The sequence below is a fragment of the Crocuta crocuta genome, unplaced genomic scaffold (genome assembly GCF_008692635.1).
Source record: "Crocuta crocuta isolate KB4526 unplaced genomic scaffold, BGI_CrCroc_1.0 scaffold219, whole genome shotgun sequence".
Lineage (NCBI taxonomy): Eukaryota > Metazoa > Chordata > Mammalia > Carnivora > Hyaenidae > Crocuta > Crocuta crocuta.
In genome coordinates this window covers 3492883-3559363 of record NW_027551572.1, presented here as the reverse complement: position 1 = coordinate 3559363, position 66481 = coordinate 3492883, and the positions used below count along the sequence as shown (strand labels likewise).

Sequence of the window (66481 nt, the reverse complement as noted above, 5' to 3'; positions counted from 1 at the left end):
GGAGGTCAAAGGCTAGAATGGGAAATACACAGGGAAATCCATTCAATTAGGAGATAACCATGGCCCACATACTCCAGTGTTGCTCTGATACTGCATGCCCTGGGGAGGGCATTGACGGTTCCAGCACCTCATTTCCCCGTCCTAAAAAGTGTGATTCTTTTTCTTTCTTTTCTGATTTTTTAAATGTTCATTTATTTTTGAGAGAGAGACAGAGCATTGGTAGGGGAAGGGCAGAGAGAAAGGGAGACACAGACCTGAAGCAGGCTCCAGGCTCTGAGCTGTCAGCACAGAGCCAGATTCAGGGCCTGAACTCATGAACAATGGGACATTAACCTGAGCCTAAGTCAGATACTTAACCAACTGAGCCACTCAGGAGCCCCTAAAGTTTGCGATTCCTAATACCTGTTTCCATCTCAATAAGGAGATAAAATCCAAGAAGCATTAAAATGTGTTGACACCTCAGAGATTTCGACAGAAGGAGCAGGTGCATAAGGGTTTGTGTTTCATGCTGAAGGCAAGGAAGTTTATCAAAAATTGGAGGGAAGTCAGGAGCTAGGGGGAGAGTGTTGTTGGGTGTGGACGTGTGGGTGTGGCGATCATCTACCAGCCTGCAGAGGTGGGACTGGGAGGGTTGTTTTTTAAATCCCTGTTAGTATATAGTAGTCACATTCCCTGAGACAGTAAGCCCCTAGGCCACCTCTTCCTGGTTCTGCGTGAGCAGATAAAACATAGTCTGTCCTGTCTCCTGTGCTACAGCTCCTGACTCTGTCCTTGAGGCAGAAGCCTGAAGTCCCCTTCTCACCAATGATACCAAGGCAAAGAAATGTCCACAAACGGATTCCTCTCAAAGGGTGCCAGGAATTTTGAACATGGGTGTAATTCATCTTCCAAAGACTGAATACTTTTTTTGTTTCTTTACCATTCAACTGTTTGTATTAAGTTTGGTTTGACAGTTGTGTGAGGCGTTATTTAAATTTGTCCCTTCCGGTCGGTCAACACCCACTGTGGGGTTGCCACAGTCTTCAGAGTGGGAGGGGCCAGAGTGGGAGGGGCCACTCATGGTCCTGTCTCAGAAAAGCAATGGATAATGATGCAAAATTCTTTTTTATAATTATGTTTAGCCAGCTTGAATTCCCCAAACTCGTTGTCACTTCTAGTTATAAAGACATGCCTGCCGCTGAGGTGCCTCCCCCCAGGCCCACCTCCAGGGAGCAGGCAAACAAAGAAAGAAGTATGGAAGCCAAAGTGATTATTGGGACCAGAGTGACAGGATGGAGAGACTGTAAGGAAGTGATACGCACAATTAGCGGCCTGGCAAGTTTACAGACATTACTCAGTGAGCCCCCACCATGATTTCCCTGAATACATTGATGGGGGCTTTGTAGCAAACGTTGGCTTTTTATACATCTTAGTAGCAATGAAAATAGAGCAACTGCAGTTGATTGACGGAGCTGAGTATAGCCTATTTATCCATTCCTGAGCTTTTGTTATAGAGGGGAGGTGAAAATGTCTTTAGCACTCCGTGGTCCCTGCTCCTCGTTGAGACCCCAGCCATCTTTTTCTCTCGTCTGAAAAGTGCTTTGGCTTCAGCACAGGGAGGTCAGTGGGAGAAACCATGTGAAGGTCAAACTTTTTCTTTCTCCTTTATTTTTGTTAGTCATGGTTAGTGGCTGAATTTTTAAAAAGATCCAAAAGCAGGAAGTAGGCAACTTGAATATTCTAATTTGCATATTCATGTCAAACCTGTGTTGCTAGGACTCGGTTATTTCAGAGGCTGTTGCCAAGGGCCCAGCTTGGAAGGGCCTCCGCATGGAGGGGGCACCTGGGCCTTTGCAGAGGGCTTCACAAACTGAGAACACCGCGCAGTTCCCCTTCTTTCCGCTGCTCTCTGGGCTTCCCCAGGTGGAATGAAGGATAGCTTCTCCAAGTGGCTGACTTCACCCATCATGGTCCTTTCTCCTATGTGAGCTGCGGGCATAGGATTTGGAGATGGGAGTTATTTTCTTCTGTGTCTGTGGTTTTGATCACCTTCTTGGTTTTTTTGTTTGTTTGCTTTGAGAGAGAGAGCACGAGAGAGCAAGCAGGGGAGGGTCAGAGAGAGACAGAGAGAGAGAATCCCAAGCAGGCTCCTCACTGTCAGTGCAAAGCCTGTTGTGGGGCTCCATCTCACAAACTGTGAGATCATGACCTGAGCCAAAATTGGGAGTTGGATGCTTAACCGACTGAGCCACCCAGGTGCTCCTCACCTGCTTTTTAAAAAAATTTTTTTAATTACATTTATCATTGATTGTTTGTGTTCTGTGTTATCCTGGGTTATCCCAGGGGCTAGTAATAGAGGGGCAGGGAGCATGATGGTTTTCCATCAGACACAGGAGACTTGTACTTTTACTATATTCTCATAGCAGTGAACTAGAGAAATGTTGGATTTAGGTCCTCTAAAAGGAAAAATTCTTCAGTAAGATAAGCTATTAAACAAAGAAGTGAGTTTGTTTCAGAACATGATAGATTTCTATCCATTGGAAGTGATACTTCCTAGGGGTAAAGGGACAGATTACGTTCCTTTCCAGAAAAAGCAAACAGGAGCTGCAGGACCGGTCCTGGAATCCCAGGGTTTTATGAGCATCAGGTGCCCCCTAGTGTCCAAATGGCATCACTGGGTTTGCATACTTTTTATTTTTTTATTTTTTACAAATAGTTTATTGTCAAATTAGTTTCCACATAACACTCAGTGCTCATCCCCACAAGTGTCCTCCTCCATGCCCATCCCCCCCTCCCCCCACATCCATCACTCCTCAGTTTTTGTCAGCATTCAAGAGTCTCTCATGGTTTGCCTCTCTCCCTTTCCCCCACCATTTCCCCCCTTCTTCTCCCCCTTGTTCCTCCGTCAAGTTCCTCCTAATCCTCCTATACGTGCAAACATATGGTATTTGTCCTTCTCTGCCTGACTTATTTCGCTCAGCATAACACCCTCAAGGTCCATCCATGTTGCTACACGTGGCCAGATTTCATTGTTTCTCATTGCCATGTAGTATTCCATGGTATAGATAAACCACATCTTCTTGATCCATTCATCTGTTGACGGACACTTAGGCTCTTTCCATGTTTTAGCTATTGTGGAGAGTGCTGCTATGAGCATTGGGGTACATGTGCTCCTATGCCTCAGCATTTCTGTATCCCTTGGGTAAATTCCTAGCAGTGCTATTGCTGGGTCCTAGGGGAGTTCTATTGTTAGTTTCCTGAGGAACCTCCACACTGTTTTCCAGAGGGGTTTGCATACTTTAATTCTGACAAAAACAGCACAGGTGAGGGAGTGAGGAAGGGGAATCTCAATTTCTATTTGTTCCCTGAGGCCTGCTGTGTTGCAGGGGAGGAACAGAGGAAGGAAGGGGACTGGCTTCAGGAAGCTGTAGTATCTTGCCCTCAGACCACTTGGTGAAAAGGCCGACCGTGTCTAGGGCTTCCTCACCAAGTATCACCATTAAGAATAGGTACATGCAGGGGCACCTGGGTGGCTCAGTCGGTTAAGAGTCCAACTTAGGCTCAGGTCATGATCTTGCGGTTCGTGGGTTCGAGCCCCACGTCAGGCTCTGTGCTGACAGCTAGCTCAGAGCCTGGAGCCTGCTTCAGATTCTGTGTCTCCCTCTCTCTCTGGCCCTCCCCTGCTCACACTGTCTCTCTCTCTCTCAGAAATGAATAAAAAAACATTTAAAAAAATAAGTCCATGCAGTGGAAAGAGCTTGGATTTGGGAATTGAAGACACGGGAGCTCAACTCCTAACTTAACCTTTAATTAACAGTGTGATATTGGACTTAGTGCTTACCCTTTTTAATGATGGCACCTTCTAGGTGGTGGCAGGAGTAAGTGTATTTCAGAGTTAAGATGAGAATGAGACAAGTATGTGAGTCACCTGCTACCTGATCCCCTTTGCCTCTTGCCTGTTCCTCCTTCCCAATTTGAAACCACTTCCCAGGCCCAATTCACTTGACATACAGCTACATTGGCTAGCTTCATGAATATGCTATTTCCGTTTATAAAAATATTATAGGGGTGTGTGTGTGTGTTTTATATTCTAAATGATAATTTTAAAAAGTAAATCTCCCTTAAACTTGGCCCCAAAAATAGCTCATGCAATCATTTCCACACGAGATGTGGCCATTTGGCTTTTTGGCAATTATAAGAAAATGCTGAGCATTCAAACCTGCGCCACCTGCCGGCTGAATGAGGCGATCCTCCTAATGGGCTCCTGTGCAGTGGCTGGGAACAACTCTTCCTGAAATAAAGCTTCTGGCTTCATTCAAAGTCATGAATACATTTTCCTAGCGATCCACTCCAATGTGATATAAACATATTTTCCTGGAAAATCTCAAATCTTCTAACTTTCTCTTTATTTGGGGACTTTTTTTTTTTTTTTAAATCTGGAGAGTTTGGATTAATTAGAAAAGATTCTCCTCCTTTCCATTTTTACAATGGAGGAAGAAAATAGGGATTATGGGTAGCCTAGGTAGCATGGGTAAATGTGAAAATATTTTACAGACTAACTGCTCTTACTTCCTCAGGGAAGTCTTATTTCCCTAGAACAAAGGGGAATAAATTAGAACACATGAATAAGTCATTTTGAAGCCTGGGCTTGTGTGTGAGGGGCAGGGGCAGGAGGAATGGAGACATCTGTAAGTGTCTAATGAACCGGGACTGAGTTCCACCTCAGTTAGGTCAGGTGTGTGTGTGTGTGCATGTGTGAGTGTGTGTTTAGGGATGACAATCAATCTCAAATCTCTGGTTTTCTCAGCTGTAAAAAGATTCATTATAATAGCACCTACTATAAGGCTGTTGAGAAGATTATATCAGATAATGCATACATTCACATAAAAGTGTTCAATACAGGGTATGTCTTTCTACCGTTATCCATTCACTTTCTCTTCGTGCTAACTTATTTTGGGTTCATAATGTATCTTTTGCAAGCTTCCTTGGCAATTGACAGAAGGAACAGGTGGTCTTACTTCACTTCCTGCTGAAATGGAAGAGAGTTGTCACTTTAACCATCTAGGGATAAGATGTAGAGGGAGATCTTATGCAATCCTGCAACAGAACATTTTGCCAGCCCTTGACTTGGCTCTGAAAACAAAAGACATGCAGGAAACGCTCATCACCTAACTTAGAGCCAAATACAATGCTAACTACTAGGAACTATGCCAGTGCTTATACTTGTAGGCATTGTCAGATGTAGTCTCTTGTCAGCACGCTGCTTCTGGGAGCTGAGGGGGCATCCCAAGTAGAGTTTTGATTTTAAATGGGAACATTTGTAACAAAGAGCCATAAGTCAGGTCCCTCAGTGACGTTTCTGTTGTCATCCCCAGGCTGCTTTGTGACCGAAAGAAGGACCTGGACCTCCCAATTATGAAACCACCATTTTTTTAGTCCACAGTACCCTTGTTGTACTGTTGGGGTTGAGTGTGATGGCTCACATTCAAAACCCACCCACAGTATTTCCTGTGGTTTCCACTGCATTTCATCACACAGTGCTAAGAAAGTATAGGGGGAAAGTGTTGCAGTGTCATGACCTAGGAGAAAGGCACTCATTTTAGTGAATTTATGGTAGCACAAATGATATCAGACCTAAATTCACCAAAGATTTTGTATAAGAACCTGTTCTGTCATCAAAATGATCACGGTGGTTATTTGATGATAATTTTCATAGTTCAAAACTCCATATGGAAGATCAAGTGAGTCTACTTCACTCATAAAAGATAAAACTTCTCATTACTGTGGCTTAGATACTCTAAAAATATACACTCATAGAGCAAGATGGACCCTTAGCAGCATCTGTTCCTTGTGGCTGCCTCTAGGAGGCTGTCCAAAGTAGAAGCTGATTGTCCTGACTGATACCTCCCAGCTCTAGATGCTGCTCTGCTCTTCTTTATAACTACCTTGCAAGGTTGTTGTGTGAAGATTAAATGAGGTATTCATGCATGCAAAATAATTAACATAGTGCCATGCATGCATAGTAGTTGCTCAGTATTTGGTAATACTGTTTTCATCAACCCATTTCTACAGCTCTTCAGGAATGATGGTGGTGGGGGTCTTAGATGTATATAGGTTACTCTCTGGGGTCAGTCTTCCTTCTGTGTCATAGAAATCTCTTATCTTTCTCACAGGTGAAGTAACCCAGGTCTTATCTGAGTCTTGCTCTACTGTGAAAATGACAGATAATCTTGTTGCAGTCTTCTTATCTTTCAGGACTCCTGTTTCTTTTTTTTTTTTTTTTTTTTGAAATTATAAGATGAGTCAGAGATCTGAAGGGCCTTACCACTCTGATGCTCTAATTCTAACACATGTCTGCTAACTGGAGGCCTTGTCAGGCCAGTCCTCTGTTTTTGTCATAGTACCTTAGGTAGGACGCAGTGGGTGTTAAGAAAATGGTGACCAGCAGATGTTTTGTGTGGCTATTTTCTCCCCCACAGGTCTTGGCTCTTCTCCCTTTCATCATTCTGAGTGCTCCACTCTGAATCTAATCCCTTCTTACCACATTTAACATAGAACAAAAATCAGAATATTGCTCTTGTCCTTGTCTCTGGCCAATCTGTTCAAATAACGGGCCAAGATGGGGCTGACCTACAACTAAGTTCTACCATGAACCTCAGCTAATTTGAAAAGATGCCAGCAAAATAAACAATAACACTAGCTAACATTTATTGAGCTAAGCTTTGACATCCTTTCACTAATTTAATTCTTGTAACTGGCTTAGGTAGCTACTCTTGTTATCATCAGATGATGATACTAGGGTTTAGAGAGATTAAGTACTCACCAATGGTAAAGTCAATGCTAAAGGCAGAACTGGGTTCTTGACCTGGCAGCTCAATCTAAGGGTCTTTTCTTTGTTTCTTTGTTTTGTTTCTCCCTTCCTTCCTCCCTCCCTCCTTCCCCCTCTCTCTCTTTCTTTCTTTCTTTCTAGAGAGTTCACATGAGCNCCGGGGGGGGGGGGGGGGGGGCAGAAGGAGAGGGAGAGAAAGTAAGCAGGCTCTACATCCAGTGCAAAGCCTGCTCCATCTCATGACCATGAGATCATGACTTGAGCTGAAAACAAGAGTCAGACACTCAACCAACTGAACCACCCAGGCCTCCCAAGAGTCTTTGTTTGTAATTACTTGTGAAGCACTTCTAAAAAGATTTATCACAGTTTTTGGAAGCTATTCATCTGGGAAAGATGCTTGGAAGCAAGAAAGCAAACTAGGTGAGCTGACAAGGATTGCTTTACTCCGTGATTTTGCCCAAACAATGCCATGTTAATACCATTATATGACTTTCTAACAAAGTAGCGCAAACTTTGGCTTAAACAACAGAAGTTTGTTGTCTCCTTGTTCTGGAGGTTAGAATTCTGAAATCAAGATGNTCTGTGAGGTTCTAGGCTTCTCTCCTTGGCTTGTAGATGGCTGTCTTCTCCCTTTGTCTCTTCATATTGCCTTCCCTCTAAGTGTGCTTGTCTCTGTGTCCAATTTCCCTTTTTAGAAGGACACCTGTCATAATGGATTAGGGCCTAACCTAATGACCTCACTTTAACTTGATCACCTCTGTAAAGACCTTATCTCCAGATAAAGTCACATTCTGAGATACTGCAGCTCTAACCTATCTATTTACGTGGGGGGACACAATTCAGTCCATAACAGCTCCCCTCTGTCATTTCAAAGTAGTGATCCACATCATGACTCCATCTCCCTATAGCAGGGAAGCGGTTTACTTGACAGGGAACTGTTCAAGAGAGTTAGCTTTTGGAATCAAATAGGGCAACTTTGTTAATGCCTCCTTTGCTGCTTTTAGCCTATACCCCTGGGTACTCATCTACAAAAATAGAAAGGACAGGTTTAAGAAATAAGGAAGGAGAAGGAAAGTTTCAGTCAGTGGCTAATGTTTAGAAACTCTTGACTGTTGATGACATGCAACAGACTCTCAGTGAATCAAACACCATTCAGGAATCAGATATCCCCGAGAGAGGGTTCAATGTTTCCTAATTGGTCTCCTAAAACAGTTAATTAACCTCTCATGGAGGAGGATCTTACCTTCAGAATCACTTATTAATGAATTGGAGATCCTGCTAATAACCAGTAGTGTTGATCAATAGTGTGATATTCTTAAAAACTGCTTATAATCAACAGTTATCTCTTTTCTTATTTCATTCAGGGTAAGGATTGTTGCACTAAATTAGAGAGGAAATAAGGTTGTAAGAAATACAGATTTTAAGATCTACTGAATGAAAGAATAATGGCACCATGATTTAATGACTTATACATTGGTTAAGTCAGGGGCTGAAGAAGTAAAATGATGGACTCACAGCTGTCTATTGCCTCAGGCTGGGCCAGATTTAAAAAGGAAACTGTGATCATTTGTTTTAAATATTTCTATTCTTTTGTTCACTGAAATTTGACAATATTGTTGAAAAAAGTAGAAAAAGTGTGTAGAGTCTAATATTGCTATCATTTGTGTTAGAATGAGCACAAGGCAGGTATCTATATATTGGTATTTATCTACATGTCCCAGAGGGACAAGAACTCCTAGCTAGGATCTAGAGGTCTGGTGAGAAGAAAACTAGGTTCTCACTGTCTATTATTTGCAGAGTTTTATTTATTTAAACCATATCCATTTTTAAAATTCAGTCCATGTTTTGGATAACTGCATGCACACAACTAAACTAGTCAGGGACACACAAGTTCCAAGCTCCTTCTAGCCTCCCCTTTTCTGAGGTAGCCCTGGGACTGCCTCTGGGCAATGTCTCACATACACTTTAAATGGATCCACAAGTCTATAAATGTGGTTTTGAGCCCCTGTCAGGCTAAGGTAAGCTTTCCAGGATTGAAGAAATGAAGTTTCAGAACTTATGAGAAGTGGGGTAAGAGGTATTTGGCTTGTTGCTCTGTCAAACTTTGGGTACTGAAAGTTCCTAGCTATCTGTGCACTGAAATGTGCCATATCTGAGGAAATCGTAGGAGTCTTAGGTCTGTGAGAGTCTTGACATGTCAACCAACTTAGCCACCCTGGCCCACTCGAATCCTTCTCAGCATATTCACCCCAATGGCTCTCCTTCCTGTGACTGCCTATCAGCCATGCTTGCTCTTCATTCAGGCTCTTCCTGGCAAAAACAAAACAAAACAAAACAAACAAAATAACCAAAAGCAACAAACAAACAAAAAAACCCATTTCCTCTTTTATATGGGGCTGAACTCAAACTCTAACTAACTTGTACTCCTGACCCTGGTCCTACTGTTTATAGCCTCCTGGGATGAGTTTAATATCTGCTTTTACAGGGAGGACTCTTCAAGTGACTGCCTTGCCTCCTGTTTCACAGGCTCTTCTTTCAACTACTTCCAGAGTCTTCAACTCTGCTTCCACTAAGCTGGTCTTCAGATAACCTTGATCTCCTGGATACCCTCTTTGGAATGTCTATAAGAGACTGGGGTTTCCAACAGTGAAGTCAACCAGAGAGATCATAACCTGAACTGAAATCAACAGTCGGATGCTCAACTGCCTGAGCCACCCAGACACCCCTAAATTTTAAATGTATAATATATAGTTAAGGTTGGTGATGTCTATCTGTATTCTCAGCTGCTCAGAGAACTGGTAAAAGGTTGACTTCACTGTCTTCATCTAAATCAGTGATAAAAAGGGCTCCTCTTGGGACAGAACTCAGATCAGATTCAATTCTACTTTGGAAGTAGAGTGGCCAGTGTGGGGAATGGGCCCACAGAAGCCTTGGGTACTTGGAGAGTTTCCTGACCAGATATTTATGTTTATCTCAATTGAATGAGTACTGAAATTTGTAAAATATGAAGATAACTGTTTGTATTTTTGCTCATGAAGAAAAGCCCTGTCTCTTAGAAAGATGTTAGCAGCTAGGGGTGGAGAGTGTATAGAAAAATGAGAAGAACCTGCAGACCCTTACCAATCCTTTCTCTCAAGGGCTCAAGAACATAGAGAAGGTGCCTGGGGATCAGTAGCCAGGAGGTTTGCCTTATGATTTCATCACTTGGAATTTTATAGACTTTTTCAATTAGGATGGCTGCAGAGTTCCAGAAAGAACTTTGAGAAAGCACTTTAAAGTTTTAACATCCACTAAATTTTCTTTCTCTTCTCTTCTTTCATTTATTTGGGGGGGGGGGCAATTCATATTTTAGGGAGATGGGGAGAATTTAGGAATCATAAATTATTAGAGTTGAAAGGATCTTGGCTATTAGGCTCCTCATTTGTGAAATGGGATAGGAAAAGCATGTGTTGTATAAATGCTATAAAGACTCCATGAGAAAATGTATGGACAGTACTCTGGATAGTGGTGGATTTTAAAGGTTCACTGAACACAAACTGTAATTATGGTGGTTGCAGAAACAGAAATTTATCCCCTCTCTTCTCTCCCCTGACAGATTTTGGCTCAAAAATAATAAAGAATATTCTATTAACTAGAGCTAATCAACAAGGTAATTAGAAGGTTGTAAACTTACCATTCTTCAGTGGTATTGGAGCAGAAACTTGTCAGACTGGGAATATTGCTGGTGGAAATGTCTCCATGAGAAATACAGGCTGCATGTCCATTTCCCACCAGGTCAGAATGTCCAGGTACCCACCTACCTAGCGTGGATCGCAGTGTGTTAGCGCTATGAGGTCCTGACCCCAGTCCAGCTAAGATCTTCTCCTTTCTCTCACTAGTATTTCCAGGGCTAGCACTAGCCACAGTGACTGGACATCCCACCCCTCCCCCAGTGGCACTTCCAGCCACTGACAAAGTTTTGACAAAAATTGACAAAACTACAGTCATAGGAAACATGGTATTTGTGGGATGCTAGTTTTCTGTCTTTTTTCTGATCTTAAAAGCTAAAAGATTCAAAGAATTGGTCTTGGGTCAATATAGGTAATCTAAGATGAACAAGGGACGCCTGGGTGGCTCAGTTGGATAAGCATCTGACTTTGGCTCAGGTTATGATCTCACAGTTCATGGGTTCAAGCCCCGTGTCAGACTCTGTGCTGACAGCACAGATCCTGGATCCTGCTTCTGATACTGTGTATCCCATTCTCTCTCTCTGCCCCTCTCCCGCTCATACTCTGTCTCTCTCTCAAAAATAAATAAACATTAAAAAAATTTTAAGATTAGCAAAGGCTGATTACATATAAATTCTTCAAACTAATAATAATAGTAACAACAAATAAATAAAATCAGTAACTAAAAAAAAAACAAGAAAAAAAGGAATTCTAGAGATTTAGTTAGAAACCTTCAAGGACTTGGAAAATGGTGTATAAGTGCTTTTTTATTTTATCAGAAGTGAGAAAAATTTTAAATTAGAGGAAAACAAAAAAGAGTATATATACTCAAAATTATGCATCATTCTTATGCATAATATTATTGCCTAGGCAAGACTCATGTTAGATTAACTGAATAAATTTTTTTTTACAGGCCCTGTATTGAAATTTGGAAAAGTACTCTGTGAGACTCAGTTTTAGCACAGTGGTTCTGAGTGTGAGCTCTGGGTTTGAACCCTGGCCCACATTTACTGTAAGCAGTATGGGCTTGGGCAAACTTCCCACCTCTCTGTGAGTTCCTTTCTCCATCTCTAAAACATATATTATATATAACATCCAAAATATATAAGGAACTTCTTCACCTCAATAACAAAAAACAAATAACCCAATTAAAAAAATGGGCAAAGGCCTTGAACAGATATTTCTTCAAAGAAGCTATACAAACAGCCAACAGATAAATGAAAAGATGCTCAACATCACCAATTACCGATGAGCAACTAATGCAGATCAAAACTACGGTGAGGTATCGACTTATATATCTAAAGATATAGTGATGGCTATTATCAAGAAAAAGAGATTAAGTGTTGGTGAGGATATCAAGAAACTGGAACTCTCCCTCACTGTTGGTAGGAATATAAAATGGAGCAGCTGCTATGGAAAACATTATGGAGCTTCCTCAGAAAACTAAAAAAAAAAAAAAAGAAATACCATATGATCTAGCAATCTCACTTCTGGGTATTTGTCCAAAAGAATTAAAATCCAGATCTCAAGGAGGCATTTGCACTCCCATTATTCCTTACAGCACTATACAGTAGCCAAGTTGTGGAAACAATCTAAACATCTATCAACAGGTAAACCAACAAAGAAAAGTGATATATACATACAATGGAATATTATTTAGCCTTAAAAAGAAGGTGATCTTTTTATATGTGACAACATGGATGAATCAGGAGGACATTATGTCAAGTGAAATGTCAGCCACAGAAGGACAAATACTGCATGATTCACTTACATGAGGTATATAAAATAGTCAAACAGAGAGGAGGGGCACCTGGGTGGCTCAGTCAGTTAGGCTTCTGACTTCTGCTCAGGTCATGATCTCACAGTTCATGGGTTCAAGCCCTGTGTCAGGCTCTGTGCTGACAACTTGGAGCCTGGAACCTGCTTCAGATTCTGTGTCTCCCTCTCTCCCTGCTCCTCCCCTGCTCCTGTTCTGTCTCTCAAAAATGAATTAATGNCCAGTATAAAATTTCATTTATTTTATTATTTTATTATTAATCATTTATTATTAAATGATTAGGGTTCTAAAGATCTGCTGTGAATTCTGACAATACAATACTGTATTGTACACTTAGTTTAAGAGAGTGGATCCCATATTAAGTGTTCTTACCACATTAAAAACAAAACAATAGCAGCAACAATAAAACATACCTGGGATATGATTGGGGTTAGATGAAATCATTCGTGTATACACAAATACGTGAAGAATCTGACATGTACTAAATACTAAATAACCACTTATATTATTTTCTTACTCTACCTGTGGGAAGCTAGATTGCTTGGATTACCTGATCCATAACCCAGGGACCACCATCCGTTGGGTGGCATCATAGTCAAGTTCCATTTGCTGTATCATAGACCCAGATGGCTGTGAGTAAATCTTTTACCTGAGCGTGGGACTGAATGATTTTTGTCCAGGGCTTATGCTATGTATCCATAGCAGAACCCTTTCCATGTCCAGTTTCTCCAAAAGGACTGAAGTGGGCCATTTCCAGTTGTAGAATGTGACAGAATGCTATGTTGCCTTGCCCGACCTATTTCAGGCTAGAGTACTGTTTATTTCAAGGGCCTAATCAGGCAAGAGCTGTGATCTGCTTCTTCCTTGGGCAGGTGCTGTGTTCAAAAAGAGCTTGAAAATTCTGCTCTGCTAGAATCTGCATTAGAACTCTGGCTATTTTAGTACTTCATATGTATAGTAGGAGGGAAATTATTCATATTTTTCACTTGAAAAATGAGTCATAGAGTTGAGGAAGAATGTCAGTATTATGAATGTCAACAGAATTGTCTTAGTTTTTAGCAGGCAAAAATTCATGAAACTGTTGACCAGCATTGTCCTTATAAACTGTGGTTTAGATTAAATTGTTGTAAATAATTTCTATATATTAAAAGGCTTTTCATTTTGAGGCTGTTTAGCTATTTCCTCCATGCTGATGGGACTGTGATCTCTCATGTTCCTGATAATTATTGGGATTAATAGAGAAGAAAGCCAAAATTGGTCATTTTTCTTAGAAACTCCTGGAAATTTTCCTTATTAAATATTGGCTGGGTTGCTGAAGGAAATCATGGAGTTTCTGGGCGGATTTTAAATTAAAGTGGTTCTCTTTAGCCTGGATGGCTTGGCCATATCCTGCTTATAGACAGAGATTTGGATGAAATGATTCTTGGTGCTTTCTATTCTGTGACCACTGAGCCCAGAAAGGTTCAACATGGAGTGTCCCTGGACCAACAGATAGATCATGAAAAGTCACCATGGCAACTAGTTTCCAAAGGGAGGCTTACAGCAGAATCAGAGGTAGGGAGCACTTGTGGAAGTAGTCAAAGGCTTAAGGAAGTTACAGGACTAATTCTGAACTGATTCTTTTTTAAAAATATTTATTTTTGAGAGCGAGACAGAGCACGAGCAGGGGAGGGGCAGAGAGAGATGGATACTCAGAACCTGAAGCAGGCTCCAGGCTCTGTGCTAACAGCTCAGACATGGGGCTCGAACCCACAAATGGTGAGACCATGACCTTACGCAAAGTAGGAAGCTTGACCTACTGAGCCACCCAGGTGCCCCTGAACTGATTCTTTAATAGCATAACTAATGGGATTGGCAAGCCCTATCTTTAGTGATAGATTGCCCCCTAGTTGGAAAGGCTCATATAGACTGATTTCTGAATTTATTCAATGAATATTTTTGAACAATGGTCTGTGAACCAGCATGTGCTAGGTAAGAGACTATAAAGATAAGCAAAGCATTATGGATTTTATGGATCTCGAAGTCTGATTGGGGAGACTGATATTAACTAACTATACAAATGGGTAATTACTGATTGTGGCCTGTACAAGACAGAAACCTAGTTAGGATAAAGAGATCATGGTCAGAATTTGGAACTGTATGGGCTTACCTGAGGAAGGTGCTAAGATCTATAGGATGAGGAAACTAGATAAGCAGGCAAAATCAAAACTTTCTAAGGAGAAGCATGGGCAAAGGCACTGAGGTGGCTAAATGAGGGAGGGAATAGCTTAAAATGAGGCTAATGAGGAGTGCCAGGGCAACATAGTTTATGTTATGCATTTTAGTCCTTAGCCAAAATGCACACTGAAGAGTTTAAGAAACTGGTGGTGGGGAGAAGAATAAATTGAATAATTCTGACTGCAGTGAGGAGAAATCATTGAGGGTACATAAGGGCAAATATTCTATAATTGAGACAAGGGAGGATGAGAGCTTGAGCAGAGATGAAAAGTAGTGGACTTGAGATCTCCTTAGGAAATATAATTGATAGTTGGTGCTTGACTGGGAAAGGGTAGATGGGGTGAGGGAGATAGAAACTCCAGATATGAATATATTGTGGATATCCAGATAGAGCTAGAGGGGACATAGTTGGGTTTTTAGATCAGATCAGAGGAAAAGTCTGGGAGGTTCTCCTGGTCCCTCCAAACTAATTGAGGAAGGAGCCCACAAGCAAGAAGAGGTAGAAAGACAACATCTCAACTTATCTTGACCATAGATTCCAGGAGAAGCTCCTCTAAGGCATACTGGATGGTAGCCTCAGGCTTTGGATTATATTAAGCTCAATGAAGGAAGGGAGCATATCCATATTGTTCCTTGCTGTGGGCCAGGACTTAGCAGAATGCCCAGTATACATGTACTCCCAAATATTATAGAATAAAAATGAGATTTTTTTTTTTCCAAGAGCACAGAGCATGTGAGAAATGATGGAAAGATGAGAAGTCTAGAGTGTCATACCTCAGATTTCTAGTGCAGTGACCTACCTATGTCCCTCCCTTCCTTCCAGGTCTTATGCTTTTGAGACTAAACTTATATTCCAAACATCGCCACTTTCTCATTTAGTTTAAAAAGCATTAAAAGTTTCTTGGGTGAATATATTTGGTTTTATTTTGAGATGATACCATATTTGGGAGCATTCATTTAAGTAGAGCATATTTTGGCTGAACGAAACAGGGATTTACCAGTTGTAGTTATTTGGAGAAATGAGCAAAGAACCCAGGTCTAGGCAAAACAAAACAAAACAAAACAAAAGAAATAACACCATTAGTCAGTCCCAACAATACAATTAGAATGGTTGGAATTTCAGCAAAGCAGGTTCCTGCAGATTTTAAAAGTCCTGGCAGCCTTGGAGTTCTGGAAGATCAGGAAGCAGCAGACCAGACATTTTAAAGGAATGAAATGAAGCCAGGATCTGGGAATTCAAGGTGAGAAGGAAGAGCCCCAGCAAACAATGTTGGTGAACCTCAACTGCAAAGACAAGCTACGTAAGCATCCCCTAGCCCATAGGTAGTTAATTGCAACAAGAAGAATCAGAGATCTAAGATGAACTGTCTCTGGGGCTAGGGCCAAGATGGAGATGTCTTCATAGGTAGGTAGTGATAATAATGTAGATAACTTTGCCTGAGAATTCTGATTCTTGATGTGATTTTCTTCGTTTTCATGCAAAAAGGATGAGTGTATTTTCCCTCACAATAATGACCTATGTGTCCAACTGGACTGACACCATCGGACGTTTGGTTTTTCAAAATTATTAATATGTTGTAAATGTGAAAGGAGGAAATTACCTCATAAACAGATGTTTCTAGAAAGGTGAATAAAAATGAATAGAATTACTGATATTTTCAAATAGGTATGGTTCCGTGGAGCACATATTAAATATTTTCATCACAATAAATACTTCTGTGTGCATGTGCACCAAGTAATTTTCCTTGCTCTTTCACCCTATATCATTTAGCAACAAATACTGAATTTTGACACTTCAAGATTGTTCATGTGAATATTCAACCTACTTCTGTGAGTGATATTGGGTATTGGCATCTAGGGAAGCAGCCGTTTAGAGAACTTGTTTTCGGAGGGCTATGGGGTCAGGGTCAGTCCAATTTAGGACCATGAATATGAGTCAGGATCAGACTTGCTGTCACGGTAACTGTAGGCTAAAGAGAGTCTTAATTTAGCTCTAAATCTTCATAGGGCTTCAGAAACAGGTCCAATACAGGATTTCCAACCATCTTGGGTGTAAGTGGTTTCAGATATTGTGGGTCTTGTTATACTTACAGTCACCATAATAAACACAAATACTCCACATTTTTGGAATGACTGGCTGTCTTGTTACCAGCTTTCCACAGATAGCTCTTTGCAGACAGTGCATGCATCAGTGTTCACAGTGGCCTTGAATAGGTTGTTCAGCCTCCACAGCTCCCTTTAGAATAGGCAAACTTGTCCTGGAATCTCCCTCTCTCCACTTTCATCCTTGTTTCTTTTCTTTTAGTACTCTTGTCCTGCTCGTTTCCTCCCCGCCTACTTGCAGTCCTACTCAGTGTTTCTCTGCTCCCTTTTGCTTATACCAGTCACATGATTCTTCTTCACCCTTCCTTCTCCTGACCTGCCAAAGCTTACAAAAGTGAATTCCACTCCTTCAGAGTCTTCTCCTCATCAAAATAACATATCCAAACCACTCATGAAAGTATTCTATTTATCACTTAAAAATTTATTTGTTCATTTTTTTAAGTTTATTTATTTATTTTGAGGGGGGTACTGAGAGAGAGAGAGAGAGAGAAAGAGAGAGAGAGAGAGAGAGAGAATCCCAAGTAGGCCGCATTGTCAGCACAGAGCCTGATGTGGGGCTTGAACTCACGAACCATGAAATCATGACCTGGCTGAAGTCAAGAGTTGAACACTTAAGCAACTGAGCCACCCAGGTGCCCCACTATTAACATTTTGATAAGGGACACATATTTAACATTCTGGAGTTCAAGGAGTGGTGGCTAGAGGCATGGGGCAGGCAGTAATACATATCATTTTGAATGGGAAAGCCTTTCAATTTCCCTTACATCCTATTAAGCAGGCAAAACCTCAATATTGGGCAGGTGCCATCCAAGCCCTTCTATGTGATCCATCATCACTGCCCTTTTTTCCAAAGAGGGCTTGAAAAGGGACTGTGGGACATTGGGACATCCCCAGCGGTGGTAGGACCCCCTCATTTATCAAAAGAAGCATGATCTAAATGAGACCAAAAAGGAGATGTGTCCTTGAAAGCAGCCAATCTCATAGCCTGGGGACAGGCATTTATTGTCAGCTGAGTCACACTGCCTTGGGATTAGCCAGCTCTGCTTTCTGTTTCAACAATAAAAAGTCTTGCAAAACTGCTGGCATGTGAGACAGAGGTATCCAGAAGGTCTTGGCATCTCTTCCGGCAGCATAATGAGTCTTGGGGAAGAGACTTGTGAGAGCATGGTCCATGCACTCCACCACCAGGGAGAGGTCCATGTTCACAAAGGAATTAGTGCCTTTCAGTTTGTCTAGACCTGCAAAAAAGAGACAAATCACATTTACTCTTCAAAAGAAGGGGGAAAAGAGTGTGGGAGGCTAGGGCGTAAAGGGGAGGATGCATATGTGGGAATATATTTTGAATTTGCTATTATAATTAAGGCCCTTTCACTAGACCCCTGGCTCTCAAACTTGAGGGGGCAGGAGAATCTCCTAGAAGGCTTGTTAAAACCCCATTGCTGGGTTGGGTTCTGACTTACCACCAGTGAGATTCATATATAGCTTTTAGTACTATGATGTTAAAGTGGGACCCAATAATTTGCATTTCTATCAAGTTTCCAGGTGATGCTGATGGTGCTGGTTCAGGGAACAAACTTTGAGAAGCACTCACTACTTTAAAGCAAAGAAGGATAGATGATTTATAGTTTATGAGGCCCCTGAGCTTAGGAAGTTGTGGGTTTGATTCCAAGTTTGTTTTAAGGGATACTGAATAGGAAGTGTGTGTGTGTGTGTGTGTGTGTGTGTGTGTGTGCGTGCGCGCATATGTACACTCACATAGTACGTATCTCTATAATTCAGTGAATAAAGAGGGAATCATCCCCAAAAGTCTTGACTCAGAATGCTAAACATATCCTGGTTATTGATAATGAGCTATGATAGCTATGATCAGCTCAAAAGACTGATAATGGCTCAAAGTATTCCTCCTGTGCTCTTAAAACATACCTGAGTTATATCTTCTTAAGAGAAAAAAACCATGATTTTAAATCTTCCCTTCCACTTCAGGCCTCAGTGGCTGGTAGTTATTCAAAGAACCTAACTGAGATTACCTAATAAGTCTTAGTGACTATTTTAAACTCTTAACAGCTATTGCCTGGGAAATGAAGAAAGGTGAGCTTAGATTTCTGGTCTGCTTTGGAACTGTGAGTCTGGCTGATGTCCAAGGCCTGAATTGGAATACTCTAATAAGAACAACCAGTACAAAAGAGAGGACATCTGAGCCAGGGGCCAAGTAAAAAATAATTTTGAGATGGCAGTTGATGATATATTCATAGGCATTTAGAAAGTATCAATGTCAGTATCAAACAGAGAAAGCTCTTTTAAATGAGAGATTTTGTTTCTGAACCTACTTAGAATCTTCAGAGTTGGTAATGAGCCTAGTTTTTAATGGCAGAGATCCTCAGCATATAGTGACAGCACTGGGAATTTTGTCAAACCAGATGTCCTCGTTGATATGGATGTGTGTATATGTGTGTGTGCGTGTGTGCATGTGTTGGGTGGGGTTGGGTAGCTGGGGGAGTCTGTCATTCTAAAAACCCCCCCAGGTGAATCTGACCTGACTCGTGGCCCCACCTCCAAAACTGCCAGCCTTGAACCTTGACACAGTTGGCTGTATTACCAAACTCACCAGTGAAGAGGCAGGACCAGAGTTTTGAGCATAGAGTGACACAAAGTTAGGTGGGGCTCTGTTCAGGTCAAAGCAGGAGCTCAGTAAGTGCTGGAGGAATGTCGACTAAGCTTTTAATAAGACCAGGAAGTTTGAGGTGGAGGCGGAACCCTGCTTCAGGAAGTTGGACCAACTCCTAATGCCTTGTTCACATTATAGTACAGGGCCCAAGGATAAATGGTGAAGTCGGGCTGTCTGGGTTCAGATCTAGTTCTTCTACTTACTAATTGTGCAACATTGGGCAAGTTACTTCTCTATGCCTCTGTTTCTATAAATTATGGTAATATCTACTTCATAGGGTTTATTTGGGCATTTGAAGTGAGAGATTCAATGTAAAGCACTTAGAATGGTGACAAGTACATAGTAAATGTTTAGTATATGTTAGTCATCATAATCTAGTCTATTATTTCTCCATCCCTGACTCAATCTGATTTATGTTGCTTCTCCTTCCGTCTCCATCCCCTCTCCCCATGCATTCCTGCTCCAGAAAGCTTCCACCCAAATAATTCCTTCCTGCCCTTTAGGCCTTACTCAAACCTGACTGGTCTCATGAAGGCCACTTGACTAGCAATGCGTTCATCCAGTTCTGAATTTCTTGGGCAAGTAGAGACTGCAGCATCCAGCATCCCCTCTGGGCTGTTAGGCTGTCTAAGAAGTACAGGATCAATTTTCTTGCACACTGTACAGTCTCATTGCTTTACAGTCTCACTTGGTTACTTTTTCCTGTCATCTTGCCTATAAGCTAGTTAAGGGTCAGAGTCTGAGTCTTTATAGTTTGTAATCTCCATAAATCCTTGAACAATGTTTAGTGAGTGGTTGTTGTTTGCCAAAAAGAGGAGGTATATATAGAGCTGGAGATGGTGGGCTCCAGTCTGGGTATGATCAAGAGGAGCTGTATAGCCTTCGGTAGGACATGCACCTTTCTCAGCCTCTGCTGACTACTCCTATGGTTCTTTTCAAGAGTAAATTATAGAATTCATAAGGTGCTTAGTATAGAACTTGGCACTTGGAAAACGCCCAGTAAGTGTTTATAAGCCCTTGAAGTGAGAGATGACACTGGAATTAATATGGATTTCTGATCCATATTGAAGTTTCCCTATTGGTATATCATTATGAAAACCTTATTTTTTTTCATTTATTTTTGAGTCTCCTTCATGTTGCCTATGACAATGAACCCCAGAGGAATCCTGGGTCCACCCAAAGACTTACTTTTTTCAATGTAACCTTCTCCATATTGTTGTTTGATATCTGGAGACAGTTGTTTCCAAATGGCAAGTTTCTTTTCAGTGACCTTTACTGGATCTGATAATCCTGTTTTGAATAATCCTGGTTCAATACATGAAACATGTACACCAAAAGCTTTCATGTCCCGTCTGTGAAAAGAATACATTGATGATGTTTAATCCAGGTTGGTTTGGAGAATATTTGCTATTTAGATGACTATTTTCTTATGAAATTTTTTCATGGAATCACAGAATTGGATAGGTTGGAAAGGCATGTCTTGTTCTATGCACACAGTTTGCAGGTGAGGAAGCTGAAGTTCATGGTGGTGAAGTGAGGGCAGTTTAGTGGCAGAATGGGAAAGACATCTGAGTAGGCCCATCCCCAGCCTAGTGCTCCCTGTAAAGCCAGACTCTCTCATGAAATGAACAAACATTCAGGTTAAGGACAGGTTTTTTCTCAGTACACAAAGTACCTTCTGGAGAAATGGACTGATGATTGGCCTAGGTGGACAAGTTTATCTCCATTCTAGGAGTGTGAAGACATTGTGGCACAAATGAGGATAGGCTGAGGGACACAGTGTGTCCATAGTGTGTCACAGTGTCACAATCCCTGATGTGGCTAATCTACTCCCTCTGCTGCTCAGTGAGCTCTTTTATCGTGTGGCCTCAGAAAACCAAAAGTCCACTCATTTACTGGGCATTAAGGTTTTAGGGGAATCATGAACCTCCCCCCTCCGCCCCACCCCTGGGCCTTTAAAGAGCAAAATGAAGTACTGCCAACCATTATATGAATAATTATCTCCTAAATTTAATTTGTATTTCCACCAAGGATATGTAAGGAATGAATTATTCATCTTATACAAGTCTTTACCATAAAATTTTTAAAGAACTCTACCAATGAACTTAAAATGTGATTTATCCTAGGTTCTACTTTCTAGCAACATACCTATTATTTAGTTGGCAGTGTACTTTACTAAAAATGCAAATTATCTTGATCTTGAAAGATTTTTTTAAAGAAATTTTTTTTACATTTTTTAGATTTATTTTTGAGAGACAGAGAGAGACAGAGCACAAGTGGGGGAAGAGCAGAGAGAGACGGAAACACAGAACCCAAAGCAGGCTCCAGGCTCTGAACTGTGAGCACAGAGCCTGATGTGGGGCTCGAACCCACAAACTGATCATGACCTGAGCTGAAGTCAGAGGCTTAACCAACTGAGCCACTCAGGCACCCTTATCTTGAAAGATTTTGAAAAGTATGCTGCTTGCATTAAGATTTCAAAGTTATTTTCCAACTTAATTGTACTTCACTCACCTATCTTCTGATAAGTATTTGGGTAGAGTATTTCTGGAAAGAATCTTCTGGAAAGTATTTGAGAAGAGTTGTCTCCCTACCCACTCACGAAATACCATGTAATCTAGGGACAAATGGCTTTAGTCACCCAACTAAGCTTACTGGTAAGTAAAACAAGTATGAAACCAGTATTTTTGCTGGGCAAATACAGCTTTAAAGAGCCTCAGCCTTCTCCCATTTGGACCACTACCCCTAAGCCCTCTTATATATAGAAATTTTGGAGATGCCACTTGAGTGTGGCCTGCATGTACAGTACCATTTCCATGATTTAGAAAAATACCCATTCTTTATTGGGTAATTTCAGGCATGGTATAGCAGTATCGCAATCACATAAACCCTTTGCTTGAAATCTTTTTTTAAAGTGGTTATTGGTCCCCAAGAGGATGGGAATAAACCCTGTTGTTTTTTTGTCTTTCTCTTTCCTCCCATCATGTGGCCCTGTACCCAGCACACACATGGGAAGTATATGGCAGAATAGGGTAACATCTGGCCGGAGGGAAGTCCCAGGAAACAAGAAAGAACTGGGAAGATCACAGGGAGAGGAGCTGAGGAAAGTGACCTGATAACATTGTGCATTGTACACGTGCATGTATGGATCTGACTTAGAGAAGCAAACTCTGGGACAGCCATCTTCCACATCCCAGACTGGACTGCACGGTACATCTATGGGACAGATCTGACAGCACAGCAAGGTCTTTAAACATTGAACAAACATTGGAATCTTAAAGTACAGAATGATGGTTAGCAGTTGTGACCTGACTAAAACCTCATCAATTGTCTGCTAAAACAAAAATATTGATCTTCTCCATAGGACTTAAATAAGACCCATAGTCTCATGTCATTCCAGATAATCAGTATAAAAAGAACTGGAAACGTTCCAAAAGAACTGGAACATTCCACATGTTCAGCATAAGAAGAAGTGGAAAACCTCAACTCACATGGGAAAAGACAATGACAGATGCTAATGCCAAAGGGACATGGATGTTGGAATTATCAGTCTTTAAAGCAGGTATTTTTAAAATGTTCCAAATACAAGACACTTCTCCAAAGAGGACATCCAGATGGCCAACAGACACATGAAACGATGCTCAGCATCCCTCCTCATCAGGGAAATACAAATCAAAACCACACTGAGATACCACCTCACGCCAGTCAGAGTGGCTAAAATGAGCAAATCAGAGAACTCTAGATGCTGGCGAGGATGTGGAGAAACGGGCACCCTCCTACACTGTTGGTGGGAATGTAAACTGGTACAGCCCCTCTGGAAAACAGTGTGGAGGTTCCTCAGGAAACTAACAATAGAACTCCCCTAGGACCCAGCAATAGCACTGCTAGGAATTTACCCAAGGGATACAGAAATGCTGAGGCATAGGAGCACATGGACCCCAATGTTCATAGCAGCACTCTCCACAATAGCTAAAACATGGAAAGAGCCTAAGTGTCCATCAACAGATGAATGGATCAAGAAGATGTGGTTTATCTATACCATGGAATACTACATGGCAATGAGAAACAATGAAATCTGGCCATGTGTAGCAACATGGATGGACCTTGAGGGTGTTATGCTGAGCGAAATAAGTCAGGCAGAGAAGGACAAATATCATATGTTTGCACGTATAGGAGGATTAGGAGGAACTTGACGGAGGAACAAGGGGGAGAAGAAGGGGGGAAATGGTGGGGGAAAGGGAGAGAGGCAAACCATGAGAGACTCTTGAATGCTGACAAAAACTGAGGACTGATGGATGTGGGGGGGAGGGGGGATGGGCATGGAGGAGGGCACTTGTGGGGATGAGCACTGAGTGTTATGTGGAAACTGATTTGACAATAAACTATTTGTAAAAAAAGAAAAATGTTCCAAATACAAAAGAAAATACTCTTGAAGTGAATGGGAAGTTAGAGCACTTCTCCCCAAAAAGAAAAGACAAAGAACCAAATGAAAATTTTACACTTGAAAGATACAATAACCAAAATAAAAGTATTTATTGGCAGAATGGTGATGGAGGAAAGTCAGTGGATTTGAAGGTAGATCATTAGAAATTATCCAATTTGAATATCAGAAAGAAAAGTGACTGAGAAAGTGAACCTTAGAGATCTGTGGGAAAAAATCAAAGGTCTAACATTTGTGCTATAGTCTCAGAAGGAGGAGAGTAAGAATGGATTGCAGGAAAAAATGTTTGAAGAAACAATAGCTGAAAACTCACCAAATTTGGCAAAAAATATAAACCTCCAGATTCAGGAAGCCATGTGAACTTCAAATGTTATAAACCCAGAGAAATCCATGGCTGGGTGTGCTGAGCTGGGGCTTTGTTTGCTAAATAAGTTCTTTGTTTTGCACTCTGGGGTTGTCTGGCAGCACACGGGAAAATGATGTGGTCAGTGCTTTCTTGGGGGAGCAAAATCTCCACCGCTGATTAGTAAATTTCTGCTTTGAGTTTTATTTAGAAATGGAAGAATCAGAGAAAAACTATTTCTTGTCCTCGGGGTGGGATTGGGGAGATTATCATCTATTTAGCTGTAATGTCTGAAATGTATGATTCTATGGGTCTGGAACTTGCAACAAGAGAGTGAGAGGGAGAAAAATAGCTGTGTAGCTGAGTCATTATTTTGTGATAATTACAATTACTTTATCAGATAGTTTTCTACTGAAGGTTTATTGATTTTTTTTAATGTTTGTCTTTGAGAGAGACAGAGCATGAGTGGGGGAGGGGCAGAGAGAGATGGAGATAGAATCTGAAGTAGGCTTCAGGTTCTAAGCTGTCACCACAGAGCCCAATGTGGGGCTAACCCACCAACCATGAGATCATGACCTTAGCAGGTCAGTGCTAAACCTACTGAGCCACCCAAGCGCCCCTCTACTGAGAGTTTAAATAGGATGATGTTGTGTCTGCAATTTACAGTTACACTAATGGAGAGATCTACCTAGCCTCCCTATATGATTTCCTAACTATTTAACAAACTGACCTGTTGAATGCCAATTCACCATCACTATCAGCATCATGCATTAATGCAAAAAGTTAAAAAAGACCTGTCTACACTTAGGTCCAAATCTCAGTTCTACCACTTACCAGTTGGGTGACCTTGGGCAAGTTACTTAATCTCTTTGTTTTGGTGGTATTATCTATCGGGTGTTATTATTGGGAATAATTTAAGGCACTGATTATAGTGTCTAATACATAATAACCATTCAATAAACATTACCAACTAATATTTCCTAGTATGTCGATGTTTGCTTTACCTTAAGCTGTCATTGAAGCCTTCTACTGCGTATTTGGATGGAGTATAGCCCCCTCCACCAAGTGCAAGCCGACCTCCAACACTGGAGACATTGATAACCCTTCCTCGAGCTTTTTTGACCAAGGGAAGTAAATTTAATGTCACATTGATGAGTCCAAACAAGTTCACTTCAATAGGTTCCCTGTAGTCCTCCACTGTCAGCCAGTCAGTGGGAGCCAGCACTCCGAGAACGCCGGCATTGTTGATCAGACCCCAGAGACCTAGAACAGAGAGAAAGAAAGGAGGTATGATAGAAGATGGCACTTATATGGGCATCCTTGATGGAAATACAGCCCCAGCTTTACACAATTGTGCCATTTCCTCCTCCTAGCCACATTCCTGCTTGGAAATGCTTTACAGTTTTGGGAGTAACTACTTTCAGAGAAGGTGGGAAGCTGAATTGAAATAGTTGAAGCTCTGTTACAATTTCATAGTAACTATTTCTGGTTCTGAATGTCAAATACTGATACTGTCTGGTTGATCCTTTTGCTTTTTCATCTCAGATGTAGAGTAAATTGGTCTATTTTTCCCACTTGCTAGATTGCAAAACAAGAGACTATTTATTTATAAACTGCTTTTTACAAAGAGCAGTATCAATTTAATTTACATCTATTTTTTGGTAAAAAAAAAATCTAGTTGTTAAATGTTTTATTTTATGATGGAAAACATTTAATATTGTTAAAGTTGTTTGGAATTCAACCATTAAAAATGGTCTGGAGCATTATCAAACCATTGTTTTTAAGGATCAGAGTCTCAACTACACAATGAAGATGTGACAGAGAACAATCATAAACATTTGTGGTTTTTTTCCTTTTTGGACCCTAACATCTTCATTAATGAGAATATTTCAAGCTTCAGTCAAGCCAGTAAAAATTCTCTAGTTTGGAATCCTGCCATCTTAGCAGAATGAGGTCTAATGGCTCTATCATGATGATCTAAGACTGCTTTTTTTTCAGATTCTCGGGCTATTTTCTACCTTTCCCATGGAAAAGTGTGTGAGTTCTGGAATGATTTTATTTTTTAGATTTAATTTTGATCCTTTATTGTAGTAGCTCTCACACCAGACACTAAGAATGCCTGCTAAGTCCTACCCTGATGGTCTCTGCATCCCAACAGTGACTCTCCAGCAGCAGACACAGAATTGTAAACAAGTAAGGGAACAAAGTTTATCAGTGTTGATTCTGACTTCACAATCTATCTCAGATCTGTTTGCTTCTCTCTTTCTCCACTGTTCCATCCAAGGCCAGGTCACCCTCACCTCACATCTCAGCTTCTCCCATAGTCTCCCAGCTTGTCTCTGACTTAAAGTTCAGTTCTTTCCAGTATGTTCCCCACCAGTAGTCAGAGTGTTCCTTTTAAATTTAAATCAAACTTTCTCATATCCTTGCTGAAGACCTGTCTTCAGGTGCTTGTTACTCTTGGAGATCCAGATTCTATTGGAAGGTACTTCCCTTCACTGAATGTTATATTTTTTCACCTGTAAAATAAGTAAATAGGTCCAAATAATCTCCAAGGATGTTTACTTCCAAGATTTTAGAATTCCACTCTGACTTTTGAGTTCTGGAATGATTTTATAGTGAGAAGTGTGTCTCAGGTAACCAGATGGCAATTTGGGGATTGCTCTCATGATCTCCTATAGCTTTTAGCCCCAAGTTCCTTTGCTGTGTATGTGGCTAAACTAGAAATTCATGAGAAAAGAGCAGGAAAAGTCAATACCTCCAATTCACTTCTAAATTTGCCCATAGGGACTTATGGCTGAGGATTATGTGGGCTGTGTCTTTCAAGTAAACAGAGAGCTTGCAATTTGGAACTACTGAGGGCTCTATTCTAAGATTTTTCCAATACTCTCCAATACCATACTGGTATTTAGGAAACATTTTCTTGAAAGGCCATTTAAGACCCAAACACATTTTATTTAGCTGTAGCTACTTTACAACACTCTCCATTTTTCTCACCCCCATATCACTCACCTTTTTCCCCAACTTGGTTTTTCACCCACTGGGCAGTCCTCTTGACATTCTCTGGGTCAGTTACATCCAGAAGCACAGTGTGAAGCCTTTCTGATGTTTCTGCCTTTAAAGCTGTTGATTTTGATTCAGTCAGACAAGCAGCGATTACATGAAATCCTTTTTTATCAAAAGTTCTGGCTGCCAAATTTCCAAAACCCGTGTCACATCCGGTAATGAAAATGTACTTATCAGTGATGTTTGCAATCTTTAGTTGTCTTTTATAATTCCATAGAAAACCACAAAAGACTAGGAGGGCTAATACCCAAATGAACATGTTCTTTTCTGTATGTGATAGGAACTCTGCTTTCTTGTACAATAAAAGAAGATGGTGACCTGAGTTCAAAATTAGAAAGAAAATTCAAATTAGAACCATCAAGGGATTAGAACCCAACATTGGTAAACTTCAGGTATTTTAATGCATTTGAGTAGATAAATAGTTTTTAAAAAACATAACTGTTATTTGTATGGAAAGATGGCCATTTAAGTGCTAAACCACTGCTCTAAAGTAATGCAAAAAGCAACAAAGCCATAGTCAGAGAAAGTAAACAGGAGAGAGGCAGAGAGAGACAGAAAGAGAGAGGTGCCACAGCAAAGCTGACATGGGTCATTGAGTTCGACATGATAATAATCTCGTGTGAATTCATCTATCTGAAACATGGACTGTCATTGTAAAATCTTATCTCTTGCTACTTCATGAAATTCAATCTATTAGAAAATATTCAATTTCAATTGATTGATCAGATTCTTAATTATTCTTAGACTGTCAGGAAAAGGAGAGTATTTTGGTGTTGCCATTATGCAAATGTTTCCAAGTTGGTTTCTAGTTTCTTATTTTCAGTAGCTTATTGTCATCCTTCAACCCAACTCTAAAACTATCACAACACCATGCAGAGAGTATGCAATGTGCAGCTGCCAAGGAGTTCACAGAGAGAGGGTGGGATGAGTGGGAAGGCAAGTGAAGGATGATGCCCAAAGGCACAGTGTCCCAAACAGAATCAAGAAGTCTCAGATTCTGTTCTCTCTGGCTTTCTGTGAGAATGATTCACACGTACATAGGACAAAGGCAAGGAAGTTCTTTCCTGAAAACCATAAAGTATTGACTGTAAGTAGTGCTGAATGACCTGAACAATTAGTTTGTCAGGGCTAGATGGCCTAGGGCTTAAAATCAAAAAGGTGGAGGGCTTCCTTTCCTCTTTACTCAGAAGACTGCATTTTTCCTTAGCATGTATTACCTTTTTTTACTTTTTCTAAATTAAGAAAATTATTATGTCATGTACACTTACTACATCAATTCAGAAATATCACATTTCTTTTTGGATTAAAAATAATGGTAAAAAAAAGAATATTATATTAATTTTATAAACTTGACCATTTAAATGCATGTGCTCTCTTAAAAGTTACACTAATTATTGGGGCACCTGGGTAGCTCCGTCAGTTAGGCATTTGACTCTTGATTTCGGCTCAGGTCATGATCTCATGGTTTGGGCCCTGTGCTGACAACAAAGAGCCTGCTTGGGATTCTCTTTCTCCCTCTCTCTGCCCCTTCCCTGCTTGCAAGTACTCTTTCTTTCAAAATAAATAAATAAACATTTTTAAAAGTTACACTAATTTTACAGTGCTTGGCTGCAAAATTACAGTTGTGAATGAATCAAGCCATTGCCTCATAGATGCTTCTGGAATCATGACTGTTTATGGACACTGTTCAAAGTATTTGTGAGGCCAAGCAATTTTATAAACTTCGGCCTTTCTCTTTTTCTAAACATCTATTTATTTATTCTGAGAGAATGAGAGAGAGAGTGAGCAGGGGAGGGGCAGAGAAAAATGGAGAATCTCATGCAGGCTCCATGCTGACAGCATAGAGCCCAAACTGTGAGATCGTGACCTGACCCAAAATCAGTAGTTGGATGTTCAACCAACTGAGCTGCCCAGGCACTCCTGGACTGACTTTCTTTCTTTCTTTCTTTTTTTCAATTATTTCCTGGTTTTTCATTTGAACCATTTAAAAAAAGTATTCATTTTTTTCCCTGCTTGTCAAAGTAACTTACACTCATGGTAAAAAAGAATTTGGCAGATACAGAAAAAATTAAAGAAGGAAGTAATGATTATCACATTTGACTCCTAATGTTTTGGTATGTTTTCTTATATATTTTTTTCCTGTATATATAAATATTTCTCTCCATAATAAAGAACATAAACATACACACAGAATTATATACACACACACTCATGTGCACACATACACACAAGTTTTGTCTGCTGCTTTACAAGGAACAGATTATTTTCAGATAAAAAATAACTCAGTCTAATATATCTTCATCACTTCTCAAGGAAATTTTGGGCTATGCTTTTATCTTTTTTCCTGGCAAAAGATCTATAGCTAAAGAAAGAAAAGAGAACTATCAATTGGTAAAAATATGTCAGAGGTAAACATTAAAATATGGTAGGTTTGAGCAAACTAGTTGATTCCTTTTGATACAGCTGTGCCTATTTCTAAAGCAGTCAAGTTTTTAGACTATCATGGCTTAATAATATGGCATAGTTTCACAAATCTTTCCTGTGTCGGAGTTATTGAGTTGTGGCAAATCCATGTCCCTGTAGTAGAATTTTCTCTTCTCAAATATATAAATACATTAAAAATGTTTAATTTTGAGGTGAAGTGTTAATGTAATCATCTTTTGCAAAATTTCATGTTTAGATATTTTAAGGAAATTTTATATTTATAAATTCAATTAGTATAGTGTTTCATTCAAGTCTGGCCTCAATAAATTGAATAATTGAATAACTAAATGTTGAATATGTTTTCTGAATGGATTCTGTAGCCTTCACTGCAATCCAAACCTCATGGAATTATTTGAAGAAGACAAATGCTCATGGAGTTTAAGGTGTATTAGATCAGAGAGAGGAAACTTTCTATGTTGTCAAGTTTTTCTAGGGGCAAGCATAAGGAGAGTAATAGTAAAAGAATGGTTTACTATTCTACACTATACTTTTACATATAGATCTCATTTGGTTCTCTCAGCAGCTTTTTGAGTTAGAGGGGGCACATTATTTGCATCATTTTGTAGAAGAATTAATATGCTAACTAATAAATGTAAAAGGAATGATGGAATTAGAAAATCATCATTAGGCAACTGTCATATAACAATTATATCAGGGAAGAATGATCAATGGATGCTAAAACTAGTAGGTGAAATTCTAACAAGAAACAATAATTATAGAATCTCAAAAAATCTCTCCATAAGATAGGTACTAATTAAAAAGAGGTTAATAATAATTTCACAGTAGAGAAATCTGACAGACACTACCTTACCCAAGTGATAAAAATGAATACCGCTAGTTATGGGATAAACCAACATCATGTGCCTCCTGGTATGGTGCATAAATGGGTCCTAATCCTGCATGGAGCTACATCTTCCAATTATAGACAATATATGGCATATACTCTTTAAAAATGTCAAAGTCATGAAGGAAAAGAAAGATTGAAGACTACTCCAAGTTAATGGAGACTGAAAAGAATGACAACCCAGTGCAACATGTGATACTGGACCAGAAAACTATTTTTTTCTTTTGCCAGAAAGGATGTTATTTGGTCAACTAGAGAAATTTGAGTGAGATTTGTTGATCTGATAAATAATATTGCATTCTCAATAAATATTAATTTCTCAATTTTTATAATTTGCTAAGATTATGTAGAAAGTGTCTTGCTTTTTAGGAAATACACACTGAAGTATTTAAAGACTCTGTAGCACCATGTCTTCAACTCAGTTAAGACCATGTCTTTAACTCGCAGTTAAGAAAACAATAAGAATATTTATATAGATAAATAAACATATTAAGGAAGCAACCTGAGTGTCTATTGACAGATGAATGGATAAAGAAGATGTGGTTGCCAAACCACAAACAGTGGTTGCTGGGACAGAGGTTCGGGTGGTGGGGGTGTTTGTGGGGGGATGGGCAAAATAGGTGAAGGGGATTAACAGGTACAAGCTTCAGTTATATAAAAAATAAATCCTAAGGATAAAAAGCAAGGTATAGGAAATATAGTCCATAATAATGTAATAACTTGTATGGTGATAGGTGGTATGCATTTTGTAAAGTATATAAAGGTCTAGTCACTACATTATACACCTGAAGCTGTTATAATATGGTATATCAACTGTACTTCAATTAACAAAACCCCCACATACATATGGTTATAAAGTGAGAAATAAAATGCAAATGTGGTAAAATCTTAGTATTTGGGGATTCTGGATTGTATTATTCTTTCAATTTTTCCACAGATTTGAAAAAAAGTAGGAATTTGGCAAGGGAAAATAAAACTTTTGTTTGTTTGTTTCTGAGAAAAGGCTTCATTAGACTCAAAGGGGTTTCATGCACAAAATAGGTAAGAACTCCAGCACTTTAGAATCTAGTGACCTTGGACTTCTGTTGCTAAGTTCACCTTCACAACTAGTGGAGACAAACAAAAACTCAAACCAAACCAGTAAGATTCCTTCCTCCCTCCTCATCCTCTCCATTTCTCCCTTACTTCCTCCTTCCCTAGCCAAACACATTTTTCCTTGGTGACTAGCCACAGAGAAGAGCTTTTTTAGTTGTTAAGGATGGGCTCACATTAAAATTTTTTTTTCTTAATTTTTTTTATTTTGAGAGAGAGAGAGACAGAGCATGAGTGGGGGTGGGGGGACCAGAAAGAGAGGGAGACACAGAATCTGAAGCAGGATCCAGGCTCTGAGCTGTTAGCATAGAGCCCGATACAAGGCTTGAACTCATGAACCACAAGATCATGACCTGAGCCAAAATCAGGTGTTTAACCAACTGAGCCACCAAGGCACCTCAAGGATGGGCTCACATTTTATGAGACTGACGCGCTGCCCACTGCGCTAAGAGGGCTGCTTGATGGGCTCACATTTTAAAATGTGTTGTCTTCATTAGGTACCTCTCTAGGCTGAGGATCATTTCAGATGCTGGCGCCCCGGTCTGCACCCTGAATCCAGGAGGCTACCAACTGTGACCTAGAGTTTTATAAAGCTGTCCTTACACTAAATATTACTGTCTAGAAAATACTGGTCCTTTTTTAATTTTTAAGGTTCACATTCTTCTAGGTCATCGACCAAGTCAGCCACAAACCAACACATACACACCTTTGACCTCTAATAGTATTTCAGCCAAGATCCCATGTGTTGTCATGTTCCCGAGCAGCAGCCCTCAGTCAGAGTCATTGGGAACATGATCTGTACACAGAAGCTGATTGATGGCTGCTTGGTTCATTGACCACCAAGAAGTAAATGAATAACTGTGATTACTATGGCTGCCTCAACAATATTCTGCCAGCCTGGTCACCTCCACGTGGCTCCTTGGTCCCCAAAATTCAGAGACTTGAGGCACTGACTTTAGATGGCTTTGTCTTCCATCTCACAACAAAATGCTTAGCAGAAGTACACGTTTCTTGGTTCAAGGCAAGGAGCACCTCTTCTGTAACAGTCCTCTTAGGATGCAGTGGCTGTGAGCCTGTGGGCTCATCAAAGTTGAGAGCATAGTAAGGGCAGCTCTGCAGCCCTCAAACCACAGTACGTGAGGACTGGCACATCCTCCAAACCAGTCCTGGAGATATTTCTTAAGCCCAAATAAACACTAGCCACTTTGCTAGTAAGAATAAAAGTGGGAAGCAAGGACTGAGGCCACACACACGTACACACAGACACACACACAGACACACACCACAGTAGGGCAGGGATTAGGAACCCAGGTCTCAAAATCAGACAGATAGAGGCCCAGTGCCAGCTCCTCTATCATCAGAGGTCTTTGGGTAAATTATTTACATTTTCTTAGCCTCCGTTTTCCTATCTGCAAAATGGAAATAATAACTTTTCCGTTGGAGAGTACCTCATAAAACAGTGACTAAATGCCTGCTATATAGGCAGAATCTTACCACTATGGCAGGATCAATCACACTCACGTGGAAAGGTCTGCTCTATGTATTGCTTATATTTCGGCATGCGTTTCTCACCCCTGGTAATTTTGCTATTTTGGGTCAAATAAGTATTTGCTGGGGGTCTGTCCTGTGTATTGCAGGATGTTTAGCAGCTCCCCTAGCCTCGATCCCCTACATGCTAGAAGCATCCCCTCCCCAGTTGTGACAACAAAAAAATGTCTTCAGACACTGCCAGATGTCCCCTGGGGGACAAAACTACTTCCAGTTGAGAATCACTGGTCTAGAGCTTCCTTGCCTTATGGGTCCAGAACTTCACAGCCTCAGAACTGCTTTTCCAGAAACTCAGTCATTAGTTCTTTGGTGGTGCCACATTGATGAGAATTTATTTACTTATCTTTAATGGCCTTACCAGAGAAGTTTTGTTACTTATAAAATATGACCCACATCCTGCTACTGTAAGCATTAGTTTCTATGATTTAGAAAAAGTGCCTTTTTGTTATCAGGAGGTTAGAGGCAGTAAAGAAAGCCAAATTTAGAAATTACCAGGTTAGCACTTCCAGTATTTGCGAGGCCTCAATTCCGGCTAAGACTTTTGAATTTGGGCCACTATGGGTTCCTCTGTGGAAGCCCTTCTGGGAGGTTGTCAGTTGATTCTACAGAATTCAGAATATGGTACTAGAAACACCATGATACTTGGATTCCTGGTTCACCAAGTCAGGTAGTAATGGTAGTAACTGCTATGGTTTATTGAGTGCTTGCTGTATTCCAGGCCCTCTGGTAGCATCTATAAATATTTATCTTATTTATTTAAAAAAATTTTTAATGTTTATTTTTGAGAGAGAGAGAGAGACAGAGAATGAGCGGGGGAGAGGCAGAGAGAGGGAGACACGGAACCCAAATTAGGCTCCAGGCTCTGAGCTGTCAGCACAGAGCCTGACACAGGGCTCGAACTAACAAGCTGCGAGATCATGACCTGATCTGAAGTCAGAGACTTAACCAACTGAGCCACCCAGGCGCTCCTATCTTATTTAAACCTTACAGTAACATTATCTCCATTTTATAGAGAAAGAAGCAAATTCAGAAATGCACGTTAATTGGCTCAAGATGCAGTCATAGTGCTGTTCTGGGGACTGATACCCTGGCCACTTTGATTTGGCTATTCATGCTTTAATCCGCTGCCACACTGCTGTCTGGATGCCCACTCAGCTCTGGGAGTCTGGGCTGTGTCTTGCATGCTACTTGGCATTAGGTAAATAAGTGCTGTGGAAGGAAAGAAGGGAGAAAAGAAGGAAAAAGTTTCAACTCTAAGCCCAGGGTTCTGGTGATAGTTGGATTAGTCTTTGAGCCCTCTGAATCATCAGGCAAAAGGTTAATAATAGCAATAGAATAATCACACTTCCAATTTAGAGAACTTTAAGAATTTTTGAAAAGTGTTCAAATAATATTTATCTCATTTAATTGTCAAAATATTTTTGCGAGCTAGGTAGAGTAGGTATCATACATGAAGTCATCAGCGAGAGAGTGGCGAGAGCTAAAATTCTGATATCTGAACTCCTAGACTGAGGGGAAGGAGAAGGAAGAAGTGCAAAGGAATTAGCACATTATCAGTTAGTAGGAGGAACGAAAATGCTTTATCAAAATTCTTGACTACAAAGATTCAAAAGGAACCAAGAAAGGAGAACTAATTGTGTCTTCATCTACCATACAAAATGGTTAAGTGTAAGCAAGTTTGTCAGCTATAGAAAAATATTGCAGCTTGATTGCTGTCCTTGCTTACTTCTGCTTTTTTTTTCCTTTAAACTTTCTATACCTGGGTTTCTTTTCCTAGTAAAAAGTCCAAAATTAGATCTTTTGATTTCACTTCTCTTACTTATCTTCCCTCTGCCCCTTAAAATTAAATGACAATTAAAAATAAACAAAAGAACTGAGAATAATGTCTCAACGTCATTGTGAGCAATACTTTTCATAAGAAACATAGAATTCTTTTTAAATATTTCCTCCAACAAGATTTGGTGTCATTTCTACATAACTCTATGGAGGGCTTTGCTTTACAAAGCAATACTGAAACTAGTCAATCACGCTGATTGATAGGAATTTGTAGAATTTTAATTTACCTTCAATTTGTTGCAATCATGGCCTAAGTTGAATCAACAACTAAGTTGTTCATTAAAAAATATCAAATAGAGAGCATTTAGCAGTAGCTTTCTTAAATATTTTCTTTTTGAAGTTCTCTTGTACAGCTTTCGTAATGTCAGTGGCATTCTGGACAAGCATGTCCTTAGTACATTTAAAGATTGTTAACCTAGTTAAGTGTACAGCATTCCTTTTTACCTTGACCTTTTCATTGAAGTAAGAAATTCTGTTTGTTTGTTTTCAACTCAAGTGACTTTTCACAGATTTCTGCTCTGCTATTAAGAAAACTAAATGTTTTGATCTAATGACACAAACTAATTCATGACTAATGAATTATGTTTCTGTGAAAAAAATGTTCAAGTTGGGCACCCAGAAATCTAAGGGAAAATTTTTAAGTGAAGCCAAGAGATCCTATATGAAATATGCTTACATTAAGTAACAAATGCTTCTTTGAGGTCTGATTAAAATAATAACAATGATGACGGTGATGATGATATAATTGAGGTATTCCTCATCATGGAAACATTAAGTTCCCTCACTCAATGGAATGAAGACGCCCCTTTGACACTGACATTTCCCTTGAATCCTGCTTCCTCCAGGAGGGAAGTATCTTGTGTACCCTGGGTGTACTTTGTGTGGTGGAACCAGTGAGATGTGGAGGAGTACATGCTTTCTTTGCAGACTCATTCATTCATTCAGTCTCCTAGAAGAAGTATGGCAGCCACTCAATGTAGGGAGGGCCTGTTGGGTGTACATTTGGCATTTTTAGTTCTAAGGATAAAAGTATCTCTGGTTTTCTTTTGCCTTTTCTCAAAACCTTTTCATTATTTATCATAACATCTACAATTATTAATTAATTAATTATCCCCAGTTCCCTCTAGGTTGATTGCTTTGCCAGTATGCTTCCTGACAGTACTGGGGGGTTAAGAATTATTGCTAAAGCCATGGTTGCTTTACTTAAGAGAATGTATATTGTATATGATTTAGTTTATCATTATAAGCCTTCAAAGAAAGCTTAGAATATGGAGAGAATGTTACATATAGATACAGAAAATGTGTTCAAAACTGCAGTGGGTTTCTTTCGTACACAGTTATTTTTGAGCAGAAGGAAAGGTGTGTTTTAAAAGTCTGTTCCTTAAGGGGCGCCTGGGTGGCTTAGTCGGTTAAGCGTCCGACTTTCGCTTAGGTCATGATCTCGCGGTTCGTGGGTTCGAGCCCCGCGTCGGGCTCTGTGCTGACTGCCAGCTCAGAGCCTGGAGCCTGTTTCGGTCTGTGACTCTCTCTCTCTCTGACCCTCCCCTGCTCACACTGTCTCTCTCTCTCTCCTAGAAATAAATAAAACATTAAAAAAAAAAAGTCTGTACCTTAAGAAAGTGACATTTGTTATAAGGGTTTTAAGATCAATGCCCCCTTTCATCATCTGAAATGTATGAGATAATGGTGTTTTTCTTATATTTAAACATTGGGATTTGTTCTAAAAACTGGGCACACTCTTCAAATCCCAAAAACATGAAGAACAGCACTTAAATTCCATTCTATGCAGCATCTAGCCAAGGATATTCTTAGAGCATCTCACATATGCTGAAGGATACTAAGATAAATAAAACATGAGGTACCTGGGTGGCTCAGTTGGTTAAGTGTCTAGCTTCTGCTAGGTCATGATCTCATGGCTCGTGAATTGGAGCCCGGCATCAGGCTCTGTGCTGACAGCTCAAAGCCTGGAGCCTGCTTCAGATTCTATGTCTCCTTTTCTCTCTGACCCTCCCCTGCTTGCTCTCTGTCTCTCTTTCTGTGTGTGTCTCTCTCTCAAAAATAAAATAGACATTAAAAAGTAAAAAAAGAAATTAAAAAAAAAAAGATAAAGCACAATCCTTACCTGGGGCTGGTAGGATAGGGGGACATTTTAACACGATTTATACAAACTTAAGCTGATTTTTAATCTAAATACATGTTTCAGTTAAGCTTTTTCCTCAACTGCTAAAAATTAACCCACTTCGAGAGTGCGTAACACAACCATTGTAATCATAAAGCCTTTAACAAGGGCTGCCAAGATTAAGCGGCAGTAAAACCACTAAGTTGACTTTCTCCCTTACCTGTTGCATGTTGGGAGTCAAAGTGAAAATAGACTCGGACTGGGGGAAAAGCTCAATGTTTTCCAGGTAGAATGCCAGGCACAGGATCATAAAATGAAGAATAAATATCTGAAGCAAGTTTACAGCTGTCATCTTAGTATCAGGAATCAAATATGCACTATGCAGAAGTTCCCTGCTTCCTTCTGACCTAGAAGGTGTTTTTCTCACCCACTTTTATGTGCATGTGTGCATTCGGCTCAAGTGACATCTGAGAATATCAGCAAAGCAGGTTGACAAACAGATCAGACCTATAGGTTGCAAATCTGTTGTTCCAGTAAGAAACTCAGCTAAGATTCGTACTCTTTTTGGAGCCCCTCCCCCAACCAGTTTCCAGTTACTTGTAAGTTTTACAGATGTTGTCAAATAGGCGCAGAAAGAATAACTAGATATAAATTTGATTATAGCTCTAGGATGCCAAAGAACATTCAAGCAGAGACCTGGGAGAGTTTAAGGCAAGGATCTGGGTGACATTGGGATTACTTTTATGGTAAGATGCATTCAGTGTCCATCACAGCTTTCTAACATTGCTATTATTATTATTATTATTATTATTTTATAGCATAAAAAACAACTCAGTTAATTTTATAAGAGTGAGGAAAGTCAAAGGCAGTTTGAAGAGTGACATGAGAAATGAAGGGACAAATGACAGAATTCAGTCAGCGGTTACCTTAGTGAGGGTGAACTGGGGTGCAGGAGCTGTTGTGGACTGACTGGGCCAAGTGCTGTCTGCCTGCTGTGCTGAGGAAGGAAGGATTGAGCCACCAGACCACACTGATCCTCTGGAGGTGGTGATGGCCAGGCTTTCGTCAAGTTCTGAGTACATAGATATGTGAGGAGTCCTCAGCTTCCCACCTGACTCTGAGTCACTCTTGTATGACACTGACTGATGACTAAATCTCTCTTCAGTGGATGAAGGAAGAAGAAGCTGGGGGTCATGTGTTTTCGAAGGAATTGGTAGTATATTCAGTAAATTAAATTTAGCAACTTTCAGAAGGGGCTTAAAAATGATCAATAACATTCCTTTAACACTGAATGCAATCTCTTGACCAAATTCAGTGGTTGAAATAACATGAAAACATTTTGTAAACTGTCTGGTGCATTGTTTTAATCATTTAATTTTGAATTATGATTACTGTTCATAATCTCTAGGTTTTTTTTTCTTCCTGTTAACATGTCTTTGCTAATTTAGTACTCTTTGCTTCCTAAGAGAGTAGGTAAGGGACACCAGTCTCTGATGATAATTTTCATCATTTTTTTAAAACACCGATGAGCAAGGAGATCAAAATAATTTAATGAAATCAGGTTCTGTATTTATTTATGAGTCTTAAGGTACATTGAGGAGATCTTACTGAAGTGATTTCTGGGACTAAGATCACTGAGAATAGGAAAGGATGCCCCTTTCCTTCCCAGAGTTGTTCTGTTTCAGAGTTTATCACAATTGACCTGCAATGAAAAATATTGAGGCTGCAGAGGACAAGGACGAAGGAAGAGATAATGCTAATATGCGACTCCCTATCCCCCAGGCTACCACCTCCCACTTTAGGCACATAGCCAGGTGCAAACTCCACCTATTGTTTACTTTCATTTTCCCTATATAACAATTTATTGCTTTATGTCTCAGATTGCCCAGGCTTCTGTCTTCTCTCTTTGAAAGTGCAGTTTTTTGTTATTGTTGTTGTTGTTGTTTTTTGGTTTAGCTGCGAAGAGCAAATGAATGAACATATCTGTTTAGGTAGAGCTTGGACACTGCTGTCACCCTATAAATTAAATGGGGATTTTTTTTCTCCAAAAGAACCAAAAACCAAGACTGAAATTTACACAGGTAAAGATGTAGCATGCCCCAAATATGCCAAATACACTTCTTCCCCTTTAACATTCTGCAAGTCAAAGTAAGGCTTAGATAGAAAATCCCTTAGAGAAATAATACATTGACTTAGATCCACACGAAAAAAATATAAATAATTAATATCAGATCCTTTCTGTGAGCAAGTTATTGTCACTGAGAGACGGAACGAGCCATAAACACCTGGGTGGTCATATAGGAGAGAAGGGAAAAGGGGAAAGAAAAGGCTATGACAGTGGTATGTTTCTTCCCTTGTCAAATGGCCCCGTATAGGGATTTAAGCAATGGAATCATTTGTCAGCAGTGCCTTATCTGGACTGTAACCATATCTACATCCAGATTCACATCTTAAGAGCTAAATTTCCTTTCATTCTATTCCTTAACAAGGCAACCTATGAAAATACTACTTTGTTCAGCACTCTCTCTACATTAGTTAGACTTCTGGTTGTCGAAGATGATGTAAAAAATACAGAACTAATTGCCATTCTGTTTTTTCCCTAGTTCCTTTATAAAGCATAAGACTGCACTGTGGATTTCATTTAAATGTATTCAGTGTTGATAATTGGACTGTAATTTTATAGGTACTGCCATTGACAAAACACTAAACATATGACTGTCCTTTTTCTTCTTAATCTTTGTCTCCCATATTTCCCCCAATTTCTGCCAAACGGTGCCTTCTCCACATTTCCAGACACCAAAACACAAGGAGAATGTTCAGATTCAAGGCTGTCTCTGGTGACATATATCAGGGTTCCTCCAACTGCACCATGCTGGGGTCCAAGCCAGACATAATCACTTACCCTAGCACTGCAGGCTGTGGTGGATCCAGCTCCTGAGTATGGCTGGTGTCACTCTGATAAGGATGGCCAGGAGGGCGAGGCTGTTTATGGAGAGTGCATGTTGGCCTTCCCCTTCCTGGCACAGTATAATCCCTTCTCCAAGGTCACTCTCAGTGGACTGTGTCTTCGTGAATAACTATGAATTGGTATTATGTTTTCATATTTTTAAAAGTATACTTTGTAATGTCTACTTCCTCCTTTTGTCAACAGACAGTGCTCTTATTTCCAGTATAGAGATTCCCCTTTTTATACCAACAATGCCTTTGACATTCGAGCAGCTTAACTGCAAATGCTGCCCAGAAATGCATAGCAAGGCTTGGTCAAAACTAGGAGCTTTGTTACTCATTAGACATTTCCGGACTCCCCATTGTAAGATGAAGCTGGGCTCATCTTTTGTTTCTCTCCTCTGTAAAACCCTTACAGATACTAATAGTTAAGGACTGAATTGTGAGAACATTTAGTAGATTCTTTGAAGAAAGATCTTATTTCCAGAACACACAGCCTTTTAGCTTACTCAAACAAGAGGTCTTGGTTTGAAAGGTGGGGTGAGGAGTATTATATTAGGGAGCATTGTCCTGGAAAGGCGATGGAACAAGAGAGATGAGTGAAGGCTTAATAAGAAAAATGTGACTCGCACAGAGGAAAGGAGGAGGGTCCTCCTTTTGGTGTGACCATCACATATAGAGCATTAAAAAATCGAATGTTCCATGACTTAGGAATGATCATCTTGCCAAGTTTCCTGGTTTCTTCTAATCCAAGACAACCCCCCCCCCCCCCGCAAGAATCTTAGCTGAGATGGCTAATGACAAATGAAATTAAGAGCAGACGCCAGATACATTATATTGTGCAAAATGTAACACTGTAGGAAAGAACTCACTGGGATCCATGAAATGGAGAGGAGTCAGAGGTAACTCTTAGCAGTTAGAGATAACTGCCTTCAGAGCCTGTTTTGGGGTATTTTGTATTGTCTGTTCTGTGCCAGGCCTGCATTAGGTTCATGAGATACAAAGTTGAATAGGGCCTTTTCTATTGAAGAACCACTTGCCATTAGCTCACGGAATGCTGATTAGGAGATCCCACAGAGGTTTGCCTCTCCTTGAACGGCCTGCTGCTTGCTGGCTCCCAACATGTGACTCTTATTTGTGGTGTTTTTTTTTCACTCCTTAAGACTATTTTAGATTGTTGGGGAAAGGATGAGCTCACCCTTTGCTGTGGATATGTGAAACGCTACAGCCTTTTTTGAAAGCTTTCTGGAAACATCTACTAAAATAAAATATACATAATATTTTTTGACCCAGCAACCTCATTCTCCAAAATCCATCCTACAAAAACAAAAGCCAGTATATATGTATATATAAGCAAGATGTGATCCATCTTGGATCACAGGAACAAAGTATTTGCCACCTGAAGTAGGATGGCTGAGTAAACTGTGGTGGATGTGCACACAGAGTATTATTTTGGAGCCATTAAATAGAACAAATTAGAGCTTTACTACTTGGCTTGGAAGGCTTTTCAAGATCTCAGTTTTGTAAAGCAAACAGAGAATCTGCATGTGAATAAGATATTTATGTGAACATGGAGAGAATATGGAGATACATGCATTGGTTTGTTAGTATGGGTCACCGTAGTTAGGTGGCATAGATGCAAAGACATGATGAGGCAAGAGAAAAAGGAAAAGGTTTTTTTAAAGATTACAGTGAGAATGCTATGATTCAGCACAATGGCAACTAAGGAAAAGTCTGACCCACCTCCATGATCCCCTCCAAAAAGCACCAAAAACAAAAAATCTTCAATCTAATAGAGCTTTCACATCTAATTACCAATGTACAGGAAATATAGAGAATAGAGGAAACAGATTAAACTACACCCTGGAGGTCTTATCAGCAAACCAACATGGGCAATTCTAAGGACAAATAACTTGGTTTATTTAATAGAAATAAATTGCACAGACAAAACACATGGAGAGGAAATCTATTGACTAAAAGATGTAATAACCATATGCAATATATAGAAATTACTAGGATCCTGATTCAAAGAAACATACTTTAAAACAACAATAAATCCATTTGAAGCAATTTTTCTGAGACAATTAGCAATTTAGATAATGGAATAGTTTATTCTATTAAGTAATTATTATTAATTTTCCAGATGTGATGATGGTATTAGGGTTATTTAAAAAAGAATGCTTGTTATTTAGATTAATTACTGAAATATTAATGGATGAAATAATGTGATGTCTGGGAATTGTTTCAAAATACCATAATAGTGTGAGAGGTGGAGGTGTGTGTGGCTGAGCCAGGATTAGCCATGGGTTTATGCTGGACCTGGCGGTGGGTACCTGGGAGTTCAGGATACTAATCTGTCTTCTTTTATGTGTATTTGGAATATTCTATTTTAAAAAGTTTAAAACATGATAAAACCACACTTTTTTATTTATATACAAGTTTTTACAAATGTGTGTAGTTTTAGAAAGATGATTATACACACACACACACATAAACACACACACATAATCAATGGTCTTCTGAATTAAAGTTCAAAACTGAATTAAGCATTGTAGAAGTGGGGAGGGGCATACTGATACTAGTTTCTGGTCTCATAACTGTGCCTGGAATGAATAGCTTATAAAGAACAGACCACTTACCTAATGGAAAGTGTAGTTTTGTTGTAGGTTTTTTACACGTCTAAATATACTTTCTTTTTTAAAAATTTTTTATGTTTATTTGAGAGAGAGAGAGGCCGAAGAGAGAGAGAGAGAGAGAGAGAGAGAGAGAGGCACAAGCGGGGAAGGGAGGGAGACACGGAATCTGCAGCAGACTCCAGGCTCCAAGCTCCAAGCTGTCAGCACAGAGCCCGATGTGGAGCTCAAACCAAAAAACCGTGCAATCATGACCTGAGCCAAAGTCAAACGCCAAGCCCACTGAGCCACTCCAGCACCTCTTCTAAATATATTTTCAAATTTTCCCTACATCTTTGTCATAATGATATTTAAAAACTAAGACACCTCATTGCTACTTTATGAAATATATCAGGTGCTTTCCTTATAGTCATCGAGCTGAAATTGTATTTGTAAGCACCCAGATGTCAAATCAAGTGCTTTGGCTATTAATCAACAAAACTCGTCAGGTCCCAAGTATTTCTCGTGCAAAATAACTTGCCAGTTGTTACGAGAAATACAAATAGGGAACAAACTTGGCCATCAACAAGCTTTCAATGTCTGGAACAATTGTTGCTTTTATTGTATTGTATTGTACTATATTGTATTGTATTTTTTTAAAATACTCTTAAGTAATCTCTACACCCAATGTGGGGCTCGAAATCACAACCCCAAGATCAAGAGCCATGTACTCTATAGACTGAGCCAGCCAGGTGCCTGACAATTATTGCTTTTAAACCTAAATATCTTTATCATCTAGATCCACTGAATTCATTTAGTTTGCAAGATTTATGGACACTATTCCATTGATTGAAATTTGTGAAATGCTATCAGCCTTTCTGATTTTCTGAATATAATGCTCCTGTCCTGCTTCAATACAATTAAGTACACATGGCTTTTTGGTGATTGTTTCTTTTTAAAGGTGAATTCTTAGTTTGAGAGCAAACTGCCTAGAAGCTAATTTGAGTGTAAAACATCACATCATGGGAATGACCATGTTGTTGTTAATGCTATTAATGAAACCCTACCAAAAATAAAAGACATGTCCTTGTTATAATAGCCTGTTCAACTTGATTGGCTATAGATGCAGAAAATGACCCACAGTGAAGTATACCTGACCTAGTACAGGTCAGCTTCCCAGCCACTAGTGGCCCTCTGATGCAATGCCAAACATTTGTTAAATAAATGTCTCAAGTGAGCTTTTGTCTTATCTTTACGATGTCCTGGGAGTGCTGCCTGACAGCTTCTCGAAGTGAGAGACTGGTTTTTCCAGCTTCTCCCTGAATGAGAGCCTTTTCTTTGCTGAACAGGGGGTGCAGGACCTGGGTTTTGGCTCTGTTCCATCTGTATGGAGGCTTGTTTAACATTTAAACAAAATCTCAATAATTCAAATAAATTTTTTTACTATTCTTTTAGTTATGTTATTAAATAAAAGTAGTATAATGTCATCAGAGAAAATAAACAGAAAAAAATCATTACTCATTTGGCAAATCAAGAGCAATCCTAACAAAGTTCAATTTAGTTTGCCAAGCACTGTGCTACAAACATTATCTCATTTAATTCTCTTAACAACCCTATCAATTGTTAAACTGTCAACTAATTTAGAGTTGAGAAAGTGGAGACTCAGAGAGAAATAATTGGTCCAATTTACTTACCTAGTTATTCAGACCCATATCTGTCTTACCTCAGAGTCCATATCAGTACACTCATGATCACTATCACTATGTAGGGTGCATTCATTTTGCCTTTTATTCCTATGATCTGTGTTTGTTTGTCTGCCTATGTTTTATATTTATTTATTTTTTACCAAAACAGCGTCATATGTATTATTGACTGCTTTCTAAAAAAATAACCATAAACTTATCCAGAACACTTTCTGATCTCAATAAATATTCTTTTGTTCAGTGATTTAAAAAACAAACATTTGTAGTGTATTCTGTCATATGGGTTTGATTGGCTAACCTCCCATAGTCAGGCATTTAGACTGCTTCTAATTTTTCATTATTTAAAAAAATTTTAATTTTTTAAATGTTTATTTATTTTTGAGAAAGAGAGAGAGAGAATGAGCAGGGAGGGGCAGAGAGAGAGACACACACAGAATCTGAAGCAGGCTCCAGGCTCTGAGCTGTCGGCACACAGCCCCATGTGGGGCTTGAACTTGTGAACTGTGAGATCATGACCTGAAGCCAAAGTCAGATGCTTACCCACCTGAGCTACCCAGGCGTCCCTAAAGAACATCTTTAAATGAACATCTTCACACACATCTGATGTTTACTTAGAACAAATTCCTAAATGTGTACCACTTATGCATGTTTAAATGGTCCAGGTTTCTGGTAGACTGTTTCAGTAATGGATAAGCCTTCACATATCCATGTCCATGTGTGTAGTCCCTTCCCGTATTGAATCTGGGTTTGGCCATGTGACTTATATTGACAATGGGTCATCAGTGGGAGTGATGCGAGGACAGGTTTTAAAATGGCACATTAGAGCCTGCCTATTCATAATGCTGTCACCGCATAAAGTCTGGGATATGTTGCTAGTGTTCCACGAGACAGCTGTCTGCCAGCAGCAAACCACCAAACCTGTGAGTGGGCCGTCTCAGACCATCAATCCGTTAGTCCACGAGACCATCAGTCACCAGAAAATGGCAGCCTGGTGCATGAACCTCAGTGAGACACCCCCACTCCCAGCCCCAACCCAAGCTGGCAGAGCCCATCACAATGCTTAACTCACAGAATTGTCAGCAAATAAAGTGGTGTTTTTAGGCACTATGTTTTTGGGGGTGGTATGTTGTATAACAAAAGCTAACTGATACAAGATTGATAAGTTTGATACATATTTTATGCAAGGTTATTTGCAATTCCAGGATGGAACAAGACACTGGGAAGGTTTGATAACATTATACCTGCCAGTAAGTGGTTTGTTAGTCTTTACTGATTATCAGGTCATTTACTATGAATTTTCAATATGCAAAACATCTTTTAATTTCCTTGGTATTTCCATTAATTTTGCAGTAAGAAACAGTTTATATGCTTCCCTATTTAAAAAGCAAATTATTTGTGGTTCTCTGGACAAAGACAATGTTCTATATTTGCAAAGTATTGAAAAATTATTTAATCATTACTATAACAGTACCAATAGCTTTTAAAAATGATGAAAGCTTGACCTTTCTTTCAGCTGGGATGCTTTCAGGACTTTTCCCCTCTGTCCTTGTAATTTGCCATTTTTTGCCAGGAACTAACCAAATATGGCTCTTGTTTTTATCGAACTTCAATCTTCACACATCAAATTTTTTCAGCTCCAGAAGTTAATTTATTTCAATGATGATTGCTTCAGTATTTTTTGGCTTTGTTTCTTCCTTGGAGAGCCTTATAATTCTTACGTCTCTATTTTCTATCACTTTTATTTATAACCTCTATTTCATCATTTTCATATTTTTATCCTCTTCCTCTGCAATCTGCAGTAATTCCCACATTTGTGTAATATGTCACTGATTCCATATCCTACAGTGTTGGAATATGGTTTACTACTTGCAATGAAGATCTTAATTCTGATAGTATATTTTTAGTTTCTTGTTTTTCTTCCTTATTGCATTCTGTTATCGTTCCATGTCCTTGTTGTGTCTCCTCATATCTTTTACTTCTATCTCTCTGAATCTGTGTTTTCCTATTTCCTGTCTTCCTATTCAGATTGCTGAACAGTTTTCTAAATTTTTGTGTGAGGATTCTATAGAAAGTCACTTTCAGATCTGTGTGCCTGTATTAGTTTGCTAGTGCTGTTCTGACAAAATACTACAAACTGCGTGACTTAAACAATGGGTATTTATTTTCTCACCCCTCTGGAGGCTGGAAGTCCAAGGTTAAGGTACTGATGGGGTTCAGTCCTTCTGAGGCCTCTCTCATTGGCTTGCAGATGGCCACCTTCTCCCTATTTCCTCACATGGCCTTTCCTCTGTGCTTGCTCAGACATGATGTCTCTGTGTGTCCAAACTTCTTTTTTTTTATAAGGACATTAGTCAAATTGGGTTAGGGCCCACCCTAACAGCCTCATTTTTACATAATCACCTCTTTAAAGGCCTTATCTACAAATACAATAACATTCTGTGGTACTGGAGATGAGAGTTTCAACATACGAATTCTAGAGGGACACAATTCAACCCATAACAGTACCTTGGTTGTAAAAATGACGTTCCCTTTTTCTCAATGCTTAGCTCTACCATTTACAATTCTAAATTAACCTTTACTTCCTGCTTGTGCTGAGCCTAAAGATCACCTAGAAATGAAAGCTTATTGTCTTTTCTAGTCTTTTCTGAGCATGCATGCTGCCCTGGGCATGCACATAGCTTTCTAGATTAGCTAGTATACTCAAGAGCTTTTCAGAGCCCTTATTCTCTGAGGAATATCACTCCCCAACATTTCTTCCTGTCTTTTGTCATGTCTATTGTTTGCTTCAGCTGTTAATTTTTGTCCCAGGTGGCAGCCCTTGACTGTCAACATTTTTGAAGAACATCCTCTACCCTAAGAGGGTTATAAGTTAGGCGAAACAAAGGCAGGCTTTCTGTGATAGTTCTTCAGGGAAACCACAGACAGGTCAAAACAAATGTGATTCCTTGAGAATAGTTTCTCTATTCCCTCCATACCATGTGTTCATACTGAGGATTCAAGCTGCCATCTTAAAAACTGCCATTGTGCCAGGGAAAGGGACGGGATAAGGCTAAATCAAAATGCAATAGAGTTCTCTTACTCTGTTCTAGTGACCTTTCTCCTAGTTAAGTGTTCACTTGATTGACCCTTGCCTGTCTTAACAGAATTCCAATAAGGTTGGTTTCTACAGTTTTTTCCAGATTATTTGGTGCTTTGGGGAAGCACAAGCCCCTTCAGGTCCCTACTCTGCCATCTTCACTGATGTTATCAATCTGCTTGGATGATGATTGAAGTCCTTTTGTGTATCTCCAACCGGGTAGTAGATTGATGCAAATACTACAAGTTTACTTTCTACAGTCTGACATACTCTCTTCTTTGATGATTGTGGAGGATACTGGCAGAGTTGTTTTTTTTTTGTTTGTTTGTTTTTTCTGGCTCAATGTGTGTATCTCTGTTATGCTGAAAAGATGGACTATCTGAAAAACTTGGTTTCCAGAATCTGCCACTAGAGATTCTTCTGGTTTTTAATGTACATTTCTGGCAGTCATATTTTAATCTCTTTTGATGATTCCTCCTTCTTTGGTCCAACCTTAAATGATAGAGTCCTTTCAGGGATCAATTGGAGATTTTTTTTTTTTCAGTTTTATGCTCTTCTAGGGCATTTTATTTTATTTTTTTAAGTGTTTATTTATATTTGAGAGATAGAGACAGAGCATGATTGGGGGAGGAGCAGAGAGACACAGAGACAGAATCTGAAGCAGGCTCCAGGCTCTGAGCTGTCAGCACAGAGCCCTATGTGAGGCTCAAACCTATGAACCGTGAGATCATGACCTGAGCTGAAGTCAGACAGTTAACCAACTGAGCCACCCAGATGCCCCTCTTCTAGGGGATTTTAGATCCTTCCAAGATTGTTAATACCATAAATACTCTAATTATTCCAAAATTAATATCTCCAGTCCTGTTACTTATTGAATTCCAAACCCAGTTGTTACTCAGCATTTCTCATTATATCTCACAATATCCCAGAATAAACATAGTAAAAACTGGACACTTAGCTCTCACTCTTGAAATAATTTTTCTCCTTAGTTCTTTTCTATATCACTAAATGACACTTCCTTTCATCTAGTCATTTCTTTGAGAGATTTTGTAGTCGTCTTTGACTCAACACTCCTGACCAACCCAAACCTATTACATTTAATAATTAATACATAATAATTAATAATATATATATTTCTTGAAAGTGGTCAATTCTTGACAACTCTATTAGTATGTAAGATAAGCTGCCATATCATAGTTTTGCTCATATTATTCCAATAGCTTCTACTTGTTTCTCTGCTTCCAAACTTACCCCCTACAACTCACCCTGCAATTTTACGGTGAATGTTTAAGAGCACAAGTCAGATCCCATCACAATTCTTTTCAATTGTAACCCATCAATGTGACTTTCAAGGTCTTTACATGATCAGCCCTCCACATACCTGTTTAGCCATGGGCCATCCCATGTTTTCCTTTTCTCACCACTCTTCAGCCATAGTGGCCTCCTTGTAGTTAGTTTAATCTATAAGTTCTCTCCTGCCTTGGGATTTTGTATGAGCTATTTTCCCTCAGCTCTTGTTGTCTTCCTCTCACCCTTTTCCTGGCTAATTCCTTGGCATCCTTTCCTTAGGCCAGCCTTCTCCAAATTCACAATCTAAGTTCAAATGCTCTCTCTGACTCTCCCATAGCCTCTTGAACTTTTCCCTGATAGACCTTATGACCTTTTCTATGGTTATTTGTATGATTATTACTTATTACTGGTTCTCCTTAGGACTATAAACTTCATGAGACCATGTCTGTTTTGCTCTCTATCCATAGTGCCCATCAAGATGCCAAGTTAGTAGTAATTGATAAATAAATATTTATTGCATGAATAAATGAAAGAATGGGTGGATTGGGGGTCAGAAGCATTCCTAGTCTGGTTCTTTCCAAGGAGCTTTAAGTGTTTCCTATGCATCTGCCCACATTCCAGTAATGAGAGTAAATCCCTAATTTCCCTTATTTTTCTCCCTCTTGTACGTGTCAGGAATGTGGTCAACTTTGTTCAAAGACTTTGCTCTGGGGTGGAAGAACTGAACACCAAGATGAGTGAAGGGCAAAAAAGGATTCAAGATGCTCAAGATGAACTGATAATTGCCAATGAAGAAGGAAAAAAAGCCATGGGATTATTTAGGAAGTTCAAAAAGCCATGGGTTTATAAAAATGATTTATCAGAGATGTTATAATAATATTAATGAAACAAAATGAGAGTAAAAGACACTGGAATTAGAATAAAATTCAATAGCTGTGTCAAAAAACACAGCTGCAGATCCTTACAAGGGAAAATTAAAAAATGTTAATCTGTAGTGCCTGGGTGGCTCGGTCAGTTAAGTGTGTCTGACTTCAGCTTAGGTCATGATCTTCCGGTTTGTGAGTTCAAGCCCCAAGTTGGGCTCTGTGCTGACAGCTCGGAGCCTGGAGCCTCCTTCAGATTCTGTGTCTCCCCCTCTTTCTGCCTCTCCCATCTCATGCTCTGTCTCTCTCTGTCTCTCAATAATAAATAAAAATGTTAAAATTTTTTTTTATTTAAAAAAATGTGAATGCAATGAGAGTGTGAAAAAAAGAGGAAGTGGCTTCATGGAGTTGGAAACTATAAGTACATTAGGTGCTTAGAGATTTAAGGTGATACTTGAGAAGCAACATTGAAAATCATGAAGAAGGATATGCAAATAGTATTGCTGTGAATTTTATCCCTATTTTTAAATTTAAATGGGAATGTTTTGGAATTTAGGATGTATTAGGAGATACCCGAAATTACACATGGGGTTTCATGCATGAGAAGGTATAAGTATACTTATAAGTATTATACACTATTTTATTATACACTTTTAAGATACCAGTTTGATCACACATGGTCCCAGAACACTCAAATAGTAAATAAAATGTAACCAGAGGTTAAAGATTGGTCCTCAAACATTATCACCAGTGATGTCATGCTTATCTGTGATCTCACTGATATAAAACCACATCCAAACCTCGTGGCCACTGAACAATTTGGCATAGTTTCCTTAACTATGAGCTGTTTGCAGCTACCAGGTTAAGCACTACTGATGATTTTTTTTTTCAGGCTCTAAGTAGAAGCAGGAATCTCAGCAGGAGTTGGAGAAACCAGCTCAACCTTAAAGTTGTGCCAAAAGCTGGTTAACCCTGCTTTGAGTAAGTCACAGCAGCATTTATCTGCACCAGAGCCTTTTCAGTAAGGTTACAAACTGGACCATGGTTCTAGGATGGGAAGTTTGTCACTTTGTGTGGCTGGCCTAATTAGGTATAGATATTTTACAAGACTAGATATTTTGCAAGACTAATAAAAGGAAAAGGAAGCAGGGGCGTGGAGGAGAGAAAAGCTTAATGCTGTACCAGTAAACTTGAATTGGCAGTGACACATCAGGAATCAGAGCAAGGGAGGAGGGGGAAGTCAATAATCGCTTAGGCGGGGGATCACTCGGAAAAGCTGTGATAAGTGATTGGAATGAAGATTTGAGATGAATCATCGAGGAGTCACGTAGCTGGACTGCTTTTTTCCTTATTTCCTTCTCTTAATTTCTTGTCTCATTTTCTGAATTCTTTATGATAAGATCTGCAGAATGTATAAAATTTTGTGTATGTGTGTGTATACACGTGTGTGCATTTGCCTATACCTCCTTGAAGGGTAATGATGCAGTGTAGGTTCTAGAACCATCTAGAAATGCAAGGAGTATCAGTTAACATATATCTCATCGCATATCCTAGAAATGGTGACTTTCGCAATAAGAGCAATTATTTCACATTACGTGAAATCTGGAGGTATTTGGTTTTAGGGTTGTTTCAGTGGCCCAATCCTATTATCAAGGCCCAGGCTGTGTCTATCTTTTTGCCCTGCTATTCTCAGCATGTAGCTCTTCAGCTTTTGGCATGTCACCTCATAGTCACCAGATATAATTCCTTGAAGTCTGGCTTAGAGGAAATTACTAGAACACAGAATATGATGTATTATGAGTTGGGCTTCTTTGGCACTTGCACACGCAAAGACATACACACACTCCATACACATCCATTTATATATATTTATATTAAAATAAATTATATTATTTTATAATTTATATAAATATAAATAAAATTTATAATTTATATAAATATCTATAAAATATATTATATTATATATATATTGATATTAAAAATAAAGACATACACAACAGTCCAGAAGAAAAAAAAGGAACTCGTGGGTGTCATTTGTACATGCCCATAAAAGACATGCGAAGCCTCAAAATGAATTTCTGACAATTCAGGCAGCCACCCTTCCATCCTCAATAAGGAAGTGAGGATGTGTCAAGTCTGCTACTGTGGGATGGGCTGTGGTCTAAAGTTAAGGGGGGCTGGCAGCATCCTGGGAGAGAGAAGTATGGACACTGACATGAGGTCTGCTGAAAGCCCTGAGCCAAACTAGGAAACTTCCTGGTGTTACCGCAGCAGCCTTGACATTTCTAGCTGAGCCAGATGCAGATTGAATTCGGCTGTAAGTCCTTTGTTTTATCCTACCTTAGTTTGAGGTTTGATGCTCATGACCAGGGTCCTCGAATTAATCACTCTTCACCAATGTTATTTAAAAATGTGACATTCTCTCTGCACTGTTTCAATTCTAAATTGTTACACCATTTTCCTGCAGGTAAAATTAATAAATAAATAAGGTGAAGCACTTTATCACTGAAAAAAAATTGTAACATTTTCAAATGTGTGCCTAGACAAGTCAGTGAGAAGCAATGGATTAGTAAATCAGGTCTCAAAAACTCACTGCTTGAAAACTTTAAAGTTAAGTCGCCTGTGTATTAAGGAGTCATCCAGAGTTAGTAAGAGTGGAACTGGGGAGCTCTGAACTGTCGTCTGCAAGAGAGCAGTAAAAATAATGTGCCTTCAAGTTTTGTCCTCAAAGCTAAACTAGTTTGTCAACCGCCCCCTGGATTGAAAAGCTTACTGAAAAGAGAATTGGATTTTGGTTTTCTAAGTCTATTGGATTGTTGTTCAAAGATACGATTGACTAATTTGGTAAAACTGGTTCCTTGTTGCCAAGATTTGTATTAAGAATGAATTGCCTTGCGTTAAACTAGGGAGTAGCAGATACTCCCTCACACTAATACGCTGTTTATAACCACTTGGCAGAGATCATTGTGACCTCTGCTTGACTGTGGTTTCCAGGACTGATACATCACTTTAAGAAGGGAGGTATCCTGGGTGAAGCTGCAACATGAAAACCCAGTCATGAGAACTCAGTTTTCCTAAAGTCTCAGCAGGCTTGCCCCTCTCCAGTGAGAGATGAATTCATTTTACAATTCAAATGACTGCTCAATGCCATAGGCACAATCACTTGGTAATGAATGTTGTTCTGTAGCATTGTCTCGGATTTCCTTTTTCTTGTTTTTCTCACCTATTCTTCTCCCTTTTCCATTTACTAATGTTCCCTCATTATTTCTACAGATATGTGTGCAACAATGAGCCTTCAGGGGAAGATGAGAACTCAAAGGTATGAGAAAAGATTTGCTCATGAATGAAATTTATATTTTTGTGTCAGTTTTCCTCGTTAGAGAGGGAAACAGAAGTAGAAATTCTGGCCAAGTACTGAGAGCTGAAGAGATAAATAGTTGTGGAGTTCAATGTATTTCATCAGGTAATTGTAAGCTACAACTTGCTAAGAGTGTGATGAAGAGGTCTCATTTGGTGTTGTTAATTCTACAGGGGGAGGATAAAATATCTAACAATATACTGAGGTTATTCAACTCACTATTTTTAACTTTTGTCTCCACAACTATCTTAAAAGAAGCATGAAGACCATCACGAAGTGTTTTATGTGCCAAGTGTTTTACTCTAAATGGCCAACCAAGTGGGGTCTGGAGAAGTCCCAGGAGCCAAAGCCAGACGTGATATAGGGTTGGAGCAGACTGTCTAGGAGCCAATGGGGATCTCAAAGACTGTTCAGATTAGAGCCAGCTTTTGGGAGAAGGGGACTGGAGCTGCCTCTAGGTTTAGGACTACTGGGCTGTACCACCAAGTAGTAGCTTCAGGCTCCACCACACTGCACTTGTCTGCATTAGGATAGGCCGGGATTGCAATGCAGACAGACTTCAAATCCATAGAAATTTTGCCTGTGATGTCCAAATGATGGTTCCATAGTTTTTGCAGAAACCAAAACCTCCTGGGAGAAAAGCACTAACTGAACCACAACTGGTATTTGGAAAACATTCAAAACCTGTAGATAAATTATCAATAGTAGCCAAACTATGGAAAGAGTCCAAATGTCAATCAACTGATGAATGGATAAAGAAGATGATATGATATATACATCTATATATGTATACAAGTGTATGCATATACATACACACACACTTATCTAACTATATAAGCCATCAAAAAGAATGAAATATTTTTAATTTTTAATAAACTTTTAATAAAAATTTTAATAAATTTTATTAAGCATCTTTATAGGTATTACTTTTTGTCATATATTTTATTCTTTTCATTTAATAAATTATATAGGAAAAAGCAGTTTGCTTTTATTGTATACAATTGAGAAGATGAAGAAAAGCACCAAGGAGATAAAACTCATGCACATTCAGATTCTGTTTTTTTATTTTTTATTTTATTTTTAAATAGTTTATTGTCAAGTTGGTTTCCATATAACACCCAGTGCTCATCCCCACAAGATGCACATTCAGATTCTTATAACGTACAAGTAATCACGTTCACTTTTTCATGTTTTTTCCTCTAGTGTTTTTTACATGTCTACAAAAAAAAAAGAAGAATATACTGACTTTGGTAGATGCAAAATATACAAAACTCACCTGACTGTCTATCTGGAGAAGAATCACAGGATAAGGAAAGGGGAACAGAAAAATGTAGGTTATTGTTCACAGTGTTCTACTGCACTAATATTGGATCATCACTGCACAACCATATGGTCATTTTTTTTGGATATCATTGACTTACTGGGAAGGGAAAATATGGGCTATTAATATCTTTTTTTTTTTAATTTTAATGTTTATTTTTTAGAGAGAGAGAGAAAGAGACAGAGCATGAGCAGGAGAGAAAGAGACACAGAATCCAAAGCAGACTCCCGGCTCTGAGCTGTCAGCACAGAGCCCGATGTGAGGCTTGAACTCAAGAACTGTAAGATCATGACCTGAGCTGAAGTTGGACGCTTAACCAATTGAGCCACCCAGGCGTCTCATCTAACCACCTACTTTAAAATGGCCACACTCCTTCTCACCTCACAAATATACATACGCATACCCCCTATCATAGTCTTTTTCTGTAATGTTTTTCTCCATAGTATTTATCACCATCTGCATGTCTGTTGCTCTTATCGTTTACTATCTACCTCTCTTGCCTCCCACACCTGAGGGCAGGAATTCTCATCTGTTTTGCTCATTCTTGTATCTCAGGGGTTAGAATAGTATTTGGCACATAGTAAGCACTCAAAAAGTGCTTCAGTCGAAGCTTTAACTGGAGGACAGCAGGGACCACAGTCCTACCTGTTTTTAAACCAGAAACCATAAAGAAAAACTCACCTACTGCTTAAATAAAATAGGAATGATAAACTTGGTATTCATCCTGCCCCAGCTGGTCAAGGAGTCAGTGTCGAAGGAGCAGAGGAAGATTAGTTACTAAACCTCCAAGGGGTTCAGGACAGCTCATGCATCTACAAGATGAGGTGGTTGAACAGAACATCTGCAATATTGTTTCTGATTCTAACATTCTATTTTTATTATTTTCCTTTATATCTACATTCCACATAAAGAAAAGGCTTAGGACACTAGGACCAGGGAGAAGCTCATTTTCACTTTGTGAGTGCTAGCAACAATTTTATGACAACAAAGGTCACAAAATTCTACCGAGAATCTTCTCCCACCCAAAGCTACGGACAGCTGTGCTGTCTCTTTGGTTTGGTGTAGAGCAAATTTCTTTTGCCTGCGTTCTAATTGGTGCCAACCCAATATTATTACATTTGCGTTGCCTCAGATGTCAACTTGTCCCAGGACTTCTCAAACTAATTCAGATGGAGGGAATATCTTAGAAAACTTTCTTGTGTTTGTTGCTCTTGATGTATTGAAATTTTAACATATACATATAAAACTACACAATTGGGGCTAAATCATAAACCATTGTATATGTAGATTTCAGTAGCGACAAATAGAGGATACTGAATTTTTAAAAAGTTTATGGCAGGAAAGTTTTAAATTAGGAAAATTTGATCTTATTTTCTGCAAAGTGGGAAGCACTGGCCCATCACCTGCATTTCAGAGCCTGGGATGGAAGTTCAGCATAGAGTGATTAGGAGCATAGGTTCTGGACCTATTAGTTATAAGACTTTGGGTGGGTTATTTAACCTCCCTGTGCTTCATTTCCCTCAACTATAAAATGAGTATGATGATGATAGCACCAAACTCCTATGATTATTGAGAAGTCCAGATAAGGAGGTACAAAATAGACTCTTCAACTGAGCCAGGTACCCAACAAGGGCTTGACCAGAATTGGCTATTATTATTCATCACTGGAGGCCACAGTGAGGTGCTCTTAGGAAATGGTTAGCTCAGGCAGGGAGAGAGATAAAAAATAAGAGCATTTGAGAAAAATGTTAGAATTAATAAGAAGGGAGAAGAACAGATATGGACAGCAGGAAACCACTGGAGAAGCCACATGTGTTTATTTGATTTGGATTTCTGTTAGTTTAAGCCTTTAAAAAAATCATTTACCTGGTGGGGAGAGCCTGAGGTTGTTGACTGTTGAGGCCAGAGTACAGGGGTCATGTGAGCACTCAGAGTTTTGAGCAAAAAGGCTTTGTCACATGTTCTTTCAGTCATCTATCTCCACGCAATTCTGGGGCAGGGGCAGGAATATCAGGGGCCTGCAATGTAAGGACTTTCCAAGAAGAATCTTTCAAATTGAGGGGAAAAGTTTAAAGGTTTTGTGGGTTTTTTGTTTTTGTTTGTTTTTGTTTTTGTTATGTTTTAAAGTAATATCTTAAGACCAAGGGCCTATGAAAAGAAGAGCTGGATGTAGCCAGAATCACAATGCTTTTGCAGGGTGCAGGGGGTTGGGTAGGGAAGGAGCACCAGTGTCTCATGCCTTCTTTCAAGGGAATCCACACCTTCCAAAGCCTGTTGAAACCCTCAGATAGCTTCCCAAGCCCACTGTGTGTTTGGAGTCATGGTTTTCAGTGTATTCAACCTTTCCTCAGATGTCACTGAACTGTGCTTAGGCTGGCCTTCAGGGCATTGACCCATCAGCAAATAGATAATGTTTTAGAAAAAGCTCAAATTCTGTTCAGTGTTTAGTAATGATGAAAACTGAAGTTGGAAAAGGTTGTAAAGCCTTTGACTCTCCACAGTAGTGTCCATTGTTTCTCTGGCTTCCTCAAGTTCACACTCACAGGTAAGTGATTTCTACTGTCTATAGCATTTGAGGACTATGTTCTGGAAGTCTATTTGCTCCAAGTTTTACCTTGTGGGGTATTATGTTTCTGATTCAATAAAGGCTGTCTTCTTGTCATGCAATAAACAATACCATAATGCTTGAATAGGGACTTGCAGAGTACGTTAATAATTTCATAATATGATATTCAATACAAGCGACTCTTGGTTATTCTCATTTATAGCAATGTTATGCATCAGTTCTTTTGAGAATGTGTGTGTGTGTGTGTGTGTGTGTGTGTGTGTGTGTGTGGTGCATGTGGTGTGTGGTGCAAATGGTGAATAGATCGAATAATCTGCCCAAAGTAAAAATGTTAGTAAGCTTTTTTTTAATCTTGGCTTTATGAAAGTACAATTCTGTTTGCACTTATAACCACAAATCCCATCTGGGAAGCTGGTGCTGGTTTAATACAGAACTATACTGACATTATCTTTTCTCTAATACCATGCTCATATCCTCATTCTCCCAGTTTTCAGTTAATTTAGATACTAAAAAATATGAGCTCTGGATGCATGGCTAGAAGGGGAAATGTTGGTTTCTAGAAACTAATTTCCGTTTTTAGGTTTCCCTAGCCAGTAGAAATCACGTTGGGGATGATTTGAACACATCAATCAAATATCATTCATGTTTAAGACTGGGAATAAGGTGCGGTATTTTCAAATGTTTTGAGGGAAAAATAGTTTACTAGACATATTAGAGACAAATTATAATGACTGCCCAAAAAACTCTAATAGTGGTTATATTAAACTTTTGAAGTATTAGCTTATTTGTAGGCTCTTGTTTAATAAAGGTTCTTTCTGTGTGCAGCCACAACCCCCACCTCATCCCCACATCTCTACCCCACTGCTCCAGAGTTGGCTACCCTCCTCCTGTGCCCTGTAACACTCTTCAATTATCCCTGGAGCCTGCATTTCTCTGCTTGGGAGTTACTGTTCACATGCCCTTTCCCCCATTTGATTGTAAGCCCCTTGAATAATTTGTGTGTCTTCCTACTGAGAGTAATGGTGACAAATATTTGCTGATGGATGCTTGAATAGATTAGGAAGCATTATAGGAAAAAAATTGCCCACTCCATGGTTTGCTTTATTTATTTATTTATTTATTTATTTATTTATTAAATAGTTTATTGTCAAGTTGGTTTCCATATAACACCCAGTGCTCATCCCAACAAGTGTCCTACTCCATGCCCATCACCCCCCTCCCCCTCTCCTCAACCCCCATCAACCCTCAGTTTGTTCTTAGTATTTAAGAGTCTCTTTTGGTTTGCCTCCCTCCCTCTCCTTAACTAGTTTTTTCCCTTTCCCTCCCCCATGGTCCTCTGTTAAGTTTCTCCTGTTCCACATATGAGTGAAAACATGTGGTATCTGTCCTTCTCTGCCTGACTTATTTCATTTAGCATAACACCCTCGAGTTCCATCCATGTTGCTACAAATGGCCAGATCTCATTCTTTCTCATTGCCATGTAGCATTCCATTGTATATATAAACCACATCTTCTTGATCTATTCATCACTTGATGGACATTTAGGCTGTTTACATGATTTTGGCTATTGTTAAAAGTGATGCTATGAACACTGGGGTACATGTGCCCTTATGCATCCGCACTCTTGTATCCCTTGGGTAAATTCCTAGCAGTGCTATTCCTGGGTCAAAGGGAAGTTCTATTGTTAATTTTTTGAGGAACCTCCACACTGTTTTCCAGAAGGACCGCGCCAGTTTACATTCCCACCAACAGTGTAGGAGGGTGCCCGTTTCTCCACATCCTCGCCAGCATCTAGAGTCTCCTGATTTGTTCATTTTAGCCATTCTGACCAGTGTGAGGTGGTATCTCAGTGTGGTTTTGGTTTGTATTTCCCTGATGATGAGTGATGCTAGCATCGTTTCATGTGTCTGTTGGCCATCTGGATGTCCTCTTTGGAGAAGTGTCTGTTCATGTCTTCTGCCCATTTCTTCACTGGATTATTTGTTTTCCGAGTGTGGAGTTTGGTGAGTTCCTTATAGATTTTGGATTCTAACCCTTTACCTGATATGTCATTTGCAATTATCTTTTCCCATTCCGTCAGTTGCCTATCAGTTTTATTGATTGTTTCCATTGCTGTGCAGAAGCTTTGTTATTCTGATGAGATCCCAATAGTTCATTTTTGCTCTTGATTCCCTTGCCTTTGGAGATGTGTTGAGTAAGAAATTGCTGTGGTTGAGGTCAAGGAGGTTGTTTCCTGCTTTCTCCTCTAGGGAAACCTCTTTGATGGTTTCCTGTCTCACATTCAGGTCCTTCATCCATTTGGAGTTTATTTTTGTGTATGGTGTAAGAAAGTGGTCTAGTTTCATTCTTCTGCATGTTGCTGTCCAGTTCTCCCAGCACCATCTGTTAAAGAGGCTGTCTTTTTTTCCATTGGATACTCTTTCCTGCTTTGTCAAAATTAGTTGGACATACATTTGTGGGTCCAATTCTGGGTTCTCTATTCAATTCCATTGGTCTATGTGTCTGTTTTTGTGCCAATACCATACTGTCTTGATGATGACAGCTTTGTAGTAGAGGCTAAAGTCTGGTATTGTGATGTCTCCCATTTTGGGTTTTCTTCTTCAACATTACTTTGGCTATTCGGGGTCTTTCGTGGTTCCATACAAATTTTAGGATACTTTGTTCTAGCTTTGAGAAGAATGCTGGTGCAAGTTTGGTTGGGATTGCATTGAAAGTGTAGATTGCTTTGGGTAGTATTGACATTTTAACAATATTTATTCTTCCAATCCATGAGCATGGAATGTTTTTCCATTTCTTTGTGTCTTCCTCAATTTTCTTCATAAGTTTTCTATAGTTTTCATTATACAGATCTTTTACATCTTTGGTTAGGTTTATTCCTAGGTATGTTATGGTTTTTTGTGCAATTGTGAATGGGATCAGTTTCTTGATTCCTCTTTCTATTGCTTCATTATTGGTGTATACAAATGCAACCGATTTCTGTACTTTGATTTTGAACCCTGAAACTTTGCTGAATTCATGGATCAGTTCTAGTAGGCTTCTCATGGAGCCTGTCAGGTTTCCATGTAGAGTATCACATCATCTGCAAAAAGTGAAAGTTTAACTTCATCTTTGCCAGTTCTGATGCCTTTTATGTCCTTTTGTTGTCTAATGGCTGATGCTAGGACTTCCAGCACTATGTTAAACAACAGTGGTGAGAGTGGACATCCCTGTCATGTTCCTGATTTCAGGGAGAAAGCTCTCAGTGTTTCCCCATTGAGGATGATGTTAGCTGTGGGCTTTTCATAAATGGCTTTTATGATGTTTAAGTAAGTTCCTTCTATCTCGATTTTCTCGAGAGTCTTTATTAAGAGGGATGCTGTATTTTGTCAAATGCTTTTTCTGCATCTATCAACAGGATCATATGGTTTTTATCTTTTCTTTTGTTAATGTGATGTATCACATTGATTGATTTGTGAATATTGAACCAGCCCTGTAGCCCAGGAATGAATCCCACTTGATCACGTGGATAATTCTTTTTATATGCTGTTGAATTTGATTTGCTAGTATCTTGTTGAGGAGGTTTGCATCCATATTCATCAGGAATATTGGCCTTTAGTTCTCTTTTTTTGCTGAGTCTCTGTCTGGTTTGGGAATCAAAGTGATGCTGGTTTCATAGAATGAATCTGGAAGTTTTCCTTCAATTTCTATTTTTTGGAACAGCTTGACAGGAATGGGTATTAACTCTGATTTAAATGTCTGGTAGAATTTCCCAAGGAAGCCATCTGGCCCAGGGCTCTTATTTGTTTAGAGATTTTTGATAACTGATTCAGTTTTTTCATTACTTATTGGTCTGTTCAGATTTTCTATATCTTCCCATTTGAATTTTGGTAGTGTGTGTATGTTTAGGAATTTGTCCATTTCTTCTAAGTTGTCCAGTTTGTTGGCATATCATTTTTCATAGTATTCCCTGATAATTGCTTGTATTTCTGATGGGTTGGTTGTAAAAAATCCATTTTCATTCGTGAAATTGTCTATTTGGATATTCTCTCTTTTCTTTTTGAGAAACCTGGCTAGAGGTTTATCAACTTTGTTTATTTTTTCAAAAAACCAACTCTTGCTTTCATTGATCTGTTCAACTGTTTTTTTTTTTTTATTCTATATTGTTTATTTTTGTCCTGATTTTATTATTTCTCTTCTGCTGCTGGGTTTGGAATGTTCTTGCTGCTCTGCTTCTAGTTCCTGTAGGTGCACTGTTAGATTTTATATTTGTGCTTCTTCTAGTGTCTTGATATAAGCCTGGATTGCAATGTATTTCTTCTTAGGACTGCTTTTGCTGCATCACAAAGAGTTTGGATTGTTGTATTTTTATTTTCATTTGTTTCCATATATTTTTAATTTTTTCTCTACTTGCCTGGTTGGCCCACTCGTTCTTTAGGTGTTCTTTAACCTCCATGTTTTTGGAGGTTTTCCAGACTTTTTCCTGTGGTTGATTTCAAGTTTCATGGCATTGTGATCTGAAAGTGTGCATGGTATGATCTCAATTTTTTTATATTTATTGAGGGCTGCTTTATGACCCGGTATGTGATCTGTCTTGGAGAATGTACCATGTGCATTCGAGAATAAAGTGAATTCCATAGCTTCATGATGCAGAATTCTAAATATATCTGTCAAGTCCATCTGGTCCAGTGTGTCGTTCAGATCCATTGTTTCCTTAGTGATTTTCTGTCTAGTTGATCTATCTATTGCTGCAAGTAGAGTATTAAAGTCCCCTGCAATTAGCACATTCTTATCAATAAGATTGCTTATGTTTGTGATTAATTGTTTTATGTATTTGGGTGCTGCCGAATTCAGTGCATAGACATTTATAATTGTTAGCTCTTCCTGATGGATAGACCCTGTAATTATTATATAGTGCCATTCTTCATCTCTTGTTACTGCCTTACCTGTAATGTCCAGCTTGTCTGATATAAGTATGGCTACTCTGGCTTTCTTTCGACTTCAGTAGCGTGATAGATATTTCTCCATCCCCTTACCTTCACTCTGTAGGCATCCTCAGGTCTAAAATGAGTCTCTTGTAGACAGAAAATAGATCTTGTTTTTCTTTATCTTTCTTTCTTTCTTTCTTTCTTTTTTTTTTATCCATTCTGCTACCCTATGTCTTTTGATTGGAGCATTTAGTCCATTTACATTCAGTGTTATTATTGAAAAAATATGGGTTTAGTGTCATTGTGTTCTCTGTAAGATTCATGCTTGTAGTGGTGTCTCTGGCACTTTGTGTTCCTTGCAACATTTCCCTCATAGAGTCCCCCCTTAGGATTTCTTGTGGGGCTGGATTTGTTTGTTTGGGAAAACCTTTATCTCTCCTTCTATTCTGAATGACGGGCTTCTTGGATAGAGGATTCTTGGCTGCATATTTTTCCTGTTCACCACATTGAAGATTTCCTGCCATTCCTTTCTGGCCTGCCAAGTTTCAGTAGATAGGTCTGCTACTACCCTGATGCATCTCCCTTTGTATGTTAGGGCCCTTTTATCCCTAGCTACATTCAGAATTCTCTCTTTATCCTTATATTTTGCCAGTTTCAGTATGATATGTCATGCAGAAGATTGATTCAAGTTACGTCTGAGGGGAGTTCTCTGTGCCTCTTGGATTCCAATGTCTGTTTCTTTCCCCAGATTGGGGAAGTTCTCAGCTATAATTTGTTCAAGTACCCCTTCAGTCCCTTTCTCTCTTCTTTTTCTAGAATTCCTACGATTTGGATATTGTTCTGTTTGATTTCATCACTTAGTTCTCAAATTATCCTTTCGTGCTCCTGGATCAATTTATCTCTCTTTTTCTCAGCTTCCTCTTTTTCTATAATTGTATCTTCTAATTCATTGATTCTCCTCTCTGTCTCTTCAATCCATGCAGTGGCCACGTCCATTTTATTATGCACCTCATTTATAGCATTTTTAAATTCATCATAACTAATTTTAAGATCCATAATCTTTGTAGCAATAGTGTCTCTGCTGTCTTCTATGCCTTTTTCAAGCCGAACGATTAATTTTATGACTATTGTTCTAAATTCTTAGTCAGTTATGTTGCTTATATCTGTTTTGACCACTTCTTTAGCTGTCACTTCTTCCTGGAATTTCTTTTGAGGAGAGTTCTTCTGTTTCGTCATTTTGGTTAGCTTTCTGTCTCTTGTTAGTTTTAAAAGCTTGTTTTTTGCTCTGCACCTGCAAATACTGCTATATTAAAGGAGGCTCATAGACTGTCCAGGGCCTGTCAATTCAGGAAGTGTTCTTTTAATGGTTTCTCTTGGTCTCTCATGTTGAGGCTTTGGTTATTTTATTTCCCTATTCATAGTGAAATTTGGGACTCTCCACCATGTGTACTTTGGTTTGTTTCTTGAGGTAGCCCTGGAAAGGAAAACAGAGAGACAAGCAAACAGGGAACAAAAGCACACAAATGCACAAACAAATCAAACAAAGAAGCAAACCGAAAAAAAACCCCACAAAATACTAACAACAAAAGACAAAGGACAGTCTAAAAGCCTAAAACCATAAATCCCAGCTACAAATAAAGAGCAGGGTGGAGGCAGTGCTGATGAAAGAGCATATACAGAGAGAGAAATGACAGGAGTGGGGAGAAAGAGAAATTGAACATCGACCAGGCAGAGAGACTGAAAGGCTTAATTCAGAGAGAGAAAAGGAAAATAAGGCAGGAGGTGAGGAGGAAAAAAAAACCAAACAAACAAAGATAATGTACCTAGAGAAACTATATAGTCTGATTATATCAGAAAGAAAGGTAGGTAACAAAGGGGACGTAGAACATGCGTCAAGAGAATGGATTAAATATGGCTGTTTAAGCAAATCTATAACAAGAATAACCAGTCCAGATGAGGGGAGAGATAAGAACGGGATAAGGGAGAATATATCTGAATAGCAAGAATTGATCTAGAGTTAATCACGGCAATGCAGCAACCCTGATCTTGGGGGAGGGGCTGTCTGGTTCTGAAGCATCTCATCAGCTCAGGTAAAAAAAGCAGCTACCCAGCGCAGATGGGTGTGGTTTGGTGTAGGCCTGGCTCGCATCCACTGTGGGTCCTGTGGGCTGCTCCCTGAGGCCCTGCCTTGGTGGTTGTGGGGAGAAAAATGGCAGCCCCCCAGTCCCTTCTGGAACCAGGTGTTCCAAATCACTCCCTTGGGTCTGATCGCAGTGTACCATGGGCACAGCCAAGGTGGGCTGTGTTCTATGTCCCACACCCAGCTGCATTTCAGGCTCTTAGTCTGTGCACATTAATGATACTGCCCGAAATGTAATCCCATAAGCCGGGGCACTTCCTACCAGGGGTCTGAGCAGGGGACCTGTTCCTCTTGATGCCAACTGCATCCCTTGCATACCGTCCATCCCAGAGTGAACTTCTGAGACCCAGGCCACTTCCTAGCAGAGGACCAAGCAGGGGACCAGTTCCTCCTGATGCCAATTGTATCTCTTGTGTACCGTCTATCCCGGAGGGAATTTCTGGGACCGGGGCACCCAGCCCAAAGAAAGCTCCACAGTTAGAGATGGGATCTCTCTCCAAAAGCCCTGCAGTTAGATAAGGGATGATAGGATCCCTCTTCGTCCTGGGCTGAGGGTTTTCTCTTCTCCAGGGATAGTTCTACAATTCCCCAGCCACTCTTTTTCTTCCCTTTGTCCCTCTGCAGAAGGGACTCCTTCCTCTCCGTGCCTCCCTGTCCTGGCCTGTTTTTATCTTCCCCAGTTCACAATCACACACCCAGTTCACACCTGTCTTTTTAGTGGACTTCGTCTCTTTTCCTCCCAGACTCTTGTGGTTCAGAATCCTTTGGCTTCAGCCCTTCTTTGTTTGAGAGATGCAGGCAGGAAGTTCGGAAATCCCTACTTCTCTGCCATCTTGCCTCCCCCTCTGCTCCATAGTTTTAAAGGACACTGAAATTACTAAAAAAGAAAAATGCCCGAGTTCTATTGCAAGAGTCAAGTGTTACAGTTGTGTGTTTCTTTGCACAGATGGGAGAACTATGTGTGTCGGGACCAAGATGGGCTGGGAGTAACCTTGACATTAAACTTTCTCTTCTACAGTAATTCTTTAGTCCTCCACTTAATTTCTTTCCCATGTGCATCAGCTGTGGCCCTCAGGGTTAAAGGGGCCTCATTTTTATCCTGTCTCTGGAGATATGTTGCACATTGTTGACACACACCATTATGCCACAACCTGTTTACCTGCAAGGCAGTGGCTTTCTATTTGTCTTGCTCCTAATATTTCTTTCCTCCATATTTTAAATGCTTACCTATTTTTGAGAGAGAGAGAGACAGACAGACAGAGAGAGAGAGAGACAGAGAGAGAGAGAGACAGAGAAAAAGAAAGGCACAGACAGAGGGAGACACAGAATCTGAAGCAGGCTCCAGGCTCTGAGCTGTCAGCACAGAGCTTGATGTGGGGCTCGAACCCACAAACCTTGAAATCATGACTTTAGCCAAAGTCAGACACTTAACTGCCTGAGCTACCCAGGCGGCCCTATTTCTTTCCTCCTTTTAACGATTCCTGGGAGAAAACCCAAGGTTTGCTGGATTTGATAATAACAAAAGTGCTCTACTTACATAGTTACATGTCAGCAGTGAAAGGTATTTTAAGTGCTTTAAAAAATCTGAATTGGTGTCCAAGGAAGGGACTTCCAAATTCAAGAGGAGCAGGGGCAGTTTTGCTTTTCTCTCCAAGCAGCTCAGGGAAGAGCAGTGTGTGGTTCTGGCGACCTTGAAAGCTTTTACTCAAGGGAAGCCCTCGCAAGAGAAAAGCCAAGGAGAATATTCACAATGTGATGTGGAGTGGGGTGAAGGCCACTCTGCTCCTGATCCTGGCCTCGTACCCCTCGCTATCCCTCCAGTTCCTTAAAGTCTGTTAGGGCCTTTAGATCCTCCTCACTGTCTTGGCCTGGATATGGAAAAACCTCAGCCTTTCCTTCTGAATTCAGTCTGGATCAACATGCTTCAATAATAGTATTAGGGAGAAAATGAAATGGAAAGCAAAACAAATCTCCCCAGAGACAATTAGAAACTAGAACACTGATAGAGTGGAGAAGTCATCTCCAAAGTAACAAGAGCCTGGGCACCAATGGCTTGACTGTATGGCACCACAAGCCTATTTCTTTTTGGTCACCTTAGGCCTGTCTGCCCAGGAGTGAGATGAACTGTGTGGTTCTTGCCATGGTACATGAAGGTGCTCACTGCTTGGAATTTCTGCCCACCCCAGACAGATTTCCTAGTCCTTCTGGGTGTAGGCGCTCAATTCCCAAGCCTTATCAGAGTATTGGCTTTTTCAAAAAGAATAAATATGATCATGTCTCTATCTTGCCTAAAAGTCTATATTTGTTCCATTGCCATTGGGATAAGGTCCCACATCCTCAATGTTAAAGATGAGGCCCCGAGTAGTCCACCAGCCATATCCTTCAGAGACATCCATCCATTTTCCCTCACCCTCACTGGACTTTCTTCCATCCTTGAACCTATGTGCCGTCTCTTGGGTCTGGGCCTTTTCATGTGCTCTTCCCTGCCTGGAATGCTTTTCTGGCTCCTGTTTCCTTGGCTAATTCACCCTCATCTCCCATGTCCCATACTAAAAATGCACTAGCTCCATACCCCCTCCTCCCACCTCAACTCTCTAGACAAGGTTGACAGTCCAAGAAATGCCCGTGCTTCCCCTTCTCTCACAATCCCCA

At 39.7% G+C, this 66481-nt stretch overlaps 1 protein-coding gene across 1 annotated transcript; it reads right to left on the bottom strand.

The window, feature by feature from the left end:
- Window positions 1-17010: 17010 nt before the first annotated feature.
- DHRS9 (dehydrogenase/reductase 9) lies at window positions 17011-38136 on the bottom strand. Its single transcript, XM_077751154.1, has 5 exons — window positions 37977-38136; window positions 27074-27445; window positions 25066-25324; window positions 20466-20629; window positions 17011-17850 (listed from the first exon to the last, which is right to left on the bottom strand). The coding sequence occupies exons 2-5, from the start codon at window positions 27384-27386 to the stop codon at window positions 17627-17629; spliced, it is 960 nt and encodes a 319-aa protein (XP_077607280.1). The 5' UTR covers window positions 27387-27445; window positions 37977-38136; the 3' UTR covers window positions 17011-17626.
- Between the last annotated feature and the right edge of the window lie 28345 nt (window positions 38137-66481).

What these genes read in the sequence shown, in the direction of transcription:
- DHRS9 (XM_077751154.1), bottom strand. Translation starts at nt 27,386, where the DNA reads ATGTTCATTTGGGTATTAGCCCTCCTAGTCTTTTGTGGTTTTCTATGG. An exon ending in GGCTTCAATGACAGCTTAAG is followed by an intron (nt 20,630 to 25,065) that starts GTAAAGCAAACA and finishes TTCTTTTCACAG; the next exon opens with ACGGGACATGAAAGCTTTTG. An exon ending in AGAAGGTTACATTGAAAAAA is followed by an intron (nt 17,851 to 20,465) that starts GTAAGTCTTTGG and finishes TCTTTTTTGCAG; the next exon opens with GTCTAGACAAACTGAAAGGC.